Below are 72,089 nucleotides of genomic sequence, written 5' to 3' on the forward strand. Positions count from 1 at the left end.
GCAAAGAACTTCAGTGAACACAGACATCACACACGGAATTGTTGAAAGTGTAAGACAAAAGACATACGTGTGTCACTGTGAGCGTAGCACCAAATGTACTTGTAAAGTACGTATATATAATATTCTCCAAAAATCAAATATTTCTTAATTTGCCGCAGATTTTTCACTTGATATGTGTAAAAGCAATTATTATGTTCCATTTGTGACAAATTTTATAGTGATATTTCAGGGATACGAATGCGCACTATACCCTAAAATTTAGCTCCCGAGATGATTCGAAACATCGAAGTTCCACTGTAGTAGTTGATACCGGGCATGAGCTGCTACGCCTCAATAAATAAAAAGTGATTTTTAATTAATTCTACTTTATATGTTTTTTGTTGTAAACAAGGTTGGGTTTACAAAAACACAACTTCTTTATTTACTTCACATGTAAAATTACAATATTTACACTAACAAAACTGAAAGTTATCTCGAAGCAAAATGAACTATGAATTTGGAGAAAGAGTCTGTTTTTGTACACTATATACATGTTGGAGTATTCACGTTCACTACTATTTCGGAAAGATAGTCCTTGTGACATGAAAAGTTCTTGATAGTCGAAAACTATCAGAAGCACTGACGTAAATATCTCAGAGAGTCCTTCCTTGTTGAAGTGTCTGAGTTCATTAACGTAAGTTCAATGACTGAAGAGTTCCTACTTAGCGAAACTAAGTTGATAATGGGAGCTTGCATTAGCTAGGGAATGATAGTGGCATATAATGGTAAGACTGGGCATGGACAGCGGAATAGACAAGAGGAGCGGTGACCCGAGGTGAGACCTCTTACTGCCAGAAATTCAGTCCACCTGGCCGAAGCACATTTTCAAGAGGAGTAGCCTCCGTGCTCGACGTAGGGTGTATTCTGGAGCTGGACACCGGGGTCAGTGGGCGTCTGGACAGACTAGGAGCTCCTTTTTATAGCACACACGACGTTCCAGGCACGCGCACTGAGAGCTGCGCGTCGAGGCTCGAAGAATAACACACTGGCACGCGTGTAGCTGGCTGGCGGATCGAGAAGGGAGCGACGGACATACAACATTTTTATTAACATGTTACTTCATTAAGTTCTTGTTTCTTATTTATATTCTTCTTCTTACATTTCCTTGTACTTTCACTTTATAAAACAAAGAAACTATTACTGCAAACATGTTCTATTTTTAGATTCATATGTCTATCAATTTTATCGTACTATTTATATTCGCTTACATAAATGGCTATTTATTTGCATGATAATCGGGCGAGTTGGCCGTGCGGTTAGGGCCGCGCAGCTTTGAGCTCGAATCAAGGAAATACTGGATTCGAACCCCACTGTCGGCAGCCCTGAAGCTGGTTTTCCGTGGTTTCCCATTTTCACACCAGGCAAATGCTGGGGCTGTACCTTAATTAAGGCAACGGCCGCTTCCTTCCCATTCCAAGGCCTTTCCTGTCCCATCGCCGCCATAAGACCTATCTGTGTCGGTGCGACGTAAAGCGAATAGCAATAAAAATAATTGCATGATGTTCATTGCAACGCCAGTGGATGCATGACATACTTTGTTTACCCATCTGGTGCGAAAATTAATAGATTCCTCGGCAGTCAGTTGCCTGGTTACATGAAAGTGCATCTCGAACAAGACATGTTGGATTGTTATTTCCAAATAATAGGCAATCAGTTGCCTGGTTATATGAACCTCCTAGCAAGAAGGGTCATTCATAAAACATGGCGGCGTGTTCCCATCCTTCTATATACAGCATTTCTTCATGATGATAATGGTGATGCTTATTGCTTAAAGGGGCCTAGCAACTAGGTCATCGGCCTGTAATGGTACTGAATGAGACGAAATGTAATGTGACAGCGACTTACACTGTACCATGATAGTCCGGTAAGAAATGCTGTTCCCGCTGTGGGTGGGGGACTCATGCGAAGAATACACCCACGGTCAAAAATCATCCATTGACCAGAATTCAATCGTGTGATGAATGAATGGATGGATATGAAATTAAAACAATCAGTGGATCCGACCCGCATTGACCCACATTCTTACAAAATGGCGTTAAACAATAATATTACTGACCAAGGGACTGCTTCTAAAGCACAATCCTGAATCGATGAAGCTTGTAGTCTAAAGGGGTCAAAAATCCAAGTCATCATCCCCTCATAATGGCACTTATCGCTAGGAAAGTACAGTAGCACCATGTTCTTTGTCATGTTGCGGTACTAATCAAAAGTAGCGTAGACTCGCGGTATTCCATACATTATGGTACTACTCACAGGTAATGCAATACCCACTTGTAACACAGACCTATGGTGTTCCTCACATAGTGGGTACTAATCATAGGCATGTCAGACCCATGGTGTCGCTCATATAGTGATACTAATCATAAATACTGTAAAACACCCCCTGATCGACAGACTGTCGCTAATGAACACAACACTTTTGTGTACCCAACATACAGTAGTGGTACTACGCGCAAGTAAAGACGACCCATGTTGTTCCTCGCGTGGTGGTACTAATTACAAGTAGTCTCATGGTTCTAATTCCATCATCCCTTGATCGCCCCTTTTAGTACCCTCTTACGAGAGGCAGGGGATACCGTTGGTGTATTCTTCGCTTGAGTCCCCCACCAACAGCGGGAACAGCATTTATTACCGGACTATCACGGTACAGTGTAAGTCGCTATCACCTAGCGACGATCCATCTATCAAGATCGATCAACATCTTTGTGCGACTTTGCAAGTAAATCATTTGCATAAAATAAATACATTTCCGTTGACTTTTCGAGAAATGCAAGATTTTTCCTGTACTTTTGGGACAATTTGGAAGATTTTGGTACAAACAGCATCACATAACTCCCTCTGTTTTAAAGCCTGTGTTTTGAGAAAAATACAAAAAAATACAACATCCATATCCATTATTGTTGTGAAGGTACTCTTTGTCTTTGGACAACCTGCAGCTGTTGCAGGAAGATTGTATAATAAATACAACTTGACACTTAGCTGTTGAAAACTCGACGAAAATTGACGTCAGGTTAAAGGAATTAACCTAATGGCTGCTTGTTTCATTATCGATCTTCCTTTACACTGTGGTATACGCATCAATACACCTGTCAAGTACCAATTATTCTAATTAGTAGGTAATGTTTGCTATATGAAGTCGTTCACTCGCCTTCCTAGCCCAAAGGAAATCAATGATTAAATGCTTTTCTGTGTAGAAGAGAACATGTAGGTGGTGATGACGATTGTTGTTCGGCCCCTAATGGTACGAAGTGCAATGAAATTAAACGATAAATGAATTTTTTTTAATGTATCCACTGATAAGACACGAATGACCATGAAGCCAAAACAATCAGTGGATCCAATTCGCAAAGCCTTATTCCCTTAGATTATGCTTCTTCTCCAAAGGGGTCCAAAATCCAGCCCCTCGTAACAGTACTGATCAGTGCTAAATCAGAATAATGGTGTTCCTCCTACAGTGGAACTAATCACAGGCCTCATATTGTCATTGTGTCACTCGCATAGAGTTACTTTTTGATTTTCCTATTTCCTTTATGTCCCACTGACACAGATAGGCCTTATGGCGACGATGGGATAGGAAAGGCCCAGCATCGAAGCGTCCGTGGTAGAGCCCCACCATTTGCTTGCTGTGAAAATGAAAAACCACACAGAGGTACAAATCACAGGTAATTTAGACCCATGGAATTTCACACATAATGGAACCACTTACAGGTAACAGAGACCCCTGGTGTTCTTCAATTAGTGGTACTACTCACAAGCAACGCAGACCCCTGGTGTTCTTCACTTAGTGGTACTGCTCACAAGCAACGCAGACCCATGGTGTTCTTCACTTAGTGGTACTACTCACAAGCAACGCAGACCCATGGTGTTCTTCACTTAGTGGTACTGCTCACAAGCAACGCAGACCCATGGTGTTCTTCACTTAGTGGTACTACTCACAAGCAACGCAGATCCCTGGTGTTCTTCACTTAGTGGTACTACTCACAAGCAACGCAGACCCATGGTGTTCTTCACTTAGTGGTACTACTCACAAGCAACGCAGACCCCTGGTGTTCTTCACTTAGTGGTACTACTCACAAGCAACGCAGACCCCTGGTGTTCTTCACTTAGTGGTACTACTCACAAGCAACGCAGACCCCTGGTGTTCTTCACTTAGTGGTACTACTCACAAGCAACGCAGACCCCTGGTGTTCTTCACTTAGTGGTACTACTCACAAGCAACGCAGACCCATGGTGTTCTTCACTTAGTGGTACTACTCACAAGCAACCCAGACCCCTGGTGTTCCTCACTTAGTGGTACTACTCACAAGCAACGCAGACCCCTGGTGTTCTTCACTTAGTGGTACTACTCACAAGCAACGCAGACCCATGGTGTTCTTCACTTAGTGGTACTACTCACAAGCAACCCAGACCCCTGGTGTTCCTCACTTAGTGATACTACTCGCAAGCAACGCAGACCCATGGTGTTGTTCACTTAGTGGTACTAATCCCGGGCTACGCTAAAACCCGTGGTACTCCTCCTATCGCGGTACGACTCACAGGTAACGCAAACCAATTCGAGCTCGCGTTCGACATTCCCTGTGGTCACTATTCTATACAGCTTAGCACTAGCTCCCCACCTCGGTGGGATGAACAAGAAAGTGCTAAACACAGGCAACTCCCTGAGCCATGATGTTCCTCACACAATGGTACTACTCCTAGGTAACATACACCAATGGTGCTCCTCACGTAATCGTACTAATCACAAGTAATCTCATGGTTCCAATTTCATCATCTCTTGGTCGTCCCTTTTAGTCGCCTCTTGCGACAGGCAGGAGACACCGTGGGTGTATTCTTCGCCTGCGTCCCCCACCTATAGGGGTATGTGTGTTTGGCCCGCAAGAGCTATTTTATTTCGATCAAGTCCTCCGGCAAGCCGGTTAGGACCCGTCTATCCACCACCTGGGAAACGCCACGTGAGAGTATCACATCTCCCCGTGCTACGCCAGCGTAGTAGGTTCATGGCGATTACTTGAAGGACAGCTCCGAGCCAGACGCCCTGTAGCGTGCACATTTCACTTACCCCAGACCACCGCCTTCTGCGAGAGCTCATTGGGGGGTGGAGTGGAGGTCCGTTGTATTTTCCGATGAAAGATGGTTCTGCCTTGGTGCCAGTGATGGCCATGTGTTGGTTAGAAGGACGCCAGGTGGGAGCCTGCATTCCATCTGTCCGCGGCGTCGACACACTGGCCCTACACCAAGAGTTCTTGTCTGGGGAACAATTTCTTATGACAACAGGAGCACTCTCGTGGTTTTCCGACGCACCCTGACTGCAGATGTGTACGTCTGGTGATTCCACCTGTTGTGGTGCCATTCATGAACAGCATTCTCGGGTGTGTTTTCCAACAGGATAATGCACGCTACCATGCCGCTGTTGTAACCCAACGTGCTCTACAGACTGTCGACATGTTGCCTTTCCCTGCTCGATCCCCCGATCTGTCCCCAATCGAGCACTATGGGACATTATTAGACGACATCTCCAGCGTCATCCACAACCGGCATTAACTAAGTGCAACAGGCATGGAACTCCGTCCCACAAACTGATATCCGGAACCTGTACGACACAATGCGTGCACGTTTGCATGCCTGCATTCAACAGTCAGGCGATTACATCGGTTATTTATTGACCAGAATGGCACACATGCGATGGCCTTCCTCGCGCGGATATTAACCTGCAGTTTTGTACCTTTAATTAATTAAATATATTACCTCGACAAATACAGTATATCGCCAACATTTCCGTATTTTACATTCCATTTTTCATGGCGTTTGGATATTTTTCCGCCAGTGTAGTCTTTCCTGTGTGGTATTTATTTTATATACGGCGATAGGAGTGCATTCTATATTGGACAATGGCGAAAAGCTGAATTATTTTATCCTGCCGGTTAGTGACAAAACCTTACCGAGCTCGATAGCTGCAGTCGCTTAAGTGCGGCCAGTATCCAGTAATCGGGAGATAGTGGGTTCGAGCCCCACTGTCGGAAGCCCTGAAGATGGTTTTCCGTGGTTTCCCATTTTCACACTAGGCAAATGCCGGGGCTGTACCTTAATTAATGTCACGGCCACTTCCCTCCAATTCCTGGGCCTTTCCTGTCTCATCGTCGCCGTAAGACGTATCTGTGTCGGTGCGACGTAAAGCAAATAGCAAAAAAAAAAAAAAGTGACAAAACCATTGATCTGATCAAGCAAAGGGGGATCTGAGGACGGAAGCCTGAGATTAGGCCCGCGAAGCGGTTGTTAGGCCTTCAGCAATCCTTACGGCGATAACAGCGCATTCTCTATTGGACAGTGGAGGAAAACTGACAGCCATTCGTTACGTGAACGATTAATTTGTTCAGAATCGTAGGTTGTTTCGTTATAGATTGCATTTCGTCATATTTTTATTGTGTTGGGTTGATAACGGAATGGTTTCACTTAACTGGTGCAAACGACGCCATATCTGATTCTATCTCAGCCAATGCACATGCTACAGTGTGCTTGAGCAGGGAATAATGGCGTGGGTTAAACTGAATTAGGTTATAAAAGAAAATGCAATTCCGGTGGCTGGCGGATGTGTCCCTGGCTGTCGCATTGAACACATCTCTCCTCTGTAAGATATTCCGTATCAGATTTACGCTATTTTATATCTGTTATAACGATATAAAACCAATGTTGCACATACTGAATTTCTACCGTTTTGTAATATTAATCAGGGACAAGAGAAAATGCTTCCTGTAGTTCATAATAAAAGATCAGGTATATAAGGTAGATAAGCTGAATTGCCAAATCGTATCCCTTCATTTGATCGATATTGTCTTCTTGAATTATTCCTCTACTGGAACATAGGTTATTGTAATCTTTGTAATGTCTCAAATATTAAAGAATCACTGAAGGTTATTAAAGGAGCATTAATATTAAAATTAAGAAACTCGGAATCTTCACGCTGTGTTTACGTCAAGATTAAATGTTTTAAGTGTATCAGACAAGTTAACAGAATAGTTACTTGAACGATAATCATAAAGTGCGTTGACAGGTACAGAGGCGAATATCTAGGGGAGAACCAAGCACAGGTTGGAGGAGTACTTTAGGTGAGGGTATAGGAATGCTTAGAACAGCACAATATGGTATTCTAACCAAGTCTGCAGAAATGAAAGGTGTGACGGAACGGGGCGATAAAACAGCCAAAACACACCATTTATATATACCCGTACTCGAACCTAATGCAAGGAACTAACACAATAGCAAGGAGGTTAACATTCCTGGAAGCTGCTAGTTGCTTTACGTCGCACCGACACAGATAGGTCTTATGGCGACGATGGGATAGGAAAGGGCTAGGAGTGGGAAGGAAGCGGCCGTGGCCTTAATTAAGGTAAGGCCCCAGCATTTGCCTGGTGTGAAAATGGGAAACCACGGAAAACCATTTTCAGGGCTGCCGACAGTGGGGTTCGAACCTACTATCTCCTGGAAGCTGGTACTCTTTCGAAAACATAATGCAGAACGTAAACTTCAATACAGAGATGTTGTAGAACATACGCATCAACAGAGAGACATTACAGAACTTCAAGTTCAAGAGATACATATTGCAGAACGTACACTTGAAAAATAAGACCATGTTCTTGTATGTGTATTGTGGTCTAGCTAATAGTTAATATTTTACGTACCCCTGTGTAATATTAATTCATAAAGAGAGTCTGCTTGTGACAAGAATATTTATCATTTAATTTCCCTGGTGAGAACTGATCCAAAGAACAGTACAAACCTCCTTAATTCCACTTCTAAATAATGAAAGACCATCATAATATTACGTAGTTCAAAATGATAATCCCACAATGACACATTTTTTCAATCGACTTATTCAGCTTGTCTGTATCGATGAAGCACATTTAGTACCAAGTCAGAAAGAGGTAAATTCAAGTACGAATAATTTTCCGAACCCTTCGCTCCAGTGTTCGTCTCAACATATTTCGGCCTTGTTTCTCTGCAAACCGAACAATGATTGCATTCGAAGATGGTACTCATCTACTTATCATTCGTCTTTGTCTTTCTAATGTTACTTTTATTCTACACCTGAGTTACGATATGAAAGAATTTTGTCTTTAGAATAACTGCTATAATCAGTTTTCTTATTCAGCCTTAGTGGTGATAGTGGTGATTATTGTTTTAAGAGGAAGTACAACTAGGCAACCACCCTCTATATAACCCTAATCAGAGAGAAAATGGAAGAGATCCGACATTTCAGAAAATGAAGATATCGGTCAAGGAAAGACGAGGGCCACGAAGGGCATGAAAATGAAAGACTCCCTAGCCCTCGCAAACCTAATAGCGTCGTGGTTGGAAAAGAACAAGAGTTGACCAAGGAAGGTCAGATAGGATAGATGAAAGTGAGGAGCTTGGCACAAGTAAGTGGAAACAATGCCAGTACTCGGCTAAGGGCCCTGTGGTTGCCAACCCACGCTCCAAAGTTCAGAGGTCCTTACGACAAGCAGGGAATACCGTGGGTGTTATTCTACCACTCCCAGCCACAGGGGTATTATTCAGGAGTATTGGACATTTGTGGTATGATTTGGAATCTGACTGTTAGCCATCACGTCAAAGAAGATACATATTGTTGAATTTCGCTGATCATTACTTTTCTAGGGCTGTAATGGAAAAATAACGGTTATGTTAATAGATGTGTTCCTTTCTGTCTCTACTTACGATACTGCCGATGTTTGCTTTACCATTATCAATTGGAAACTGTCATAGAGTAGTGGTTTTGTTCATGAATTTTCAATGAAATTATAATCGCCACAATTCTTCAGTTTACAGAAATAGCTCTTCACCAAGATACTGGTTGAAGTTCTTTAACTATTGTCTTCAGCAAGAAATCATCATACCCGAAAACCATCATATTTTAAACCAAATAGGGTGTTTTATTGGATGAAATATTCTCTTACCTCCAGGTGTCCGTACTTCACAATTTGCCTTACGTCGCACCGACACAGATAGGTCTTATGGTGACGGTGGGATAGGAATAGCCTGGTAGTAGGAAAGAAGTGTCCGTGGCCTTAAGGTTCAGCCCCAGCATTTGCCTGGTGTGAAAACGAAAAACAAAAGGAAAAACCATCTTCAGGGCTGCCGACAGTGCGGTTCGAACCCACTATCCCCCGGATGCAAGCTCACAGCTGCGTGCCCCTAACCGCACGGCCAAGTCGCCCGGTCTTCCTCCTGGAGTTATAGCAAGTGGAGGACAGTTATCCGGCCTCAATTTTTGAACAATAATGGTACGTTGAAGTGGGATGACTTTCGCTTTCATATGAACAATGCTTTTGGAATTACAGGAAGGAGTAATCTGAGGAACCTCCAGCTGTTTCAGAATGAGATGGCGTTTCAGGTTAGCAAGAAATTCTATTCTACGTTCAGTTGTAGGAGTAGCTAATTCTACTTTGGTATTCCTCTCTTACTCATCCTTAGTTCTCCACACAAATAGAAAAATTAAAAAATGCTGTAGCATGCTCCTGAGTGGTCAATTTGCTATTAAAAGAAGAAGAAATAATAATAATAATCATAATAATAATAGTATAAAGAAATAAGGTGATTGATTCAGTGGGGGAACAAATCCTAATTGCCACTGTCAAGACCGGAGTTCGAATGTAGAATCCATTAATCATCTAATATTATTCTTGACCATTTCCCCCATTATCTGAGTATTAGCAATAATATCGCTTAATCCCAGTTTCCCGGGAGGATGCTCTTCTCGACGTCAACCGTATCTGGAGGAATGTATTCTCAACTGGGAGTTTCTGTTATGGTTTGTAATCTGATGTGTTGTATACAAAAGGCACTGTATATTGAGATGATTACGAAAAACCAGCCCTTGGAATAGAGAAATGAACCACTAGCTGTTCAACTCTCTGGCCCTACCGAGAATGTAACCTGTGGAATTGCAGGCCAAAACCACAACTCTGACCATTCAACCGAGGTGACGAGCCAAGTGGAAGTCCTGTACTTTTCAGGTAAATAGTTATGTTGTCAGACGTCTGATGGACAATGAGTTATGATGTTACAGCGATACAGAATGGTCTGACCGCATTATTTATTCATATGGTGTACGATGAAGTTCAAAACGTTCTAGAAAGGAATGGTATACCTCGACCAATGTTAATGTGATATCTAGCTACTAGTGGATACTTTTCGTACCCCTGTATAATTAAATTGATGTTTTATGAATATCTTCTTTTGACAAGCAAACAGTGACAATAATGTATTTTCTGTCAAGAGAATTAATTGATCCATAGAGGAACAAGCACATAATTTCCTTTAGATCACATGACATTATTGAAAGGGATAAAATTCATTAGGGTAATGTGTTCCTTTATAACGTACTTCACCTCAGTCTATATCAACGTGTCAGGGAAGTTGTACCTCTACAGCGTCGGGCATAACAACAGTACGAGCAATGATCAAAATATTTGGTTCCTGTGATGTTTTTGAGTCGGTGAAACCTCTGATGTTCGTGGCAAGGATATTCGCACTGGCACCTCTGCGAAACAGTAAGGACAAGTACGTTCGTACAGTCCGTTCGAAGCTGGAACTCACATATTCATTATTTGTGCTGTCGTGTGTTGTAGCACATTTTGTTTTATTCATAATAGAGATTATTGATAGTTTCCCCATGAGTATAACTGATATCATTAACCTCGCGTTTCAACCCTTTTGGAGATTCATAGCAAGTGCTCTAAGCTTCATTTGGTACTTCATTGTCAGCCGTCATTTCCAAGAAGACGCTTACATACTGTTGAATTTGACAGATCAGTACCTACCTGAAGGTACAAAGGAATCAAATGGAAAAATCAAATTTATTCCCATTATTCTTTTCTTGATTTTCTCTGCCTTTCACATCGTTGCGGTTCCAATGGGATTAACACAGTGGGAATTCTCATGGGCTAACATTTTTACAAACACCATTAAGAACGAAATTGTTGTCATTAAAATCCTTCAGTTTACAGAAATAGCACTCCATGTACGACATCGATTGAAGTACTTAAATTATTGTCTTCAACAAGAAATTATCTTGTTACAAGATGATTACGACCCTGATACTGATAAACACGTTTACTGGATGCAAGCTTCTGTCCACACCAAACTTCCCAAGAAGTGTGCAGAATACTTTCGGCCACAGGCTCTGAACAAGGATGAATCATTGCAGTGGGACGATGTACATTTTCATATAAACAATGCCCTTTTGGTCAAAGGCAAGGGAGATCCAAGTATTCTTCAGCAGTTTCAGTTTGAGAGAATATATAATTTGAGGAAGGTATATTCGGTTATACGTTCAGTAATAGACGTAACCAACTCATCGTTTGGTATTCCTCTCATATTTATTTTTTGCACTAACTTTATATCAGTCGTATCCTATCAATATTCAGCTTCATTAGCGATTCTTGGTATTTCCACTGAGTCGAAGTTATTTGAGTCATCCACCTTGATTTTCAGTGTGTACTGGTTGATGTTTCACATTGCAACGGTCTTGCTACTGACTCTAACAGGTGAGTTAATAAACAGTGAAGCTGATGAGTCGTTATCCTTGGTGGATAAGATACTTCTTCTGCAGACAGTGGATGAAGAAACAATTAGTGAGGCGAGGTCCTTCGCTGAAGAAATATCTCAGTCGAAGTTATGTTTCAGAGCGAATGGATTCTTTCCTATCAACTGTAGTCTTCTGTACTCCTTCGTCGGTGCCTCAGCAACGTACGTCGTCATCATGCTGCAGTTTAGAACTGGAAGCTGCAATTGATGTAATGATGGTAGGAGAGTAGCTTTGATTGCTTTGTAGTGAATATTCATGTAGCCACAGCAGTGTAATTTGAACACACTGCCTAACGTGTTTTACTATCCACAAAATTAACTGAATCAGTATTTTCAGTATTGAAATGTATTCCCAAGAGCATTTTCACCACGGCATAGTTTTCCTTTTACTCAAACACACTCGAACACATAGCCAAGTGGTGCGACAAATCCTTGTTGAAGAACACGCCTTCTCTCAGTGCAGCCTCCTTCCAGTACAGTTTACTTCACAGCTAACAAGCCTCAGATCCGAGGAATGACTCGGGACGTTCATTCACTGAGACTCGCTCCTGTCACAACGGGTTCGCTTTTTATGTAGGCACACAGAAGATTCTGTAGTTTCCACTTCCAGATTACTCTCAGCTCATTATTAACTTCTTTCCAGCCTCGTTTACGAGTTTCCTCATCCCATATCTCTAAAATAAGCCGGCGTTATCGTTTTCTTCACTGTTGGTCAGCCAGTATTGTCGCTTCTCACACTTCCCTCCGTCCTTCAAACAATCTAGGCATTCATTGCCACAATATTGAAGGAGAATTGAATATTTTCAAGGAAAAAAAAACGAACGTTAAAATGCAATAGTTTTAGAATCATCCTTGGTGAAGTTATTACGAGAATGAACATCAATGAGAAGGAAATAAACGCCATCCACTATGCAGGCAGCATCGTGTTACTTGTTGAAAATTTTGCTGGCATACCGTTCGTCTGAACAGATAAAATGGAATTCTATATTGAAATAAATATTCAGGAAACGAATTTTATAGTAATCAGGGGCCAGAAAATTAACACCAGCGGTCTTATCACAGTGTATGGAAGAATAATTGAAAGTGTGTGATAGTTCTATTAGCTAGAATCCTCGTTAACGCAAATCTTGGACACGGATATCAAAATCAAAACTAGAATTTGTAACACAAGAAGTTTTGTGAGCATCCGGGACTTCAATTGGAAACTCTGTACGTGTCGTCAAGTGCTGTGTGTTACTACTGCTACTTTACAGTGCCCAAGAGTGGATGCTATAGGCGCCGTCCGAGAAGCTAATGCAGTTCATTATAATGTGGATGTTGCGCAGAGCAGGGAAATAATGTGAAGTCTTAATCCACACAAAACGCAGACTACTTCGGTGGCATGTTCCTAAGTTACAAATAAAGTCTGAAACGCAAAACTGAAGAGAAACGTGAGGTGATAGAGAAGTGGAACCTTTGAAAGTTCTGACATTCCCGATGAAATGAAATGGCGTATGGCTTTTAGTGCCGGGAGATCCAAGGACGGATTCGGCTCGCCAGATTCAGGTCTTTTGATTTGACTCCCGTAGGCGACCTGCGCTCGTGATGAGGATGAAATTATGATGAAGACGACACATACACCCAGCCCCCGTGCCAACGAAATTAACCAATTAAGGTTAAAATTCACGAACCTGCCGGAAATCGAACCTGTGACCCCTGTAATCAAAGGCCAGCATGCTAACCATTTAGCCATGGAGCCGGACGACATTCACGATACAACTCTGATACGAGAGACACAAACTAGGACGATCGTGGGTGAGGTGACAGCACCAGACGAAGAAGAACAACCAAATGATCATTAATCTTATTTTAGTGTGGTTTCGTTGAAAACACCAACCTATGCAGAAGGGTCCCACTGATTCTTAGAGAAAGTTATGTATTTACGTTGGTACTATTGCGACAACAAATACTTTGTTAGGAGTTAAGTGCTTCATTGTTTGACTGTTTTAACCCATGATTTTGATCGTAGCTTCTAGCATTGTGTTTGTAATGTGTACATGTGTACCTTTTTCTCGTAAATTACTGAAGCGATGCTATCTCAAATTTCATCAATTACTTTAAAATATTTCAAACAGCCTCTAGGAAAATATCATAATAATACAATTCATGTTTTCTGAACCACAGCAATCTATACCGGGTCTACGGAAAAATGTGGATAAAATTTAAGTTATGTATTCCACACATAAAAAAAACACAAAATGATACTGACTGTGTCCGAAAACTTTTGGTCGATGCGTTATTATGGTTTTGAGCTCTTCGTGAACTTTGTTTTCTGAAAAGAATGTGAAACATGCATTACATACTTTTGTGATGCGTACTATCATGTGCAGTGTGAATGACGTCGGTTGTTAACACCTGCACATGGGTTACAAACATCCTCTCGTGTATTTGTAACCCACAGCGTGGCAATCCTTCGTCTCCAGACCCTTATTGGGGTAACCTTTCTCGACATAAATATGTCTTATTACAGGTCACCTGAAAATTCGCGTTACGGAACTTAGCGTGTCGGAACTTAGCGTGGAGGAAGTGTAACCTTAGCAAACATGATGTAAGGTATGGATGCACAGCCAGACAGTGTTACCTAGCAACCCTGCAGGTGGTCATCTGAAATTAACAGCCGTTGATGGATGGCCGTGATTGAGAGTCATATTTATAGTCATTAACATTTTTCAAATACAAAAATGGCTTTTATCTTATCTATATATGAATAATTCATGCCTGAATATTTGCCCACTCATTTTGTTATACCCTATACATTATTTGTCTCCTTCAAAATAGGCTTTACGTAAAAAGAAATCATAAGCCTTCTTCAAACCAAGAGAATAACTTAACATTAGCTCAGTGAACTCACAAGAGCTGCCACAAACACTTTTACTAATTTAAAAGCCCTAGTTGTAGAAGTTTAACCTCATTGCAGCAAGGGTACCAAAATGTATATCTCCATTTCATGATGAGTTTATTTTTCAGTGAATCACTACGTTACGTAGAATGTGACTCTACGAGCACATTCGTGAAGCTCTGAGTCTATGAAATCCATGTCACTAGCAGTTAGTACCAGAGCAAGACCATGTTGGAGGGCAACTATTGCGCAATATCAATATACTGGATGCACACAAAATTCTTTCTAGCGAGTTCATACGTTGTAGTTCAATGGTTGTTGTAACCTCCAAATCTCCCCTCTCGAACATTTTGCAGAATGACGGCATTCATTTCACATTTGTTTCAATAATAAATACCGAAGGCTTGTAACTTAATATTAATATTACGGTGGATAATGTGTGCAACGACCGGAACATTGGTCTTGAGCAATAAAAAATATTTCTAATGCTAATTCTGAGTTATTTGGAGAAAAATATGAAAGAATTTCATTTTTGAAATCTTCTAGCTGTGGTTTGTAAAGCGCAAGATTCGCAAACGACAAATTCTAGAGTAAGTAATTTTTTTTCAAACGATATTTAACTATTACCGTTCTTATATTAGCGAATAATATTTTCATGTTAATTTATTCAATGTTTTAATTAAAAATTGTTACTCCAGAATGTGGAAAAACAAGCAGTAAGGAAGTGTGTATTTATTGCATGTATTAGTTCGACATACTGTATTGTGAATTCAGTGTTGTGTTACTACTACAATAATTTGGTTATCATAACAAAAGGAGAAAGTCATTATTATGGGAGTTTTCTCGGTCATACGGAATGGGGTGTCAGAATGGTCTGAATTTGCTTCACGTTAAAGAATAATACGAAGAGCGATTTCAATAAGAGGTCTGCAAGTATCAAATAAATGTTAGCTGTCGTTGTCAGTTACGTCATACTAGGTAAGCCTTATGTCACAGAAAGGGGAAAACAGGGTGTTCATGACCCTTCATGGTTGAATTCTCCAAAACGTGTTACAATACCTAAAGCCTAGTCTTCGACGAACGCCGCTTAAATTCGGTTTGAATTATACGTGTGTTCGGCGGTTGTTTAAAAAGCGGACCACGTTCGATCCTGGCTCAGTCCGTTGGTGTTTGAAGGTGCTCAAATAGGTCAGTCTCGTGTCTGTAGATCTACTGGGATGTAAAGGAACTCCTACCCGAAAAAATTTCCCGCACCTGTGCGCCACCGAAAACCATAAAAATGTAGTAGTTGGGACGTAAAATCAATAACATTACTACAATGAAGGACGAGTTTGGATTTCCATACCATATTCAAGTTTCAAGTCGTTACTAGTCTTATTACACTATTGCAGCTGAGTGTCCCTGACCTATCACCCACATCAAGAGCAAGCCCAATTATACTATTGTAGCCGAGTGTTGTCACCGACTTCTCGCCCACATCGAGAGCGAGTCCTATTACAGTATTGCAGCCGAGTGTTGTCGCCCACACCGACGACTCACCCTTCTGCAACGATACTTTGGAGATAGCTTCATTTCTCGTGGAACTCAATTTCCATGCCCTTCTCACGGCTTATTTTAATATCAGGTCTCATCTCTGGTGCAGTGTTTCCCAGCTCAGCTTTCCTCTCTTATTCCAACACTGAGCAATTTAATACTATTTTGTACCAACAAATACAAGCAATAATTCTGTGATGGTTTCGAAATGGCAGGTGCGGTCAGTTTTAAAATGCACAGGCGTGATTCATACGAAATACCAGAAAATTATGGTCACTCACGTTGACGCTTATCATTGTCATGCACCAAGGCACAGGTTTTTAATACAGAAGACATACGATATTCTACCTCACCTTAAGCGAACTGAGATACAATCCACACACACACATATATTCAATATTTGTTCAAATGTTTAATATTTATATGTTATTTGTTATGGTTAATGTTGTAATGAAATGTATGTGAAAGTTGTTCAGTATTAAAATATTTCAGGGAAGAGGTACACCTTTCACTGACTTCAGTCGAGTAAAACTAAGATTTCTTAACTGAGAAATAATAATTGACACTTAAATGAGATTTTGAATCCGTAATATTAATTTGTCATTCATGCAATAATGTGCCCGTACAGCAGTGGTCTTGAAATTGAATGGGTGAGTGTTCAAACAAGTTAAGACAAATTACGATTGTTTTGTTCTATTGATGTTGCTAATATCTCATTCCGTCGTTTGGTGTTCAGACACAAACAGTGATTTCCAGTGGTGTAATACCTGACGATGAATCATTACATAAACTTACTTAATACCAACACTCGCTCATATTTCTTTGCGGACAGAGTCTATATCCTTGCGATTTGTACCATGAAACTGCAAAGAACACCACACATTAAGGTGCTTCTGCCTTTTGAGTTCTGTAAAATGTGATTCACCTAAAATGGTGACATAACTACATTTGCTCTCAAATCGGTGAGATGCAGCAAATGAAAACCACACAATGGTTTATCTGTACATGGGCTTAGTTGAGGGACGTATTCTACCCAATATTACCCACACATTTTATGGACGGAGACATTCACTTTTTCCTATGGCAAAGAATTTAGAATTTTTAAATGGAAGATAAAAGAAAGTTTATCGTTTTACACAACTTTCGAGTACTAAACAATAATAGTGAACAACACGAAAAATGGCTCAATGTCTTCGTAACCAAGGTTCGTGAACATTGTGGGACATGCGTATTCGTCCTGATCTGATCTAATAAATTGCTATAGTAGATTGAGACCTGTCCACTTTTGTATACTAGAGCGCTAGAAAATATTCCTCCAGCTTATTTCTCTTTCCTTCCATCCTCCCTTTCATTAAAAGCTGAAGCAATTCTCATCCTTCTTGAAGTAGTATGGTTAATTACATTTCCCAAAAATAATATTTCACAATTTCAAAGAGAAAATTTCATTTTACGAAAACAAATTTAAACTGATAAATACGATGGCTCACTCTAAAGATGTATCTTCCCCTTACGTGTGCTCAGTTTAATTTCGAACACATTTCTGAGATGTTTAAGTATTGATATATATATGCTCTGTATTAATGTCAGTGTTGCAATGTGAAAGTTAACCTGATGTAAAATTCTTAGAATATTAAAGTTGAAATTTGTCTATTACAACTTATTATTGCTAACTTAGTTGTAAACAATAATAGTTCCAGTACTAACCTTTGGTGCAGAGAAATAGATTTTGAATATAAAGGAAGGAAAATAATAATATCTGTTAACGAGGTATTACTGAAAATGGTTTGACCAACTTCCGAGCAGAGAGAATTGAGAATAAAGTCTGACTGGACGTAACACAGTTTAACAGTAGGTGAATGAGATGGGAAGGGCGTGTCAGAAGGGAGGAAAAGAGTACCATGATGAAGAAAAATATGCTATGGTAGACGGAAATGATTGCGACCACAAAGAAGAGCTAAGGAAAGATGGTGAGCTCACGTACATAAAGATAAGAGAAGAATAGACCTGCGGAAATTTTTTTGGTATCCATTTGTTTGTGAGGCAGAGTACCAAAATTAGCACCATTGGCCAGTGCAGTACGCAAGCAAGTAATTTGTAAATGGAACCTAAAACGATTTAGTGTTCGTTTTACCCTCTCACTAGCTGGTGGAGGAGAATGTATTCTTTGTGTCTATACTTTACGCCTTGTTTTGTGTCTTTATTCTTCTAATTTTTAAAGTTTTCTTCCTGAAAATTTGTAATTACATATTTGCGTTTCCTTAATGATGTTGCAACTTGAATGCTGCAGTTTCTTAAAAATAGAATTTATTTCGAGATGGGTACAGCGTATTCCCAGCTTTGTACAAATACTGTTTCGGCGTGTCTCTCTCAAATAATACTACCTGAAATAACAGTTAGATGTTTTATATATTATTTGTCACAAAGCATTATGAACTATTATTCACATTACCACATGACAATGAGAGTCTCTACCCTCGTATCTAATGTACTGTTACACTCTAGGGCAACAGGTGCTGTTAATAAAAAAATTGGGTAAGTCCACTTGATATGACCGAGTATTTAATTTGAACACAGTATAATGAGCAGTATTACTCTGAATGGGAATACTGCAGTCACAGTAATGCTATGGAAATTTATCCCATACGTTAAAAGATTCACTACCTATTTCATGGCGTTCCAAATCCTGAAAAGAGCAAGTGGAGTTGAAAATGCAAACAGAAACTCACATTTTCTACTTCCAAATACAGTAAGTGTTCTCGAGACCAAAATATATCATAGATGTATATTCCTTAAACAAAAGTATGCAAGTATGCAAAGTGTTGGCCCTGCTACCACTCGCTCTCAGCTGTCAGCAAACGTCCCATTTTCGAAAGTGATATTAACATGTTCAAGTATTATCAGGAAATAAAATAGCTAGTGCAATCAATCACAACACACTTCATTAATTGAAGATATTAAAAACCTACCTGTATCTGCGACATAACAGCAAATGAAGAAGATAAGAGGACATGTTCTTCCCTCTCATATTATTCTTTATAATCCTTATGAAGATGTAAGAACAGGTAGGTAAGTCTAAATATCCAATTCAAAAAAAGTATAAGGAGTTAATGATCTTTTAAAATTCTGTTTTTAGTTCATCAATGAACCTAAGGTTTTAAAGTCATGCAGTCATTTCTGCATCTAATACCGGGTGTCACAATTAAACTGACGATGTTCAGCGCGGCACAGCACGTAATGTAATGATCACAGGAGTCCAAAATTTAATAAATATGCTAATTAAGCAATACGCTCGAGAATTATGCCATAGAAGTCATTGGTTCCAAGTTTTGCCACTAGATGAAGCAGTCAGAACGTGAAGACATAATATACTTCCGTTGGAATTGTGCTGTGTTAGTTCGTTGATTTTGGCAGGGAAATTCATTGTATTCAGCTTACATGACTCTTTGGTGTGGTTTAACAAGCTCCTTCATTCTTGGTCCGTCTTCCTTTAAGAAGATGAACCTTCGTGGGTCTGTTAGGTGTACAGTGAGAGAGTTCCTTGTGTAACACGTGATTCCAGATTTGCAAGAACTAAACTTTGACCCCATCATTATTTTCATGCAAGGTGAGGAAACACAAATTGTTGGTGTCCAGGTGAATGATCTGCTGACAGAAACCCGAACGCATCATCTCTGGGCATTTTCCAGATGCGCGATCTTCGATATCCCCGACCTAAATCCATGTAACTTTTGGTTGTGGCGATATTGGAAGGATTGTGCCTATCAGGGAAAAGTCCGGTCTCTGCCTGATTTAAAGGCTACCATACAACGACATGTCCCTTTGATTTCACCCAATATGCTGCGGGCAACTGTCGACCATGGCGTGCTGCTGTGTTGGGAGGCCATATCGAACAGTGATTGTAACCATAAATCCTAATAAACTTGCAGGAATCGCCATTATCATGTGTCTGATCTCTCCACTGGTTAGAGCGCTGGGAAGACTTGGAACTAAAAAAAATCGTGTCATAAGTTGCGAAGATTTAGTTAAATTTCAAACTGGCTCTCTAAAATAACGATTTTTTGTTTGAGACTATGATATATACTCCATTACTTGCAAACAATTTAAAAAGGAAAACATGAAAGAAGCAGATTATAACCTAAAATATAAATAGCACGTCACTATAAATCTGCAATTTTTTATGGATATACCTTTGAGAGCCCATTTCGATTGGGACAAAATACATGTACCATTTTTATGACGCAAATCAATGATACCACGGAACATGACATCGGCCATCCTGTGGAGGTTAACGTTGAAACGAGGAATATCTACAACACATCTACAATAGAATTTTCCAGGGAAAAGTTAAAATTTACTGGGTTTAATGGCATGGGAACGTGGTACTGTGAGTAGTTTTTAATAAATTTCTGGAATAGATTCGGATCACAAAAATCCTGAATCAAACTTTTGGTAGTCACCACTTTACGAGGATCTTTATATATTTTAAAATTACACCTGCATTCATAGAAGTTCCGTTTATATTCCCGTTAATGTCCTAAAAACGAATGTATTGCTCCTTAATTAATTGTTCACTTCTGTACACTACATATTGTGTTATTATTTATCAGATAATAATAATAATGTTCAAATTTTATTTGGTACTTTTTATGTAGTTAAAATTTGTCCTTGTGGCAATCCAGAATGTACGGAAAGTAGTTGAGTTTCCAAATAAGTATACCGAAATGGTTCACAATTTCTGTTTGGAGTGAAGATATAATAATAACCAATAGTACGGTTCATAATTTTACACATTTTAGGAGCAACTTATGCGACAGTTTTTCAGTCAGACTTGCAGTTACTTGGTTTTCTTTTGACATTTTTTAACTCCACACCTATGCACGGTATTTTAAAACAGTTCAATTACTTTCATTCATTCATTCATTCATTCATTCATTATTTATTTACCATAAACCTTTACAGCATCTATGGAAGGTCAGGGGAAAAGGACAAGCCCCCTAGACGTAGTGCCCCCTGACCTTTGAAATAATTACCTAAATCCTAAAGTAAAACAGTCATATACGTAGTTATCACGGTTTACAACGTGAGTTTTCGCTATAAGTTTGAATCGACGAATTCAAGGTCTAGGACTTGCTGACCAGCCACTGCAACAAAAGCAAGAGAAACAAAATCACTTAGACGGGCGAAATCGTCGCAGCCATGGTTGACGCTGCATATGGGACCTGCTAAGATGTGATTCTGAATTTCTTTGAGTCTGTCAGTGTTAAGAAAAAGCCTCATTTCAGTATCTATGCTATTGATAGAAAAACCTTTAAAAAAAAATCCGACTCGAAAACGATAAATATGCGGTTGTTAATTTCGTGAATACAGACACGTGCACAATAGCCAAGGTATTCAAAAAATGAAGGATTTAATGTATCATTCGGAACAAATAACATGTTACAGAAACGAATTAGTAAATGTAACTTAAATATTTGTCAAATCAGTTGTAAAATTCAGGAAATTATGAACTCAAATTCCAATAACCAAACTGTAATGCCACGAACTCGCACACCGGGGAGACAAAACGTAATTTCCACACCAGATAGAAGGAGCAGAAAAACGCAATTAGGTAGAACGAAGGGTGAGCTTACGGCGAGCACATGTATGACAACTCGCACCACTTCACACACATCAACACAGATCTAAAAGTTTTACATATCGAAAATTAAAGCAAATTATTGAATAATGAGGAATGTATGGAAATTTACATAAAGCTGACCAAGCCAACCTCAACGATAACATGCATTTAAAAATTTCAGCCATCTTCGCACTACTTAATTTCGGAACAACATTCGAACTTTGTGAAAAAGTAAAACATTAAAATAGAATAACATGTTATTGACAGAATATCAACAGATTTTTATCAAATTACATTCAAATACATTTAGAAATGTATAAATATTATTTCTATTTAAATCCTTAAAATCTGAACAGTGAGTACGTCATTAAGGTATATCCCAAAATTCAAGATTCTAAGGATAAATATTAATGTGAACTATTTTCAAGCGCCACTAAACAACAACGAGCACGCTTCAACATCAATCTCCGCCCTACTACTCCGAGACGCTGAGCAAGACAGCCACTTCCAACAACCACTGCTGTCCAGATCCATAACATGACGACAACAATACTCCAACAGTACTCTGACTCCGATAACAGTCAGCACCACTGCTGTTTAACTTCAACTCCCCATTGTTCGTGGCTATTTCGTTACCGTTGCATAGTGTTCTCGGTTGCGAAGCTGAGCCGTAGCGATAACATTTCTCTTAGCAGATAATTTTAAGAAATATTCCAGGAATCGTCCCTAAAACTGGATGACTGAAGAGTTTCTGAAAAGTTTTATTCATTGCCTTCCTCTCTTCATAGCTGAGAAGGTTCATATTCCGTGACAAATGGGCACCATTCCAGCCTACAAAATGGGTATCTGCTGAATTCAGAGGAGATAAGCTATCCTGTATTCTTCACTGTCGTCGTAAATGAGAGTAATATGAAGCCCTCTTTTTGAGACTAAGAAGGATGGGAAAAATGTCCTCTCATATTGGAAGAGTTCCCCTTCGTCCTATTTGTCAAGTCTCAGTTTTGCCATGAGAGAGATAATTGGACCAAAATTATAAATCAGTCTCGCGTTCAATCCTACCTTTTCTTATTCTGTCGGCTCCTTACGCGAGGTTGGCAGCTATAGCATATGTATGTCTACCTTGAGCTATTATAATAAAAGTTAGTAAATAGAGAGCTGTCGGCTTTACCAAGTGTATGCATACGTTTTTGCTGGTTTTGTGGTTAAAAAACACAATTTTCAAGGAAATTTCATTTTTAATTCAAAATATTAGCTACCAGCTTCTACACACTTCGCCCATCTTCAGGTAAGTTATGTATACCATGCCAGAAAAACTGTGTGTCTTTCGCGGCAAACCATTCCCTGAGCCATTTTCTAACTTCCTCGAAATTGCTGAAGTGCTGCTCAGCGACCGCGTCCACACTGATGCCAAGATGTGATAGTCAAATGGAGCCAGGTCGGGCGAGTACGGTGGGTGCGGAAGAATGTCCCATCCAAGCGACTTTTGCTGTGTGAGACGGCGCATTGTCGTGTAACTTTTCCATGTCTTCTGGCCAATCCCAGTCGTCTTTCGATCAATGTGTGATTTAAATTGTTCATTTGTTGGCAATAGCGTTGTGCATTTACGGTTTCGCAGGGCTTCATAATACAGAATACCGCCCTGGTCCTACCAGACACAAAGCATGGTCTTATTGCACGTTTTATACGTCGAAACCATGTCGCACATGTTCTAATCACTGGAGAGTGTTCGCCGTATGTTACTACCAGCAAACGATAACTTTTCATAGCCTTTACCTTTTGATTAAATAAGAAAATCAATGCGTGCTGTGAATGTTCTTTTTTCGGGCACAAACGTCGACATGATCACTGAACGATACAACACAGACGCTAGAGTTGGGCGGACTCACCTTCTGTGTGTCGAGAGGTTAAATGTCAGACGAACACTGACGTACGCGTAAAATTCATACGCTGCATAGTGTTCTTTGGCGCCATCTCTTAGAAAAACCGGAAAAGACTTCTGCATACACCTCCTGCCGTAGCGGCGGACTGAGGGAATCAATAGCAATAACAGACCAGTTGTTCAGGCAATACCAGGTTAATAAATGAACTAATTTGAACCACCTCTAATCTGCATTTAGGGCACTCGCGCATGTGGCCGACTCCCTATCTGTTGTTTACCTGGTCCGGTACCCCATATACGTACGCAAACCTCATAGCAGAAATGTTGTGTGGACTAGACTATACCAGCCACTCGCTTTAGTAAGTTTGCATTCATTCTAACATACTAATATCTACTCTAAGAAAGTCTGTTAAAACTGAAACAGGGTAATAACGAGGACGAATTCGGTAATTTAGTAACAGACGAATTTGGAATGAAAGGGGGAAGAATAGATCTAAACTTCAAGACGCATCAGAAAGTGGTCAGAATATTTCTTCAAGAATATATGACATGTCATTACGTGAGTAATCCTTATTATCGTGGATGCTTAGACAGTGTGTTAGAATGCAAACCTACTAAAGTGAGTAGCAAGTATACGCTAGCCCACACAACATTTCTGCTATGAGATGTGTATACGAAAATGGGCTATGGCCTAGTAGAACCCCTGGAGTTTATATTATTCTCACTACATTACGGAGTAGCGGTCTAGACGATCCTCTCTAGAGCATGGTTCCAGTGTATGGGACCCTTACCAGGTTTACTTCATTCGAGAACTGGAAAAATCAAAAAGAAAAGCAGATGTATTTATTCTGGGTGAGTTCCGACAAGAGAGTAGTGTTACGAAGATGTTGCGAAGTTTGGGCTAGGAAGAGTTGCGAGAAATGAGACGACCTGCAGCGACGGCGTAGAATGACATTAGTAGTCGAATAAGTTTGAGTGGTGTCTTTAAAAGTAGAAGAGATCAAAATACGAAGATAAAGTTGGAATTCAAGAGGGCAAATTGGGGTAAATATTCATTTATAGGTAAGAGGAATTCAGAATTTAAATAATTCATCAATGGAGATAGTTCAATAAATTTCCAAATACTTTGCAATTGTTAAACATTAAGGACAGGTGTGAACGTTTTTCTGGCTATTGTGTATTTCAGCAGTACGTTTTAATTCTTTGAATTGTGGAGCAAGAAATTTCAGCAGCAACACTTGTAATCGAATGGCAAAGCGTGGAATATTCCTTAAAACAGACGATTATATACCTAATTCAAATAAACAAATAATTTGGCAAATATTAATTTGTTGAATATAGAGCTCAATGTTCACATCCGAGATAAAAGGAAATCTCAGTGCCGAGAACAAAATGCTTCGTATGTAAATTGATTACTTTACATTTATCAACTAAACTTAGTAAATATTAAAACATCCAAATTACTGAATCTAATTAGGAATTTGCAGTATAAAAATCGTAGGTTTCACAATATGAACGACCATAATATGTTTTAACGCCAATGCCAACCGTACGACGTGTCACAACACTTCTTGCGAGACTCTCCTACGGCCTTTTCACAATTATGCCAGACAGAATAAAAGTAATTTCTCTTGCTGAGGAAATACTCAGTTTCTTTTGACTTTTCTTATACAATATTTAATATCAACCTGGCCTGAAGTATATCATAGAGGGAAGTAGTTAGGCAAATTATTTCGCTGAAGGTGAGTAGCAGAAAGTTGAATTCAAGAACTATAGCCTCATTATAAGTGTCCTTATTCCATTGTTATGGATTGTTAAAATGTATCAGTAAATAATCCTTTAGGGCCATTTCTGTATTCGAGGTACGTCTCAGTAAGTCTTGAATTATAATTCCAACTGTCGCGATATATTTTTTGAAAAATCTATCTTATTTCTGAATCGATTGCTGGCATACGGTTGTTGGACTTCCACAAAAAAGAAACGAAAAGCTGCCAAGGTCCACGAGAAATATTTTTATATTTGGCAGTGAATGGGAGAGTATTTAAATCGATGTGACAGGCAGTGCGCCAATATTGGCACAGGATCTCTCTCCTTATGGTTCGTTCCCATCGCTGATGTATACAAATAAAATTTATAAAATCTTGTCTCAAAAAACAAAATCCTGAGGTGTGTTTGCATTTGAATGATGGACTATCAGTTAAAAGTCCGTAATTTTGGAACACTGATAAATATTATGCCCGCCCCGCAGTATAGGGTTAGTGCACGAGCTTCTTACCCGAATGCCCTGCGTTCGTATTCCGGCCAGGTCAGTTACTTTTACCTGGATCATTGGGATGGTTCGGAGTCCACTCAACATACGTGATTAAAATTGAGGGGCCATCTGATTCTGAGATAACGGCCCCGGTCCAGAAAGCCAAGAATAACGGCCAAGAAGATTCGACGTGCTGACCACAAAACACCCCATTATCTGCAGGCCTTTGGGATGAGCAACGGGACTATTGCACAGTGGTTTTCATAAATATTAAACCTCCCATATGTCTGTTTAAAGCTCATAGCTTTAGACGCGTTTCAGACATCCACCACGAGGAGTGGCTTCAATTTCACGGACTTCCTCCTTGATTTCATGCTGGAACTGGCTGTATGATATTCACTGAGGAACAGTGGTGACTTGTTGATGCATGTACGACAACTTTATTCCGATAAAATAATATTCCGTAGCTTTAAAACTCAATGCCCTAGTGTAGACGGACCTTTAAATGTGCTGATCGATTTGTAACCCGAAATATAGAACATGATACTGAAAGACTTGTTGTCTCAATGAATATAAAATCATGGATGGTTCTTTGTGTAAGTGGAGAGTTTGGAAGATGTGTACTATTCCACAGTGGGTTGTTCTTTCGGTGCAAGACTTCGTGCTTCCCTCAGGAATAATTCATCCACTAGGACACTAGTTTACACGTGAACGTACAGGATCATTAGTGAACCCCATTCTGGGCGTTATCATTGGTGTTGGAAATGCTCCAGATCTGAATTCTACAGTGGCAATTCGGTAAGTTACTCGTGAAGAAAGAATTAAAAATCAAACGTCTGTCGACCTCAAGGGACACAATGACCATTGATTTTCTTGAGTGACAGTTAACAAGATTTCGAATTCATTTGTGTAAGGATATATCACAATGGCAGTATAGGATGAGTGTAATAAAACGGGTACTTCAGACCTCATTGGCATATGAATTGGATTAATGAGTAAGTTACAGATTGTGGACAGGATATAGTTTACTTTATTGCTTTAGTCTATTCAATGCTGTTGAATTTCAAAACGTGAGCATTCTATTCATCTAGAAAGAAAGAAAAATTAAATTAATACTATTAATTTGTAATTACTTAGAGAGATGAAGAGCACATGATGTGATAAGTACAATAGAATGAAAATGTGCAACGTGAAGGCAACATAAAGAGGGAACAACAAGCAAAACACTACCAGTTCATTCTCGAAATTTCATAATCAAAGTGAAAAATATTTCATCTAGAATCAAGTCTATCAAAATAACTATTGAAACTTAGATTACCAGAATTGGTCAAATATTCAAAACACCAACAATTTATTCCATCCTTCCACTTCATTTAAATGCGTATTAAATTCGGCCATTAGACTGAACTAGAACAAAGTGGTATGCCTATTGCTCACGGTAAAATGTTTCGTAAAATTTGTTGTACAAATAATTTTATAAAAATTTGGTGAAAACAGGTTGTGTTGCTCGCGGTGAAATTATTTTATAAAATCCGTGGAAGCATCAGGATGGCCATCTATGAACTCACTTCTGAACTAAGATGTGTAACTTATATGCTGCCATCTATCGATAAACGTTTAAACCAAGAATCAGCTGTTCAACGTACAGTGTGTTTGAGAGTATGGCTCCAACAAACAAAGCAAAACTTGCTGCTTTAGCTGCAATTATATGTTGTACAGTGATAGAAAGGAAGAAAAGAAATGCCAGGAAATGCTGGATTCGGGAGTGGATCAAAAGAAGAGAAGAAGGTAGAGGATTGCTGTCCTTGATCGAAAATTAGATGAGGTTAGAAAAGCAGCATTCATATAGGAATTCGGCGATTGTGTTTTCTGCCTCTCTTCTTGCATTTCTGTTGTGGTGAAGTGGCGTTTTAACTTCGTACAAACAAAAATATTTCTGGTATTCCTCAAGTAAAACACTAACACCTTCCTTAGTCCAGCCGGATCCTGCCATTTTAGAAAAACTGTTTGTTTACAAACGAGCTTCACAATCCTCTCACGACGTAGCGCCAAAATCATGGTAATGTCAGCTTCGCTGATTGGTTCGTTTCGTAAAATTAATTTTACGAAATAGAACATGTCCTATTTTATGAAAAATTTTATCAAAGGTTTTATAAAACTTGAATTTGACCATGAGCAAGAGAAAATTTATAAACGTAAATTATTGTACAACAAATATGACAGAAAATTTTACCGTGAGCAACAGGCATTAGCCAGTACTGGTAGGGCTTACAAATACCAAGCGTACTCGGTAATATCGATTCGGGGGACTCTATAACATGGTCAATCGTACAAATGAAATTACGAGTCCAGAAGATCCGACCGACGAAGGATCGTGGCAGCCTACGTTGGATAGTGCTCTGTGCTAGACGATGGCAAATGAAAAACCCAGCTCTCCAGTCTTGAAGTCATCACATAAACTGTATACAAGGTGATATGAATATTTTTGCTATTAACACCTTCTTTTGCCATAATTTCTATAAATTCACTTCACAAGAAAGTAACGTTTTGTAGTTAGGACCTCTTCCTCTGTACTATTGCTTCAGTAAAACAACCGGCATGGCGCAACGCTAATTTCATGATCTCAAATAAACATTTCATCTAGTTAGGCATATTTATTGGTACGATCTACAAAACGCAAACGTTTATGTTTCACAAAACTCAAGCTCGTAAACCAAATGGACTTAAAAGGTGCCATTTGTACCAAAATCTTTCGTCTCAACAGTACAGGAAAAATCCTGCATTTCTTGAAAATTCAACGAAAATATACAGTTATAATAATGAAAATAAGAAGAAGAAGAAGAAGAATCCATCATACAGTCACGAGGATTAAATGCATACATTCACTGTCGCTAGCCAACTCGCATACGATAGGCAAATCAAGTCAAGGAAGCCATTTTCGGTCCCCGACGTGAGGAGCCATATTCAGTGGGTAAAATCCGGAACTGTTTGTCTGTGTGTGCGTGTGTGATGCCCAGCCAAATCTATGGCAAACAGAGAGCTGAAATTGTTAACAGAGGAATATTCTTAGATGAAACTTCATATAAGTTAAGACATGCCTTCAATGATTATTTTATTATATTTATTTAACTTCATTTACTTAAAATATTCATGCATAGCTGTGTCAAGGAGCAAGTTTTGTTCCGAGAACTGAAGCTGTGGATGACATCAATAAGCAATTACAAGTATTCATCGGTGTTCTGCAAAGGTACACGTCTATCGACACCACAGGTGATACATATGAGGCTGTCAGCTACACGACAGAGCTTGTGAACAACTTGGAGTCACCTGGAGTACCCTCGAACATCTTGGAGCTGAAGATTGTGGCACCGATTATCCTTCTCAGGAACGTGAATACTCCTTCCCTTTGCAACGGAACACGACTCTGAGTCAAGAAAGTTAAGACGAATCTTATTGAAGCCACCGCTATGACTGGATATGCCGAGGGCGATGTAGTATTCATTCCTGAGATTCAAATCATCCCTTCGAATATACCGTTTGGATTTAAACGTCTGCAGTTCCTCGTTTCTTCATGTTTCGCTATGTGCATCAACAAGGCACAGGGGTGAACGTTTAAAGTTGTTGGACTCAATCTTCGGAAACTGTGTTTCTCCCATGGTCCACTGTACGTGGGTTGTTCAAGAGTTCGAAAGGCAAACACACTACACATCTCAGCTCCAAATGGAAGGATATTTAATATAGATTATCCGGAAGCTCTATAAGGAAAGATTAGTTTGTTTTCTATACAATATGGTATTTTATATCGTATATTGTTTGTACCACCCACCGATCCGGAAAAATAAGCATTGAAAGTAACAATACAATTGAAAATAATGCAATTCATGCAATTTTTGTTAAAACTATGTTTGTAAAAAATATAGGTCTAACGCTCTTTTGCTTTTAAATAAATGGGTTATAAACATCCATCAACGGTTGAATTAATAAACGCGGGCGAAGCTGCGGGTTACATTCTGGTATTATTTATTACGTAATTGAAGAGTTCGTGAAGTATACAAAATTTAGTATAAACTGTTCGGTTCCGCAATCATCCAAAACTAATTTTTAATAAATAAATGTATAATTCCGCCTGTTTCCATTTCTTGATGGATGCAGTACTTTCGTATCCATCTCTTGGCACAGGCCAGAGCAAACTGTAGCTTCCACCGAAGTCCCAGTCTCATCCATGGCTGTGACTATATGGAAGTTGCTGGAGTATGGGTGGTGCTGAGTAATGACATACGGAGCACAACCAGTGTGTCCGATTGTTATGAAAGGTGTTGCTCATAGTGTCAGTTGTGCTGCAATAGTACTTTCTGACCCAGTTAGGAAAGCAATGGCAAACTACATCACTCCTCACCTTGCTTAGCACGCCTCATTTGGGCTCTGCCATTGGTTTTTGCGGTTTCCCTATAACTGCATAGCCTTTGGTGGCGCTATTTGAGGATTCAACCTGCCTCTGGGCTGATGACCCAACAGACAGACAAATGTATAATGTGTCTGGAATATAAAACATATGTTAACATAATTATACCTTCAGAAACTAATGATGATGATAGGTTCCGTTCTTGAATGGACATCATCAGATAAATCAAATCAAATCAAATCAAATCAAATCAAATCAAATCAAATCAAATCAAATCCAATCCAATTAAATCACACTTAAAATATTTATAAATTTATATATTAATTTATATTTATTTATAATTATTTATTTATAAATATATACGCTTTCAAGTTTATTTCTGCCAGAGTGAAGAGGAGTGAGGACTTCATAAAGATCAGTTCCAAATTTGAAGTTTTGAAGTATTCAAAAAGAATAATGTTTATACATTTCTCAATATATTTCAGTGTGATTTGACAGAATCTGATGATGTTCTTTTAAGAACAAAACACGCCCTTCTAGTTTTAGAAAGTTGTTTCTTTTTCAGATATAATACTGTTACCATATGTTTCCTTTTTCAAAATTAGTTTCAGCTGACTGAAGAAATGAACAGTTATAAATTAACTAAGTCAAAAATCAAAACAGTTGGTTTCAGACATCCAAAGGAACAATCGAAAATTTGCAAATGTTTATGAACTAAGAAATATTTAAAATACAAGGAGAACCGAGCGGACAAGAAGAATTTCGCTTTTCACCCAAAATAGAGCTAAGAGGAGAGATACAACCCAAGAACGTATCCTCCCACACACACACCAATCTCCAGCCTCCATTTCATTACATAGCGTCCTACCTTACGTTAGACCTCTCTATAGCTTCGTTCACACGTTTCACAAAGTGAGCAGCTTAAAGGTAATTGGATTGCTGATTGCGTCAGTTTTGGATCTTCTTGCTGCCAATGAGAGGATTAGATAGGGAGCACCTTGTTCACTAACTCTACTTCACACTTCAAATCCAACCTATTTTAAGGAAAATATTTTTTACACACTTGAGCAAAATTGGATTCAGTAAGCTATTAATATGAAGCCTACGAGATTATACAGCTAATTGCAGAGCTATAATACTATATGAAGAAATAATATTATTACAATTTGCTTATTTTAAGATATTATAAAAGAGCCACACAGCCAGAAATAACTTCTGCTAGTGAAACCTTTTTTGAAACATTTAATACACCTAAAACAGACAAAATACTTAAGACAGAAATAAAATAATTATAACATTCATAAATAAACAGTATAAAGTTAATGGATAATGCAAATAAGATTGTGTTAATTTATATAAATGTTTGCGACAGAGCTTTTTCAACTGAGTCAGAACTTTTGGCCACCAGGCATTATCGAATGCACTGGAGATATCCAGTGATATTAGGATAGCTAATTCAAGCATGGAGAAAACAGTCTCAGTCCATGATGATGTTTGTTGTTTAAAGGGGCCTAACATCGAGGTCATCGGCCCCTAATGGTACGAAATGAGATGACAAATTAAAAGTCCAAAATCCTCCACTCACCAGAATTCAAAGCGTGAGGACGAAGAATGAATGAATGGCTTGAAATGAAGTTAAAAGAATCAGTGGATCCGACCCACAGTGCCTGACATGCACAGAAACTTGCACAAAACAATAGTAGTACAGACCAAGGGAGTGCTTCTATAGCACGATGCTGAATCGATTAGCATATGCTAGTTCTCGAAACGGGTCCAAAATCCACGTCATCGGCCCTCATAATGGTATTTATCGCTAGAAAAGTAGAACCATGGTATTTCCCATGTTGCGGTACTAATCAAGAGTAGCGTAGACTCGCGGCATTCCATACCTTGTGGTACGACTCACAGGTAATGAAATTCGCACATATATTAGAGACCTAATGTGTTTCGCACATTGCGGCGCCCTTGACAGGCAACGTAAACCTACGGTGTTCGTCACCTAAGTGTGCTAACTACAGGGACTCGTACTATCCCGTGGTGTTCCTCATATAGTGGGTAGTAATCATAGGCAAGCCAGAACCATGAGTTCCTTCATCCCATGGTGACGCTCATATAGTACTACTATTCACAGGTACTGTAAAAGCCGCCGTGCCCACGTTTGCTACTAATCACAAATAGTTTCATGACTCGAATTGCATCATCCCTTGGTCGCCCCTTTTAATCGCCTCTTACGACAGGCAGAGGATACCGTGGGTATATTCTTCGTCTGCGTCTCCCAACCACACGGGGTAAAGAGAAAAAAGAATAAAAAAGTAGTGATCCGACACTTCGAAAAATGAAGTAACGGACAAAGAAAGGCAAGGGCCACGAAGGGCGTGAAAATGAAAGACTTCCTAGGCCTCGAATACCCTAATACCATCGGGGACGGAAAAGAACAAGAGTTGACTAAGCGTGGTCGAACAGGATAGAGGAAACTGAGGAGCCTGGCACAAGTAAGTGGAATCAATACCAGCTAAGGGTCCCGTGATCGCCAACCCATTCCCAAGTTGAGAGCCCCTTGGGCCCCTTTTAGTCGCCTCTTACGACAAGCAGGGGATACCGTGGGTGTATTCTTCATATGCGTCCCCGACCCACAGGGGTTTACTACACTAAGAGCAGCTTCTTCTGCCGACTTTTGTGGAGTAAATACGTACTGGCATTGACTTAAATGATTGTTGCCATATAAGTGGTACATGACTCGATGGATTATTAATTTCTCAATAATTGGAAAGTTAAACTTCAAGTCAGATCAGCAGTATCTTCAAAGCTCCTGAATAGGGGCTGCTCACAAGGATCTAGTTGTAGTCCTGGTTTCTGGAACATTCTATACGATGACATAAATACGAGGATATAACATTAAGAGTTTATGTGTTCTCTATAACTCATTCGTGAGGTCAAAATTAATATATGCATCCGAATGCCAAATCACCAATCATATATAATTGAAAATGTTCAAAAGAGATTCTTACGGTTTATTTATTACAAGAAGCATAATCAGTCAGCATATAGGTTGAGAATATCAAATAGTCAATATTAGAAGAATTTAGCAACAATTCATTAATCGCTCGCCGAGAATTATACCAACAACTATTTCTACACAAAATTATAAATGGCGTTATAGATAGTGATGATCTACTAGCCAGAATGAATTTTAACGTAAGCAAATCTAACTTGCGTAACCGGATGTACTTTTACAATCCCTTATCCAACATATTAATTCATAAAAATTCGCCATTAGTAAGGATATGTAGTACGTTTAATGACTTATTTAGAAATCACGACATAGATCTCGCAATGTCCCTATCACACTTCAAAAATGTCTAGTGATTCTCTTTAGTAAATATAGTTTAACAATCTTAACAAATAGCATCTCATAAAAAGAAAATAGAATTCATTACGCTGTCTCTTTGTCAATAATCCAAATGGAATTCAATTGTCTATAAACTTCGAGATGCACCTGACCAGTTCGCATATGTATGTTTTAGTTCTTCCTACTTATGTAATCAGGAGCCAGTAATTGCAGCGCTATCTAATCCTGATCTGCATATAACCTATTGTTTATGTCATTTCTTCTTCTAAATTTGTTTATTATAATTTTTCAAAATCTTTTGTTAATTTCTCGTGATCTTTTTTCTGTTTTGCAACATATATATTATTGTAGTATGTTTTGTAATGTCTGTTGTAATTGGAGTACAACTCTGTTACAGACATGTGTCATAAATAAATAAATAAATAAATAAATAAATAAATAAATAAATAAATAAATAAATAAATAAATAAATAAATAAATAAATAAATAAACTTTATGTCTTCGTGTTGCTTGTAAAGTTGTGGCCTACGCTGATGACGTCCTTCTTTTAATTACATCAGATAATGTGCAGGACCTGAGAGTAAGAGCAAATTTGTCTCTTGACATTTCATTTACCTCGGGTTGTGATAATAAATTACAATTTAATCCCCAGAAAACGAAGGCCATGCTTGTTACAAGGAGAAGGAACCTGAGAAAGCCTAAAATTACAATGAATGGACGAAATATAACTATGGAAAAATCATATTCCTTATTTGGAAGCTGTGAATGACAAGACGTTCACCTTCAGGACCCATTTCAACAAACTACAACAGAAAGGCAGTAAGTTTATGCAAGGTTGAACTATTGCCTGCAGACCTTCTTGGGGACTAAATTCAGAGGTTCTAAGAATTATTTATGGTACTGCGTTTGTACCTCTGATATTATTTTGTAATTCCTCTTTTCGAATGACACTTCAGAAGAAATGGGCTCAGCATAAATTGATGCTAATTCCAAAAGGATTTGCTCTTCGTATTTCCCGTGCTTACCGCACGGCGAACTCGCCCGGTCATAAAGAAACTACAGCGGTAACAAAATTTTGGTCGAGATTCAGAAGGGGAGACGGGACGGTAACACCAACACCAGACGAAATATTTAAATGATGCTCACTGACTAACAAAAGGATGCTCCAAAGAACACGAATGGAATAAAGTGATTCAGAACAATCATAAGTAATTGTGCAAGAAAGTAAAGATAAGAGTAACAGTCATTAATAAGCAGTTGAATAATGCGGTGCGTGAGACTAAAAGAACATTATTGGAATTCTGTGAAATTATTCAAAATATGTCAATAAAAAGAAAGGAAGCCTTCCAAACAGAGACGCAAGTGGTATAACCGGTGGCTGATAGGGGTTGTATAACAATAAGGGGTCAGAAAGAAGAATATGACGAAAAACAGTTGTTTATTTTGTGGAGAACTAATCGAAGACGTGAATCTATTGAGAGTTTGTAGGGAGAAGGATACAGTGAGATTAAAACACCTAGATAGAAAATATAAAACAAAACTAGAAAGACCGGACGAATTGACCGTGTGGTTAGGGGCGCGCAGCTGTGAGCTATCATCCCGGGTATAGTAGGTTCGAATTCCACTGTCGGCTGCCCTGAAGATGGTTTTCCGTGATTACCCATTTCACAGCATGCAAATGATGGGATGTACCGTAAACCCGCGGGCAGTTCCTTCCCATCCTTTCCTATCCTGTCGCCGACATAAGACCTATGTGTGTCGGTGCAATTTAAAACCAACTGTAAAAAAAGAATGAGAGAAAGAATTCTACAAAGTTTTTAAATCATTAAACAAAGAATAGACTACATCGTAAAAAACAAACATTGTGTTTACAAAAATAAGTGGCAGAAGTAAATAAGAAAAATAAAACGAGCAGTAAATAAAATAATTAACAGATAATTTGAGATCCATCCTGAAGAAACTCACAGTTGCGCGCCCCTAACCGCACGTCCAACTCGCCCGGTGAAACATGTTCTAGATCAAAATAAATATACATGTACTGAATAAGCGGGCCATCGAAATATAATATTTAAGTAAATTCTTAAATATTTGCTACTTGGGGGCACTGATCAAGAATATCCAGTGATATACAGCAAGATCTTGGGGGCAGTGATCAAGAATATCCAGTGATATACAGCAAGACGTTAAAAGCAGTGATCAAGAATATCCAGTGATATACAGCAAGACCTTGGGGGCAGTGATCAAGAATATCCAGTGATATACAACAAGACCTTGGAGACAGTGATCAAGAATATCCAGTGATATACAGCAAGACCTTAGGGGCAGTGATCAATAATATCCAGTGATATATAGCAAGACCTTTGGGGCAATGATCAATAATATCCAGTGATATACAGCAAGATCTCGGGGGCAGTGATCAAGAATATCCAGTGATATACAACAAGACATTGGAGACAGTGATCAAGAATATCCAGTGATATACAACAAGACCTTAGGGGCAGTGATCAATCATATCCAGTGATATACAGCAAGACCGTGGGGGCAGTGATCAGGAATATCCAGTGATATATAGCAAGATCTTGGGGGCAGTGATCAAGAATATCCAGTGATATACAGCAAGACGTTAGAAGCAGTGATCAAGAATATCCAGTGATATACAGCAAGACCTTAGGGGCAGTGATCAATCATATCCAGTGATATACAGCAAGACCTTGGGGGCAGTGATCAGGAATATCCAGTGATATATAGCAAGATCTTGGGGGCAGTGATCAAGAATATCCAGTGATATACAACAAGACCATGGGGACAGTGATCAAGAATATCCAGTGATATACAGCAAGACCTTAGGGGCAGTGATCAAGAATATCCAGTGATATACAACAAGACCTTGGAGACAGTGATCAAGAATATCCAGTGATATACAGCAAGACCTTAGGGGCAGTGATCAATAATATCCAGTGATATAAAGCAAGACCTTTGGGGCAATGATCAATAATATCCAGTGATATACAGCAAGACCTTTGGGGCAGTGATCAAGAATATCCAGTGATATACAACAAGACCATGGGGACAGTGATCAAGAATATCCAGTGATATACAGCAAGACCTTTGGGGCAATGATCAATAATATCCAGTGATATACAGCAAGACCTTAGGACAGTGATCAAGAATATGCAATGATATACAGCAAGACCTTGGTGGCAGTGATCAAGAATATCCAGTGATTTACAGCATGACCTTAGGGTCAGTGATCAAGAATATCCAGTGATGTACAGCAAGACCTTGGGGACAGTGATCAAGAATATCCAGTGATTTACAGCTAGACCTCAGGGGCAGTGATCAAGAATATGCAATGATTTACAGCAAGACCTTTGGGGCAGTGATCCTGAACATCCAGTGATGTACAGCAAGACCTTGGGGGCAGTGATCAAGAATATCCAGTGATATACAGCAAGACCTTAGGGGCAGTGATCAAGAATATCCAGTGATATACAGCAAGACCTTAGGGGCAGTGATCAATAATATCCAGTGATATACAGCAAGACCTTAGGGGCAGTGATCAATAATATCCAGTGATATACAGCAAGACCTTGGGGGCAGTGATCAGGAATATCCAGTGATATATAGCAAGATCTTGGGGGCAGTGATCAAGAATATCCAGTGATATACAACAAGACCATGGGGACAGTGATCAAGAATAACCAGTGATATACAGCTAGACCTTTGAGGCAGTGATCTAGAACATCCAGTGATGTACAGCAAGACCTTGGGGGCAATGACCTTGAACATCCAGTGATGTACAGCAAGACCTTGGGGGCAGTGATCAAGAATATCCAGTGATATACAGCAAGACGTTAGAAGCAGTGATCAAGAATATCCAGTGATATACAGCAAGGCCTTGGGGACAGTGATCAAGAATATCCAGTGATATACAGCAAGACCTTGGGGGCAGTGATCAAGAATATCCAGTGATATACAGCAAGACCTTGGGGGCAGTGATCAATAATACCCAGTGATATACAGCAAGACGTTAGAAGAAGTGATCAAGAATATCCAGTGATATACAGCAAGACCTTGGGGGCAGTGATCAAAAATATCCAGTGATATACAGCAAGACATTGGGAGCAGTGATCAAGAATATCCAGTGATATACAGCAAGACCCTAGGGGCAGTGATCAAGAATAACCACTGATTTACAACAAGACCTTAGGGGCAGTGATCAAGAATATCTAGTGATATACAGCAAGACCTTGGGAGGCGGTGATCAAGAATATCCAGTGATATATAGCAAGACCATGGGGACAGTGATCAAGAATATCCTGTGATATACAGCAAGACCTTTGGGGCAGTGATCTAGAACATCCAGTGATGTACAGGAAGATCTTAGGGGCAGTGATCAAGAATATCCAGTGATATACAGCAAGACCTTAGAGGCAGTGATCAATAATACCCAGTGATATACAGAAAGACCTTAGGGGCAGTGATCAAGAATATGCAGTGATGTACAGCAAGATCTTAGGACAGTGATCAAGAATATGCAATGATATACAGCAAGACCTTGGGGGCAGTGATCAAGAATATGTAATGATATTGAGCAGGAGTTAGAAAGATCACGGCATTTAAATGGGTGGGCCTCATTTAAATCGCCCATACAGTAACTAGTAGAAAATAAAAATCAAGTTTGATTTTTTGAACACCCAGTGTAGCTCAAAGGAATTATTGTCAGATATTATGTATCATTCATTGGCTTCCAATAGAATCCTTAATGAAGTCTTTCGTAAAATTGAATCTCTCGTTATTTCCTTTGAAATACCTAGCCATTTTTAAGTAAACCTTCAAAGAGATGTTATTTAACACCTGAGTCTCTGCACTAACTGGGAAATTTTCTCTTCGATATTATTGGCAGTAAGGAAGATACAGTTAATTTAAAGGGACCTGACAATCCGTAGTGCTTAGCAAGTCCACTCCTTGATTTGTTTACCATATTGTTTTGTGTCTTATTATATTAATTTTTCTTTCCACATCGAATTGTGATTAGAGGAGACGTAACCTAGACCTATTCCAATTTGTCTGAAGTTCGTGAAAGAAAGGGAAGGGAAGAAATCATAAATGTATTAGAGATCTGAAACTGATACAGAACTTTTCAAGAGAAGCAACAAGAAAGAAATATTGGATTCAAGCAAAGAAATACGTATTTCAATTTAATAACATACCACAATCGTGGCTGGAGGAAAACTTCTTTCTATGACAGCTCTCGTTTCTAGGACTGAAAAGCGAGTATTGAGTGGGGTGAAAAATGGAAAAGAGAGGGAATTGAATCAGTTTGCTAATGTTGTGTCACAGAAGGATATTTAATTGTTATTGAATTATCGCCTAAGCGTAATGATGTTCTAGAAACAACGTCGTTATGTGACATGAAATACACAATCTTGAAATAGGAAACATTTTTGAAGTTGAGCAAATATTAACTTAATGATATTTCGCAGTGATGGTAAAATTAAATGTCACGCAATATTAATTTGTAATCCATATAAATGTATAATTAAGAATATTAAAACACCAATATACATTTTACTGGTGCTTACTGATCATAAATAGCCTATGTTCGAATATTGAAAGCAATTCAAGAATATGATGGAGTGACCGTAATGAAAACTCATCAGTAAAATTGATTTATTTGTTACATTCATTCACCGATACACAATCTACCTGCCCTTCTCTTTACACTCTCGCCAAAGATCCGTAAGTCCTTGGTTCCTTATTTCTCGTTCTTCCACTCAGATGTTCCATCGCGTGGCCAGTGACTTTTCGGGTGCATCCCTCACTCCCTAAATGTTCTGTCCTGTATCTCTTCCTCCTTTGACACAAACTTCTAACAAGTCTTTGTGCACCTGTGTAAGGCACCCACGCTTTGTTTTCCACTTTCTTGCATGAGGAGTATTTTTCTGGCCAAAATCTCTGGTTTTATATAATTAATAATAATGAAATACTGAATACTCATAATGACGTAACTCGCATAACAACACTGCAGATCAGCCAGCGCTGATGCTATAGAAGATAAGGGATTCAAGGTATCCTAACGAGTTCATATTTTCCTCTGTGATGGCGACCATCGTCGAATAGATATCACCCAAAAGCCAAATTTTTCACAAGGATACGTCATACGAGGGCTGTAAATAAAGCGGAGACAACTTGATCCAGACACTTGCAGGAGGTCGGGCATGCGCAAATAAGATATGGGAGCGGTTAGATGGCGCTGGTTTCGATGTGTAGTGCGCATTTGAGGACCATTCAGTTGGGAGTGTGGCGTTGAAGTGAAGAGTGTCGAAACATGTCCTATGTAGCTTTTGAAATAGACAATTTATCAACTGGCAAACGTGTATTGAACAGGTGGACTTTATACAATTAAATTATTTTAGAATTTTGTCTTAGAAACTGCATAAATGTAATCCAGTTTCTAATTATGATGTATTTTCAATTGTTTGCTAATATTACATACCATAACCGCAAAAGTTCACGAGTATTATCTAATTACCTCTAAAGTTTGCAAGTAAATCCGTTGGGATATTAATTGACAATATGTTACTTTGTGGACGAAGGATATAACATTACCTACCTCCAGGGAGCCTACAATGTCAGCAACCTATGAGCAAGAGGACTGCTTTTGGTTTCTAAAGTACCATCCCCAGAACTGGTGTCGTATGTTGGAAAACGTACAGAAATATGGACAGAAATCCACAATATAACATTTTCTCGGTAGCTTTAATGCGGAATCTAATTTCCTTCGGAAAACTGAAAACATTTAGAGGGTATGATGGAGCAACCGTAATGAATATTCATCAATGAAATTTAACGAATTTTTTCATTCATTACATTGATACCGCCAGCGATCCTATCCTTAATTTCACGGACAACACAGGAGAACAAAAACAATTTGTCTCTTGCATGAGATTTTTCAACTGTTTCTATGTATTTTTTCATCATTGATTCCAAGTAAGAAATCATTTTTCCTGCGCATAATCTAGTTTTCATGTAATATTAGTTTTAATTACTGTTGCAGATTTTTGTTTTTAAGCTCAAAGTTCTACTTTTCATAGAATATGACTTTCATTATTTGAAAACAGAAAGGTTTCACCTGCGCATGTGAGCCAACCTTGCTCGGGAGTAATACTGCGCAGAGAAAGAGTGGTCACAACGTGAAACTCTCGAAGTATGGATGCCAAATATTGTGAATGAACCTATGTTCAGCCCAGACAAAGTCATCTTCCCGCCGCTTTGTATAGAGCTTGGCTTGGTGGAACAATTCGTATAGGCTCTAACTGCTTAAAATGAATGCATTCAACACGTTGTATCTGATTTTCCTGGTCTGTCATTCGAGGAAATAAAAGCAGGTGTGTTTGATGGTCCTCAAATTCGATCCCTTGAACGTGACGAGGAGTTTGTCAGGAAGATGGATCAAAAGGAGAGAGCAGCATGGATGTCTTTTGTAGCAGTTATTAAGAAATTCCTTGTCAACAAGAAGGTATGTACTTTTGGTTCAGAGGATATTAAAGGCATTTCGCAATCTTTGATGCAGCATGAGTATTGAGATATAATTCCTGAGTATCCACACTGATCAATTTCCCTAAAACCTTGGGGATGTCAGCGATAAGTAGGGGCAACAGTTCCATCAAGACCTGAAGACAATGGAAGAGCATTTTTAAGGGCGATGGGACAGACATATAATGGCAAACTACTGATGGAGCATCAAACGAGAATATCCTGAGCAAGCCCACAATTGCAAGAGCTACGAGCGCAAATTCTTGTCTGATTCAGTTTTGCATTACCTCCATATCACATTGTCGTATTTATGCTCAAAATAAGTTACAGTATTCCTTTGAATTTCAAAACTGAATATATAATTGTATGCCATTGCATGTCTTTCCTTTGTATTTAGAGATAAATGATGAAAACTTAGAAGAGTTTATATTAATGTGATTTTTTTTAAAAAAATCAACAGTTCAAGACCTTCAGGCAAGCAACTCGATGTTTAAAACATCCTAGGTATATAAGATACAAATTTGAGTAAATATAATAAGTATGAGAATATTTCTTTCTTTATTCCTAAAACTTACAATCCTTTACTTAATCATTATTATCCGGTCGAGTAGATTAGAGGTTTGAATTTTTCTACCACTACGAGCACTAATCTGAGTCTTCCTATATTCGGTGTGAACATTTTTCAAAAATTCATTAAAAAATTGAGGGTATTGAAACAAGGAACTCATTTAAGATATATTTATGTAAATAAGTTAATTTGGCTAGGATTTGAATTTTTAAAAACGAGTAATGAAAGAAGCGATTTTAGAGTGTTTTTCAAGGAACTGCATTTAGCCCGGGAGTTATTTTACGAATTTCGATTTTTAATTTGATATAGCTATCCAAGGCTCAATTTGAAACCTTCCCGGGCGCTTTAAACCTTCAACTTTCGGCAAAATTGAGGAAACTGCTTAATTTAACGTTTTGTAAGAGCTCTATTTACAGAAAAGAACTAACTTCAGATATGAGATCAGCGCACACAAATTAGTTGAGAACAAGTGTTTTGTAAATGCAACAGAACTTTTGGTTCTCCTGTTTTATGAACTCGACCAATTATTTAAGAACAACACGCGAGCTGTTCTGTGTTTTTTTTTTTTTTTTGCAAACAAATCTTATTGTCAGAATAAATATTTACACATGCATTTTTTATACCTCCGGTACATAAACTCTGTATGAATGAAATTCAGTACTCTATTCTATGAATGCATAGAAACTCACTCCCCTTGTAGCCGTTGATAATCCAATCTACCAGAATCGATACGCCTAACTTCGACTATGTAACTTGCCGGTATTTCATTACGTATACAGAACATCAACACAAAATATCGAACGATTAGAATTGATGGATGAACGTGGCAGGAAGGTAAACAGAAGTTCCGATAAAACACTTCCATACAGGGGCTGATATCAGCGGTGTTCGTAAAGAAGCTCGGCTACAAAGTTGTGGGATTGAAGATAGGATAAACCCAATTGATGGAGAGGACGCGGCTCTGATAAAGAGCTCATTTGTCAAAGATAAGTCCTAGCAGCAGCCATTATCTCTACTATACGACCTCGCAGTACATGGGGGTTCCCCGAACCTCCTACACTATTTTATGCGATACTGGAGTTTGTTTTCTCTAGATCACCCGAGAGTTTAAGCACTCCGTATAGAATCATGAGGTCATCCCTGGATCAAGTTAGGTTACATGTTCACGACTGTTTTTTTTTAAAGGGACTGAACGAGTCTTTCAGAATCAGGCGAGATAATGCAATGTAATAAAGATTGCTGAAATATTGAAGGATTAAATATCCGTTAAGAAACATTCTACCTGTAGTACACTTCGCACAAAATTAGTCTTCAGTCAATCAATCACTACTGATCTGCATTTAGGGAAGTCGCGCAGGTGGCAGATTCCCTATCTGTTGTTTTCCTTGGTTTTCCTTAAATCATCGCAGAGAAATTGGAAATGTACTGAACATTACCCTTAATAAATTATTCCTACCCCTAACTCTCCTTCCCATAAACGAATATTTGCGCCAGTTTGTCGTCTTGAATTCTACTAATGTCATTTCACGCCATTACTCCACTAATAATAATAATAATCGTATGGCCTCAGCTACCGTTTGCAGACATTTCGATTTGACGCCATCTGGCTCCACTGACAGCTCAGAACATACCACGTAGTCGACCAGCTCGTCTCCTTACTCTCAAGTATAAATGATTTTAAAGAAATTCCTAATTCTTTGAGAAGGTGTAGCCTACAAGGCGAAAATAAAGACATCCAAAACAAAAGTAATAGCGTGAAGTCTAACGAAGTCAGGTGATAGAGAAAATGTTAGATTAGTACCACAATGCAAGGAACGCTATGAGTATACGTGATTAGTACTATTATGAGGAGCCAGTGACCTGCATTTTGGACCATCTCAGAGAAGACGGCATTGTGAATTGGATCTATTGAATTTTTAGATTCCTTCATATTTTGTCATTAACATTTGTTTCGTAGTTTAGTCAGTGGATACATTTTGAAGTTTTATTTATCGTTTCATTTATTTGCATCTCGTACCATAATGGCCGATGACCTATCTGTTAGGCCCAATCATAATCATCACCATCATCATCAATATTGCCTTGATATTTAAAACTCTTCTTATGTTATACACATTCTCCAAATGTTGGATGCCACACATTTTGTACATTATTCAGTACGCTTGAAAACACTTTTAAATATATTGGAACTTATATGAACGCGGATAAACCGGAAGGTAAAAGCCAGCTGGTTCGTATTTCTTTCTGATTTTAAAGTCTTTCTTCCCTAAGTATATAATATCATAAACTACAATCCTGCTCTACTTCTGCTTAGTGTACACACGAACTTTCTTTTGCCTTCATTGTAACGTACGATCTGCATTCACCTTTGCCGAGTTTCGCTCAGCTAAGCTCAGACTATTTACACAGTGCATCCCGCTCTGGAGAGCTCAATCTATGTTCATGCCCGCATTTCTTTCGTGTTTTATTTTCAACGTTAAAGTAAAATATGAGGAACATGTTCGAGGTTGAAATTCTCGGCTCCTTACGCGAGCAATCAGAGTTGGCTATGTCAAAGGAACATGAACCAAAAGAGAGAGAGAGAGAGAGAGAGAAACCACAAACTCATGGCAGAGAATATTTTCATCTTATATTTCGCTGCGGAATGACTCCTTTTAGCGATATAATTCTGTGACGCCAGCTATGATCCTCCAGAAACATAGCAGACGGCGTCATTTTGAGGGGTGTCTTCTTCTTCTTCATCTTCTTCATGGGGCCTCTAAATATTAGTTCCTAATTAGCGTCAAACTCTTAAGAGATTTTGCTACAATGTTTTTCCTTCATTCCCAACAAGATATACCCTATATATAAAGCTTCAGGTTGTTCTTATTGGATCTTCTTGGATTTTTTCTCTCTCTTCACCTGGTAGTCCTAGAGTGAAGAATCTGATTCTACCCAGCACCTCACATTCGAAAAGTATGTGTTCAGCTGATTCCTCTGCTTCATTGCTTTTCCTACATACATTGCATCTTATTACTCCAATTCTATGTAGGTGTTTTTTCAGATGCTAGTGTCCTGTCAACAGTCCCACTTCTTGTTTGGTCCTTTAATCAGTTCCTTTTCAAGCCTCCATCCTGTAGTATTTTTCCAGTTTTCCATTTGTTTCTTTTGTACCCATTTTCCTATGTAGTATCGGACTTGTCCATAGGAAATCCCACATAGATGTTATGGGCCTACAAAATGTGTTTCTGCCCCCTTCCCGCCCAGTTCATCCACCTTTTTATTTCCTTCTATACCTGCATCCCCCGATACCCATACTGTTTTGACAATGTTGTACTTTGAGAGCTTCAGCAGAAGTGAGTGGCAATACTCGACAATTCTGGATATTATCCGAACTGCCTCTAATGCCTTAATGGCCGCTTGGCTGTCCGTAAAAATGAAAATATTCTTATGCCTATAATTCATTTTCAGATTTTCTTCAAGACAAGGGGTGGCCAGTACATAGCATTTTGTTCGATTACAGTGGATGATTGAAACGGATATATATAACATACTAAATCGTCCATGTCGGTACGTAGAACAACTCTTCTGATTATTCTGGAGTAAACACTTGTATTATTGTAATTGTTCTATGTAGAGTTACGGTTTGACTTATTAATTAATAAAAGTGTTGCCACCTGTTAATAATAGCGAAATTTGAAAATTGATCCAAGTAGCCCAGGTGATACCGATAAGTAAGATATCGGTACACAGGCCATCTACGAAAACTAATATCCTGGTTCAGAAAGTTGCATGACAGATATGGAACCAGCACTTCCAAATTCTTCCGAATGGCATAAAATAAATGTAAGATCGCCCTGATGATGGCAGACAACCGGTCAGGATATAACAAGAGAAGAAGGAGAAGAAGAAAAATAACTCCAGATCCGAACGTAAGCACAGCGATTTGTTCTGTGCGATTAATGAATGCTATTGGTTTTAATGTTGAAAATTTATCTTAGCAGACAATATCCTCAATTGTTCCGAAATTTGAATGGATAAAGGGCCCAGAAAGTTTACAAATTGTGAGTCTTAGATAGCTCTATCAAACTAAAAAAACTCAAGTTTCGAAAATCTCTTTCGGTCTAAATGCAGTTTCAGAAAAGCAGCTTAAAATCTCTTGTTTCTTTGGTAGCTTTCTTATTTATTCAAATCCTACCCAAATTAACTTATTTACATAATTCCTTCTGTAATGTGTTCCTTGGTTCAATACCCTCAGGTATTTTTTTTTTGAAAAATGTCCACACCGAATATATTTATAAGCGATAAAGTGAAATTCTGCTTTGAATCACATTAGGCAAACTGCTAATCTAATCACGTGATACGTCGCTGTAGCTAGCGGAGCGCAGCGAGGGATCCAGTCGGCCTTGATCTAATTGACCGGATAACGATAATTAAGAATATTATTGTAATTTAGGAATAAATACAGAGTATATTCTCATACCTTATTTTATATTTTATTTAGCTAAAATTCGTAGGTCATATCCTTATGATGTTTTCAACATGAGCTGATTACCTGAAGGGATGGAACTGTGGATTTGTACGTCACTCTAACTACTTTTACGGTTTTCGGAGACGCCGAGGTGCCAAAATTTAGTCCCGTAGGATTTCTTTTACGTGCTAGTAAATATTCTGACAGATGCTAGGCTGATGTATTTAAGCACCTTCAATCAATATCTGCGAACTGAGCCAGGATCGAGCCTGCCAATTTGAGGTCAGAAGATCAGTGCCTCAACCGCCTGAGACCGGCGTGTTCTGGGTAATATCCGGCTAAAGAGTAGACTTATGAAAATGTTGCTGGGATTACTTGCGAATGAGGAGACGAGCTGCTCGGCTGAGTGGAATGTTCCGAGCTCTCAGTGGAAATATGGCTTCAAATTATATTAGTAAACGAACAAATCCGCGGTATTTAACAGTCAAATATTGGGTATGTTTCTGTATGTCTTATGCCTTTTGACAGTTTGTTCTCAGTTGTGACCACTGAAATCATCACCACCACACACGTCCCGTTACATTCGTTGCATTTGTACCTTATTATTATTCAGTAACACTAATCCCTGTTACGTGGTGTGAATAATGTACGTTACTCTGTCCTACGCTACAGGACTTCGCTGTCTTTACGCTTTCTTGAATGCTGTCCATCCATCGCCTTCTGTGGTCATCATTGGTTCCCTTTCGCTGCTGGGAGCAGGAGAGTCATCTTATTCCCCACATAATCTTGATCTCTTCCCTTGTCGTGGCCATAATTTCTCTAAAACGTACACCACGCCAATTCTTTTCCTAATCAATACATATCTAACTTTATCAATTTCCAATTTTCCACCTTAGCTGATGTTTATGATGCTTGTTGTTTAAATGGGCCTAACATCTAGGTCATCTGCCCCTAATGGAACAGAATGGGACGAAATATAATGACAATTTAGAAGCCCAAAATTATCCAAAGAGCAGAATTCAAAACGTGATGATTAAACAATGCATGGATGAATATGAATTTAAGAGAATCGACGGATCCGAACCGCAATGTCTCACCTTCTGAAAACAGTAGTATTACTGACCAAGGGACTGTTTCTAAATCATAATCTTGAAACGATGATACTTGATGCCTAAAGGGGTCCAAAATCCAGGTCAACGGCCCCTCATAATGCTACTTACCGCTAGTAAAATACGTAGTATTTGTCATGTTGTCATACTGTAACCAAAATTAGCGTAGACTCACAGTGTTCCACACATTATGGTACTACTCACAAGTAATGTAATACGCGCATGTAATGCAGGCCTATGCTGTTTCTGACATTGGGGCGCCACTTACAGGGAACGCAAACCTATAGGTGTACCTCACATAGGTATACTGATCACAGGGACTCGTACTATCCTGTGGAGTTCCTCGTATAGTGGGTACTATTCAGAGGCAACGCAGACCAACAGTTTCGCTCATACAGTGGTACTAATTGCGAGCTACTTAAGCCCATGGTGTTCCTCATGTAGTGGTAACTATCACGGGTACTGTAAATCCCACCCTGATTCACACTCTGTTGCTACTAATCACAAACCTATTGTGTACCTAACATAGTGCTACTACTCGCAAGTAAAGGCGACTCATGGTGTTCCCCGCATGATGGTACTAATTACATGTAGTCTCAGGGTTCTAACTCTATCATCCCTTGGTTGCACCTTTTCGTCACCTCTTACGACAGGCAGGGGATACTGTGTGTGTATTCTTCGTCTGCGTCCCCCACCCACAGGGCGTTGTGTGTTTGGTCCGCGAGAGCTATTTTATTTCGCTCAAGTCCGCCGGCAAGCCGGTTAGGACTCCCCTATCGGCCGACTGGGATGCGCCACGTCGGAGTATCACCTCTCTACCTGCTTCGGCAGGGTAGTAGGTTCGTCCCATCTGTTTTGAAATATTGAAATAGATATTTATTTCTTCCTATTTTTTTACAAGCGAATGGACCACTAAGGATCACGCTACAACTTCATTTCTTTCTCTTCGTGTGGAGTTTTCTCTGTGTCCAATACTCCTTCATGCGTTCGCTGGCCTGCTTCCGTTGTTCATCTGTCCAGGCTCTTCCGGTCTTCCTAGTTCTTCCTGCGACTTGAACACCTTCCAAATTCTTCAGTGTGTTCCAAAACGCATTCCTTTCCAACAGCTGGTCTTCCAAGATGCTTAACCTTTCCATATCCTTCTTCGTTTCCTTAATCCATGCTGTAGTGGTCTTTTTTCTCCAGAACTAATCAAATATCTGTTTGGTAAGTCTGTTTGCGTTCATTCTGTATAGATGTCCAAGAAACGCCAGCCTCCTGTTCTTCATGGTCTCTGAGATTCTTTCCACCTTCTGGTAAACTTCGTTGTTACTCCGAAGTTTCCATCCGCTTTCAGTTTGGACAGGTCCCATAATTTTTCAGAGGATTCTTCTTTCAAGGAACTCTAGCTTCTCCAGCTTGTAATTCATGGACAGGTATTCACTGGCATACAGTCATTCTGTTTTGACCACGGTGTTGTAATGTTTTAATTTGGAATTCCAAGATAAGCACTTGTTATTGTAGATGATTTTTGTAAAGCCATATGCTCTCTCCATTTTTGAGATCCGATCTTCCACTGCAGCTTTTTCTAGTCCATTCTCCTGTATCGTCTCACCAAGGTACTTGAACTTCTTGACCCTTTCTATCCGTCCTATCTCTGTTTCCAAGAATTTTGGTCCATCTTTGATGTTCGTCATGAATTTGGTCTTTTCTGCTGAGATCCTCAGTCCTGTTTGGCTAGTGATTCTTTCCAAGTGGTTAATCTGGATGGTTGCCACCTCTGGACTTTCTGATAGTACAGCGAAGTCGTCAGCAAAAGCCAAGCAGTCGACCTGATTTTCTCCCTAGACAGATCGGGATTATCCCTTGATGTTCAAGTTCTGAGTTCCATATTCTCACTATCTTTTCTAGGACACAGTTGAAGAGGAGAGGGGATAGTCCATCCCCTTGCCTCACGCCTGTCTTGATTTCAAATGATTGTGAGAGATGCCCAAAGAATTTTACTGTACCTTGGAGGTTGTGCCTGTTAGGGTCTCTTTGATTATATTTGCCAGTTTGGTTATGACTCCAAATTCCCTAATGGTCTTATCCAAAGCCTCTCTGCCCACCAAATCGAAGGCTTTCTTTGAAGTCGATAAACGACACCACAATTTTCTTACCACTCAACATTCTGTGGCGGAGTACTGACTTCTTCCTATTTTATTGTTTGTAAATGTTGAAAGATATCAATTCATTTAACAGGCCGTTAATAGAAAATGAATACACGTTGTCCCGGAAGAAACAGTCAATATTCAGGGATACGCCAGGAACGATGATTTGAAGCAAAGAACTTCATTAGGACATATGCCGTATTCCGAATGGTTTCTGAAGTAGAAGACATTTAATGTTCATTTATTTTTGGGCTACTCACCAAGCCTCTTTGACACTTTGAAATGTGTAAACGTTTTCCGCATATAATGCTCGCCATACACGTGTTCGTGGCACATTGACACGTGGAGAAAGTCACCGTGTGCTGGTGGTAGGACTACGCTGCACCATTACAACAATGTTTTGCGGTTCCTGGCACAGGTTCTTGAATTACATGTTGCGAAGAAAAATGGAAACTGTTTCACGCCATGTGCTTAAAACTCTGGTAAACACTCTAGGATCAGGAAATCGACGTGTCGGAAAGCGCCGACAGTATTTCTCGACCATAACAGCAGCACCATCATCGTAGAAGCCGTAAACATGCATCATATCTGGATATTCTTCTCGAGTGCAGGTGTGTGGCATTTTAGCCAGCACGTGTACAAACAGAGTTAACCAATGCTTCTCTCTGATAAACTCTCAATCCCTATCACTACTTCACTCACAGCGCACCATGGACAACTGAGCGTTCAACGGACTTGTTTAACTGGTTGAAAGCAAGGGGGTAAGTTGAGCTAGAATTAAACCTCGAAGAGGTTGTGTGAGTAAGACACTTATGTGCGCACCATTAGCCCTAAAACGAATGCACATTAAGGGTGTTATATATCGTAAAACAATCGGAGTAAGGCATGTGTCCATATGAAGGCCTTTGCTTGAAACGCTCGTTCCTGTCATATCCCGGAACACTGACCATTCCTCCTGGGATATTCTGTACATTGACTGGATAGTTTTAGTTTAAAATTGATTAATAAGTAATAACTGAGCATGTAGTTTTGCTATATTTTAATGGGATATACTAAAAACAGGATAAAGAGAAAAATATCCATTCAACAATACTTCACCCCAAGAGCTCTGAACTTTGGAGCGTGGTTTGGCGACCACGGGGCCCTTAGCTGAGTCCTGGCATTGCTTCCACTTACTTGTGCCAGGCTCCTCACTTTCATCTATCCTATCCGACCTTCCTTGGTCAACTCTTGTTCTTTTCCGACCCCGACGCTATTAGGTTTCCGAAGGCTAGGGTGTCATTCATTTTCACGCCCTTCGTTGCGCTTGTCTTCCTTTGGCCAATATCTTCATTTTTCGAAGTATCGGATCCCTTCCATTCTTTACCCCCTGTGGGTGGGAGCTGTAGAGTAACACCCGCGATATCGCCTATCTGTCGTAAGAGGCGGCTAAAAGGAGCCTCAGGGGCTCTGAACTTGGGAGCGTGGGCTGGCAACCCACGGGGGCCTTAGCTGAGTTGTGGCATTGCTTACACTTACTTGTGCCAGGCTCCTCACTTTCATCTATCCTATACGACCACTCTTGGTCAACTCTTGTTTTTTTCAGACCCCGATGGTGTTAGGTTGCCGAGGCCTAGGGAGTCTTTCATTTTCACGCCCTTCGTGGCCCTTGTCTTTCTTTGGCCGATACCTTCATTTTTCGAAGTGTCGAGTCTCTTCTATTTTTTTTCTCTGACATGTGTTATATAGAGGATGGTTGCCTAGTTGTAGGCCTACTTCCTCCTAAAACAATAATCACCACCACCACCACTATCAATACTTCACATCACAGCCTGCACGGTTGCTAGGTAACGTCATGTCATGTATTTCATTGAAAGATGTATTTGATCATTTGATTGTCCTAAGGGAATTTTAATAGCTTATTGTTACGTATGCATATCTCCTTCTACTAATTTTAATCTTCAGCGTCCTGCTCCTACACTACTTCACGAAGTTCAGTGTTTAAAGGCATGCTGTGTGCTACAATATTATTCACTGAGGATTCTTATAGCAATGAAGCTCTCGGCTGCTCTGCTGGACCATCTGTTACCAAGGCAACGTGTGCGAATGACGTTATTGCTCTAAATGTGGAAATAGGGTAGAGATAACTTACGGCAAGTCATTTATACTTCCTTTCTTATGGGGTGCGGTTAGGGACTGTTACATGCCTCTAATACTTCACTGCTAATTTCTTGTCTTCCTCCTTCTGAGAGTATGGGAGAGATCTAGTAACATGCTGCCGTACTGTATTTCATTTTAACTGGATGATAAATGTAGCAGGACCCTCTGAATATTCCTCGGTTATAGGCAAGAAATTTTGTTCTTTATTTCTTATTGAGTAAGTTAACTATCCTTTATTACATAGCCCGGAATTTTATGCATTAATAGGTTAGAATGCAAACTTACTGAAGCGAGAAGCAAGTATAGTCTACCTTCACAACGACTATGCTATGGGGTTTGCATAAATATTAGGAGTACGGCCCATCAGAACCCCTATAAATTATGTTACTCTTTTTACATTATGGAAGAGCGGGTGGCAGACATTTCCTACTAACCAAATTAGTTTACAATCTAACCTATTACCGCATGAAAATCCTGGCTTTACGTATTAGTGAGCTTGGTTTCAGTAGATGATGAGTTGGAAACCTACCAACGGCTGGCCATCAATATGGCTTTCTCTAGTTTTCCATTATTCCCTCCAAACGGTAACTAAATCCATGGCGGCTTCTTTCCGAGTCCCCATCCTCCCATATCAAACCGTCACGGAACACCTGTCTTTGTTAGTGCAAATATAGAAAATAAATTTTCTTTTTTTGGAGGCTTCATATACATTGCGATATCTGCTGCTATAATATTGAAGATGTTAAAACGAATGTTAGGAAAGTAATGTTGGGCAGGATAAGAAATTGAAACAGCTGGAATACACGGGGTAAGAATGAACAAATTGTGCTGAGGTAGAGGTAACTGAAAGAGTGGAAAATACCGAGAAACAGAGCATGTAAGAACATTAGACCAAAAAAGTATTACAGTGAGTTTTCTGAATTAATAAATAACTGTTAACAGGTTTTTGAAGTTTTATTACGTTTCGTTTTTAATTATTGTGAAATTAATTATTCAACGAAATTTCAAAAGTGACTAGTAACAGTGATTTATTACTAATTAGAATTATTTCAGAATAACAGTGAAGGTCAACCTATAAACTTGATATGTTCATCATGAATTGAATTACACGGAAGTAGTAAAAGGATGCCAGCAGAAAGAAAGACTTACAAGGTGAAGAGAAAGATAGGATATAGTGATTGCTTGATTAAAAGGCAAAGAGATAGAAAAGAGACATGACGAAAGTACCTTTTTCCATATGGAGAATCAATGAAGAATGCACATCATGGAAGAGTCTGTAAAGGAGCGTCCACACAAAGATGTGTTCGTTAACTTTGTTAGTAAGCACTGTTAATGAACAATGTTCATGAATATTTTTGTATTTTAATAAACAAAACAGCGTATTCATTAACTTTTCGAGCATGTTGATAAAATTTCTTTAACTTTTGTGAATGAAACATTTTATCAACAGTTCGTGTTTTCGACACGGACTTTCAGCGTGTTAGGTCGTGTTACGTACATGTAGTACGTGTTGAAGAGATGTTAAGTACAGAACAAAAATGGCCAGCCGGACACCAGTGGGATCCGAACCCACAACCTCCCGACCTAATACGTTGAAAGTCTTTCGATTATAATGTGGTCGTGAAAATTCAATATTCAGTTCGTGTTTTCGTTAACATTTCTTTTCTTCACATGCGCAAGGACGCAATTGGAGCATGCAGTTTCGTAGCACGGAGTTCGATGATTTCCTACATGATGATGCTTGTAGTTTTAAGGGACCTAACATCTAGGTCATCGGCCCCTAATGGTAAGAAATGAGACGAAATGAAATGACAAATTAAAAGCCCAAAAACATCCACTGACCAGAATTCAAAACGTGAGGACGAAGAATGAATGGATGGATGGATATGAATTTAAAAACGATCAGTGGAACCGATCCACAGTGCCTCACATGCACAGAAGCTGGCGTAGAACAATAGCATTACTGACCAAGTGGCTTTTTCTATAGCACAGTACTGAATCGATGATACTTGTAGTCGAAAGGGGTCCAAAATCAAAGTCCGCTGGCGCCTCACAATGGTACTTATCGCTAGGAAAGTAAAACCATGGTATTTGTCATGTTGCGGTACTAATCAAGAGTAGCGTAGACTCGCCGTTTTGCACACATTGTGGTACTACTCACAGGTAATGAAATTCGCACAAGTATTATAGATCTACACTGTTGTGCTCATTGCGGTGCTATTTACAGGCAACGCTGATGATTTCTTGTTTCTTCTAAAAATTGACTATCAAACCGCAAGCGAAAATTCTAATATACAGTACCTTTAATTCTGTATGATATTATTTTAGGTGTGTTCTAATGTAGTTACATTTCCAGCTTCGCTCCTCGCTGAATGACGAAACCTCCCATAATCGCTTGTATATCATCAAAATAATACTATCTTAACTGGGTAGGTTAAATGAAGATGATATTTATTTCGTACATTTACCAATGTACACTGACTGACAGAGCAAATGCAACACCAAGAAGGAGTGGTCAGAACTTTATGCCAATTGCAGGGTAGACTGACGTCACTGAGGTATGCTCATGATGTGAAATGCGCCGCTGTGCTGCGCACGTAGCGAACGATAAATGGGTCACGGCGTTGGCGAATGGCCCACTTCGTACCGTGATTTCTCAGCCGACAGTCATTGTAGAACGTGTTGTCGTGTGCCACAGGACACGTGTATAGCTAAGAATGCCAGGCCGCCGTCAACGGAGGCATTTCCAGCAGACAGACGACTTTACGAGGGGTATGGTGATCGGGCTGAGAAGGGCAGGTTGGTCGCTTCGTCAAATCGCAGCCGATACCCATAGGGATGTGTCCACGGTGCAGCGCCTGTGGCGAAGATGGTTGGCGCAGGGACATGTGGCACGTGCGAGGGGTCCAGGCGCAGCCCGAGTGACGTCAGCACGCGAGGATCGGCGCATCCGCCGCCAAGCGGTGGCAGCCCCGCACGCCACGTCAACCGCCATTCTTCAGCATGTGTAAGACACCCTGGCTGTTCCAATATCGACCAGAACAATTTCCCGTCGATTGGTTGAAGGAGGCCTGCACTCCCGGCGTCCGCTCAGAAGACTACCATTGACTCCACACCATAGACGTGCACGCCTGGCATGGTGCCGGGCTAGAGCGACTTGGATGAGGGAATGGCGGAATGTCGTGTTCTCCGATGAGTCACGCTTCCGTTCTGTCAGTGATAGTCACCGCAGACGAGTGTGGCGTCGGCGTGGAGAAAGGTCCAATCCGGCCGTAACTGTGGAGCGCCCTACCGCTAGACAACGCGGATCATGGTTTGGGGTGCTATTGCGTATGATTCCACGTCACCTCTAGTGCGTATTCAAGGCACGTTAAATGCCCACCGCTACGTGCAGCATGTGCTGCGGCCGGTGGCACTCCCGTACCTTCAGGGGCTGCCCAATGCTCTGTTTCAGCAGGATAATGCCCGCCCACACACTGCTCGCATCTCCCAACAGGCTCTACGAGGTGTACAGATGCTTCCGTGGCCAGCGTACTCTCCGGATCTCTCACCAATCGAACACGTGTGGGATCTCATTGGACGCCGTTTGCAAACTCTGCCCCAGCCTCGTACGGACGACCAACTGTGGCAAATGGTTCACAGAGAATGGAGAACCATCCCTCAGGACACCATCCGCACTCTTATTGACTCTGTACCTCGACGTGTTTCTGCGTGCATCGCGGCTCGCGGTGGTCCTACATCCTACTGAGTCGATGCCGTGCGCATTGTGTAACCTGCATATCGGTTTGAAATAAACATCAATTATTCGTCCGTGCCGTCTCTGTTTTTTCCCCAACTTTCATCCCTTTCGAACCACTCCTCCTTGGTGTTGTATTTGCTCTGTCAGTCAGTGTATATATGCGAAATGTCACCAGTTGCTAGGTATCCTTTAAAGTTATAGTTGATCTACAAAAATGTAGCCTGTCATTAGTGGAGCCGGCTTTCCGATAATCTGTATAATTACTTGCTATTTCAGATCCAATTACTGTCAACAAGAAATTAAAGTCGGGTGGGGGCATTCTGAAGAGAATTTTGAAAGCCTACTGCATCATGAATTAAAAGTTGACGTGTTTTTCCACACTTTGCGTCTGCGCTTTTCTCTTTATTGTACTCACTAAAATAATGAAAGCTGCAGCTAAAAGATTTTCTTCTTCCTGACCCTATCAATTGTTAGCTCACAAACAGCTATTTTGGTGTGGACACATTGTTGAAGAAGTTTTGTCGTTAACATTGTTTGTTAACTTTGTTGTGGACTAACCATAAGGAGACGGAGAATACGCTATGAAAGAAAGAGTGAACGACACTGGTAAAGACAACGAAAGTTTTTTTCTAATAATAATGGTATATTTTGGAGATTTCGAGGTGCTATAATTTTGTACCGCAGGAGTGCTTTAACGTGTTAGTAAATGTACCGAAAAGAAGCTGACGTATTTGAATATCCTCAGATCGAAATTGAATCGACAAACTTCAGCGCAGGAGGCCAGCGCTCTTTTGTCTGGACCAGGGAAATAGTATTATACAATAAGAGAATACATGTCACATGAAGTTAAAGGACCGTAAGATAAGAACATATGTAAATAATATAGGAGGCATGTTTGATCCACTCTGTTTAGCATCTAGCTCTTAAAAGTTATGATAACGTATAAAATGGGTACAAAGCGCTTCTGAGATTTAATTACAATAATCAATGTGTTAATACGCACGAACAATTGACATATTGATTATTATTTCAACAAATCCACGAACTCATAAGAGAATAAGTCATTGGAACATGGCTACCTCGCAACAGTTTTGCTCGCACCAATCCAGATGAGAAACTTATGATGAATAGGCCGCTAGATTTTACATTCTTACAGGAAGTTTTCCTGCACTTATGTCCGTCAATTTTAAATCTTCATATCCTATTCTCGGCATTTATTTTCATACTAGTATACAAACCTGTCTTCGAGAACAGATATTACTATCTGGAAAGTACCTCATTAAAATCAGAGACATTTTGTTGATAAGAGCTAAGAATGCGGAATTTTTCCTTGATGGAATCATCATGAAATTATCTTCAATTAAACATTCAAATTCAAATATTTATCTCATCTTGACCCCATAAACTCAATGCCAAAGTCATGTCGTTGTATACTCCAAATTGTAAATATTTATTTACTTCATTGATATATAATAAGGAATAGATAAATTCCGCCCCAGTTACAGAACACTCACATCCGTTAGTTATTTCCAAAGCTATGAATGTTTGTAAGTCCAACCCTTGTCCCGTTTCTCTGTGGGTTCGAATGAGTGGATGTTTGAAGCAAATTTTCACGACCGGATGCTCTTACTAACGTCAACCTCATCAAAGGAGTTATTGAGGTGAAATGAAATAACTGATATATGATAGCAGGAAGGGAGAGAGCGTGAAATCCCGTGCTGACACATAACCTACTCCTGTGGAGTAACACAAAGGGGTCTGCTCAAGGCTTAACGTCCCCATCGGACGGATGAATTCCCATCAACAGCTTCATATGTCCTCACTCCATATGAGCACTGCGCAGAGGTTTGGAATTTAATCCAGACTTTTGGCAGTTGTATACCAGACATTTGATGGTAAAAATGTCTGTGACCAACGGGACTCGAACCGACTAACCATGATGCCAGACCATGTAGACTTCATGCATTAACGATCATGCCACCTGGCGGGCCTTAATGTTACAAATAATAGGTATTTAAAAATTAATTATATTTTCTGTGGCCGACTTAATGTGTCTCTCTAGTTACCTAAGCGCGGAACAACTTGACCGTGCTCAGAGATTCATAGCTCCAATTCACGCCGATAGACGGAGTTGTTTATAGCTGTGCGTGTCAACATGACGAAGAAGATACAATCACTTCTCTGACCGAAACGTCAGGATTCATAAATCGAGGTCGTGAGAGGTTCATTCCATTTTTCTTGTAACGGGGTTATAACCGGTGAGAATTCCAATTGCTGAAGTGGACTCGTTCTCTCAATATCGCTACGAAAGACAGAAGTAAGCATATACATACAGATCCCAATCTTTCGATTATAATCTTTTCTCAAAATATTGCACCAATGTCGGGTAATCTGCATAAATGAATCAGTTTACTAACTTTCCACCTTGCAATTTAATGCCTTTCCAAGCAAACAGTGAACGATTAAGTAAAATCATTACTACCTTGCCTAATTTCTGTCCCTGATTTTTATCCAGAACACACTACCACCAAGTCGCACTTCAGCTCAATTATCAGAGTTGATTGTCAATGATAATCCACACTAAAACCCGTGATCTCTCAGTATACAGAAAAGGTTTTCTTTATGATACACTATCACGCACGTTCATCACATGTATGTCCGACTCGTTGGCTGAACGGTCAGCGTATTGGCCTTCGGTTCAGAGGGTTCCGGATTCGATTCCCGGCCGGGTCGGGGAATTTAACCTTAATTGGTTAATTCCATTGGCACGGGGGATGGGTGTATGTGCTGTCTTCATCATCATTTCAACCTCGTCAAGACGCGCAGGTCGCCTATAGGAGTCAAATAAAAAGACCTGCACCTGGCGAGCTGAACCCGTCCTGGGATATTTTAAATAAAAATAATTGATTTACTTAGAATTATGTACTGTGGCGTTGTGTATTTAACTTGTATCTATTCACACCTCCTAAAATACAATGCTAAAACAAAATTACGTTACCATAGTATGAGGATTAACACTACACATGTTAGAGATGGACAAGGATCAACCTGTTTGTAATTAAGGTCAGATATTCGCCTGGGTTCCTTCCTGACTGGCTGCTGAAAGTAAGCTATGTCCACTTAATTGCCTGACACGGTTTCTTCCTAGGAGTTCAGACTGTAATCTGTATTTGAATTATTATTTTTTTGCTAGGGGCTTTACGTCGCACCGACACAGATAGGTCTTATGGCGACGATGGGATAGGAAAGGCCTAGGAGTTGGAAGAAAGCGGCCGTGGCCTTAATTAAGGTACAGCCCCAGCATTTGCCTGGTGTGAAAATGGGAAACCACGGAAAAACATTTTCAGGGCTGCCGATAGTGGGATTCGAACCTACTATCTCCCGGATGCAAGCTCACAGCCGCGCGCCTCTACGCGCACGGCCAACTCGCCCGGTATTTGAACCTTTAATGAAGATAATAACATTATGTCTGCAATTTCCAAAGGGTTCACGTAAGTTTATTCGGTTAAACTGTCTTTTCTTTGAGACAAAATGTTATCTATATTTTAGGCTCCTTAATTCCGTGATATGTATGTTTCAAGTATATGAGCTGTGAACGATTTAAGAGGTAGATGTTTTCAGCAAAGAGTTATTCCGAGCAAGAGACTCACACATTAGTCAACAGTGCCGCTCTTTCCTTGTGGACTGCTCGCGGATACGACGATATTATGCAAGGACGGATAATAAATTGCTCTAAGCCATAGAGCTGAGCTACCTTTTATAAACTTGGAGAGTTTATTTTCATGATGGTGGCGACAACATTTGCCTAAAAATGCACTTACACTCCCACTATATCATCTGTAACTGTTCCGTTCAACAATGAAGTCCTCTTTCCCTTCGATCCTGATCGTTGAAGAATATTAGTTAAAACTAGCATATGTACCTGTTCCTCGCACGAGAATTGGTAATCGATTCCATGATTTCTTAATGAATTTATGCTAAGTTACATGACCGTATTCAAACGATTAATACGGCATGTTAAACTGAAATTCTTCTACAAAAGTACGTGGTAGTAACTTGAAGTACGATAAAGCTGAGCAAGGTGGAGGCAGAATGGGGTCGATCACAGAGTTTATTGAACAATACAGTTCCTGGTCCGAAGTTGTTCGTAATTTTCCCTAATTCACGGTTATATATTGTTGTTCATCTGAAACCTTGAGTGGCACGGTGGCTGAAGAATCATGAAAGCAGTCGTTGACGATCACCTCCTTTATTATCTGCTCTATCGAATAGAGAAAAATGGGTCTTTAGTTGAACCATTAACCCAACTTGAAATGGCATGACAGCCTGTAAAACATTCCATTAATGATAACTCCCCTGTTATTTACCTATCGAAAAGGTTCACATGAGAAAAAAGTTTTAGAAATTGATTTCCATTAAGGCTGGTCATGTATATTTTTCGGGAGGTTAACATCACTGTTTCGACATCCAAACAAACCCCAAAGCAATCCGGGATTTAGAAATGACATTGACCTTCATACCTTCGCAAGGACACATGTAAGGTTTGGTAGAAACATTATAAGAACTCAACAAACGGACGAACAGACAAATCGACAAAAGAGATTTTTATAAGTCCACTCGAAGTTAGACTGAAAAACGCTCCGTTAATACTATCTCCCTTATTAAAGTAATGACGCACATGAGCAAAAATTTTAGAAACTGATTTCCATTAAGGCAGGTAAGTTTCCATTAATTTTGGTTGTGTGTATTTTGTGGAAGTGCAAAATCAAGGTCTCGGTTTCGTATGAACCCCCAGTCGTTTCAGGGATTTAGAAACAATATTGGCCTTAAAACCTACCCAAGGACAGGTGGATTCAAAATATTAAGTTTTCAAGTTATAAGAAGTCAGACAACCAAACAAATCGGCAGACAGACGCCAAAGCTAAAAATATGCAGATGGTCATTATTACACCTGAAACGGGTAACTGCATGAAAATTTCGCCAAAATAGCCAATGTACAGACACACGGAAGAAGCGAGTTTAAATATTTCTTTTCCGTTGTTTGTTTTCCCTTAAATGATTTTACCAACAGTTCCTATTATATCAAACCCGAATTTTTAGGCAGTAGGTTAGAATGCAGACTTCGTAAAGTGAGTAACAAGTATATATTACCTGCAAAACGGCTATGCTACGAGTTTTGCATAAACGTAAGGGGTACGACCCATCAGACCTCCTAGAATTTATGTTGCTCTCGCTACACTACAGAAGAACGGGTTAGACGACAGTTCCTAATAACCAATTGGTTTGCATTCTAACGTATTACTGCCTAAAAATGCGGAACAAATAAGACAAATTGTTTTCGTAAACAAACTTCAGAGCAACATTTGCCAAAATGGTTAATGGAATTACTTGACTTAGTTGGCAGGATAACCACGAAGCTGTAAAATATTCCCAATTACAGTTTTTCCTGTCGAGAGGTATATGGCACTGGGATGCAAATAGTCTGCGTTAGAAAGGAGTAGGTAAATAATTATCTGTGGGTTAGGACGGGCTGTGTATTGAAACTAAACACACACACACAATTACTGTATCGAGAGTGTTGGTCGAAATTATTCATTGAACTTTTCAGGTAACTAAAATACAGTAATCCTGTATGAATATACATATCTTCTTTTGACATAAATATACTTTTCCCGTCCACATTTTCACTCCGATTATCCGTAGGCTTCAACATATTATTTAGGAAAAATTTAAACAGAGCACATCGTTTTAGAAAAGGTTAAAAAACATACCATCGCATCGATTTCTATATGCATTGGTGATAAGGTTGTTGGTTCAACCTTCTACCTCCATACTCGTGATACTCAACATGTTGACTGAATCCCTCTAAACCAATAACCACGTGATTCTGGAAGTGTAATTATGCCCATGTGTACCTATAAGCTTTTATTTCCTCCGAGCAAGTGTTTTCCCATCCTGTATTTATTTCAGCGGAATGTGCCTGTTTGAATACAGCATTGATATACTGTATATGCGATTGCCTATGTCACTGAATAGTTTGTCTCCTCCTAACATATGTAAAATATAATCTATTTCTCGTAATACTTTTTCCAAATCATGGACAGGTTCAACATCATCCACATAACCAGTCGGAGTTAACGAAACGAAATGTTTGTGTTGCCTGAAATGGCGCGGCATAGCCATCAGGCCCGATTTCTCGATATCCATTTTACTTATATCACTAAAATTATCTTCGTTGATATGTTATTCACTCACCCCTACTCAACGATTCCGTATCACTTTTTTCGTCTATATTCAGCCCAGTTTCAATATCTGCAGTATGCAATCCCGCCATGTTTACGAAAGAAACAACTGATCCGCGCTCGTGGAAGTTCAAGACCGTTGCCTAGGCAACGTCAAGACAGATAATCGCTCTTCTGTTATTTCCTAAGCCTTGTAGGTTGTACTGCGTGTTCATAAATGCCTTATAAACACTTCAATGCTGAAAACAAATACGAAACTATCGCACAGATCGCAGACGTGCGCAGATAATGCAGTCGGGGACTTTTGGGCGCTAAGGGTGGGAAAGAGATATACCTTATTTTGTGGGACGTGACGCCACAAAATGTGTGACGAAAATTTAACCATAGCAACCGTGCATACAGTGATATGGGGTATGGATGGAGAAATGCATGCGTCTTGTTGGATGTATGGACGGTGACCTGATAAAAAATGGCGAAGTGCTTTACACGGAGCTAAGACATGGACACTGAGGAGAGAGGAAGAGAGAAACCTGGGAACATTTGAGATGTGGCTTTGAAACAGGATGGAGGAGATGAAATGGGTAGAGGAAGTGAGAAATGAGAAGAGTGGCGGAAGAGACAGAGATATTAATTGTAATCAGGAAGAGGATAAACAATTGACTTATGGATCAGAAGAGACTGTTTACTGATGGATGCTATGGAAGGAACTGTGAATTGAAGAAGTACAGGACGAAAAAGATACCAGATGGTTGATAGTATAATGATATATACTAATTATGAGAAGACGAAGAGGGTAGCAGGTGACAGAGTTGCATGGAGAACTGACATGTGGAAACCTGCCCTAGGGAAGAACACTAATCATGATGCTGGTCAGACAATGTTACCTAGCGACCGTGCAGGGTATGTCTTACGGCTGGTTGCATCTGAAATTAGCAGCCGTTGACGGATGGCCATGACAGGAAGACATATTTATGACCATTTGCTTTTCGCAAAGGGAAAAGTGGTTTATTTTTTCTACCGCTTTTCTCACATCCTGGTATGGTGACGTGTGTGAACAGTGTTGCATATGTCGACTAGTCATAGTTTTTCAGCCGGATTCACTTCCTGACGCCAACCCTACGCGGAGACATGTATTTACTATTGCGAGTTCCCTTGGTATCTCGTACTGTCGTGCACTGTGTGTGACACATAGTCCAGGATTCAGATAAATTAACCGGATAAGAAAAAAATCTCCGACTCGCATAGGAATCGAAACCGGGATTCTCTGAACTGATACACAAACTCTTGTAACTCGAGGTGCACCTAGAGTCAGTCTACTCACATCTAAATCGTGTTAGAAACTATTCAACGACGTTTCTTCAGATGTTTGTCAAAACTCGCGCTATACCATCAAGTTTTCAGCCTAGCTGGCAGACGTCACTCCAAGCATCCTCCTCGCTTGTCTTGCGTGAAACATGACGCAGTCGCCATGTTGTGTATGGCATCACGAAAGGAAATCGGCCCGAATATTCAATAGTTCTACTATGAGATTTGCATAAATATTAGGGTACCGGCATATTAGAACCCCTACAATTTATGCTACTCTCCCTACATTACGGCAGAGCGGGTAGATGACAGTTGGTACCACTCAGGGCTCTGAAAATCGGAAATAAGCGTAATAGAGTATGAGGAAGCTCCGCCACAGCTGAAAGCTATCTAAGCATGATATGATTGATTCGTGGAAACAGGTCGTGTGGGACACCGAGAGAAAGGAATGCGACACACTTGTGTAGCGGACCACGTTGTTGAAGTCATGAGAGCAACACACGTCTACACCTTGAGCAAGTTTGGAGCCGGTCATTCCACAAACTGTAGTGTGGAGAATTTTACTACGACGACTGCAGCGCAAGGTGTACAACCTGCAACTGGGGCAGGTGTTGGGTGCTGTTGACAAGCAGAAACGGAACGAGTTTTGTGGGGACATGATGGCAACTGAATGTGATCTTCTTAATATAATTGTTTTCAGTGATGAGACGACATTTCCACTTTGTGGGGCCGTTAACCGACATAATGTAAGGACCCGGGGCGTACCGAAACCGACGAACTGCCTAAATAACGCCTACTTAAACATTGATTTATATGGAAGTGTTTGAACCAATCTTTTCTTTCATAAGAAGACTGAAACTGGCATCACATACCTAAATATGTTGATAAACTACCTGACACCACAGCTGAAAGAGAATATGGGAGGCAAATTTTATTTTCCAACTGGATAGGGCGCTACTGATTCGCCATCACAAGATAATTGCGTAAACATCCCGCATACCTAATGTTTGGATAAGACGTGGCGGGAACAGAGATTGGCCGCCACGATCTCCTGACATTACACCGACTACTTTTTTCTGCAGGGTTACATTAAAGAGAGTGCGCGCCTCCCTCATCTCCTTGCAACACTCTATGAGCTTCGTCAAAGGATCAACGATGCCCTTGCTCGAGTATTTGCAGATACGAACACGCACATCTGGTATGAACTGCCTTGTGACAGCATGAACCCACACTGAACATCTGCAAAACAACGCAAACATTCACGATGTTCCGTCAATTGGAGTATTGGAACTTGTAAAAATTCCTTATGTATATTTCAAATCAAATCACTTTATTTTAAAGTAAGGTGTCTAACTCGATGGCACATGATACACAGACACACATTGTCAAGCACTAAATTTAAAATTTAGTTTAGCATTTAGTGTCAATTTTAGGTTAAATAATTTAGAATAACCCAGTTTTATATTTATGGTTAAAAACTTTACTTAATGTTGATATGAATGGATAAACAATGGTTCTGTATTAATGAACGTACGTTTTCGTGGCTCATTGTATTAGCATAAAAAATTAAATATGATTATCTGGATTACAGCCAATTATTTATTACTAGAAACAAATTCGAGCTTTCCGCCAAATTACATTAGCCATCATCAGGGTATGTGAAGGTTTGCTTCTGCCAGTGGGGGAAGCCACAGACACAGAGCTGCGCCGGAATAACTTCAACAGGGAAGACGGTTTCAAGTTATCAAATACGTGCACACCTGCACTTCAGAAATACGGACCTAACTGTCGACAGAGGCGGGGAATCGGTAACTTCACTCCCAACGACGAATTTCTATGATCACTGTCAGAAGCAGAACTTCCTTGCCCTGATGAAGGCCAATGTAATTTTGCGGAAAGCTCGGGTTTGTTTTTAGTAAGAAATAAGTGTCTTTAATCCAGATAATTATATTTAATTATTTATTTTAATGGTCCTGTGTTTCTTACTTGAAGCACCAGAAACGGATCTAAAATTAACTGTGCTTTCATGGAGGAAGGCTACAAGGTATTTGTTTTAAACGTTGTGGTAGCGTATTTCCACGGACTGCACGGTCTTCTTTAATATCGTGAGAGCACACAGCACATCCCCTTAAGATTCATTTTTGAGACAAGTTTTAGGAATATTACTTTCTGTGGTTTTCATTCAGCACAGGGAGCAAAGAGCGGAGCCAATTACTCTGTGGTTGAACGGGTTTGAGTCCTGTACAAAAGAATCCCTCTTCATCTCCTCTTCGTTCGCTTTCTCACTCTCATACGTACAAAAGTAACCACTGGAAGCCTCACAATAATTCTACTTTATGCATCCGTTTATTATCAATCCATAAGGTATTTCCTCCATCGTGGAAAAAGTGTTCAACAATTTCCTCTTGAGTGTAGCAATTCCAAGCTTGATCTTTGGCATTCTCGCTGAGTTGCAAAGAAGTAGAGAGTCCTTCGTTTTCCTTCAAAAGTGACATCAGTTTGTATTTCTACGGCTTACAAACAAACACTTCTAAACAATCCATACAATACATTTTAACTTATATAAAAGTTACTTTCGAATTTCGCGGTTGTACTCGCCGAGGAAATACCTTTTCTCTGTACACCGTATATAAAACACAGCTGCCAGTGATGCGTTTTAATTTTTTTTACATAACAGCCGCACATCAGAAGGTTTAATACCTTTCTGGGTTAATGCACATTGTAATTTTTAAAATTTTCTCATTGTCTCAGTTTTGTATACTCTCCTTGTATAAGATATTAGATTGCAGGCTTTTGGCACTGTCTGACATTAGGATGATTAAGTCATCGACTTAATGATGAATACACAACCTTCTAAAATTATCTGCAATTGGTTAATAACAGAGAAATTAGTTACATAAAGTAAACTAAAAATGACGCCCTTCAAAATAATTCCCTTCTGCAGTCAAGCACCTGTCATCAAATGGAAAGTTACTGGAGGATTTAGTGCAAGGCATTTTGCGAAACAAATCAAAATGCGGATGTTCGCCACCTGAAGCGAGTTTTCAATGGTGGAGAAAACACAAAGTTACAATATTTAGGCATTAAAAATGATATGCATATATTTCTTCGCTACACAGAAGAGCATAGAATCATGGATATGATTTTGGGCTTATAAGATGAGAGAGTGAGTTTGCAACCGGGAGGTAGTGGGTTCGAACCGCACTGTCAGCAGCCCTCAGTATGGTTTTCCATTTTCACACCAGATAAATGGGGCTCTACGTTAAGGCTACGGCCGCTTTCTTTCTATACCTAAGACTTTCCTGTCCCATGGTCGCCGTAAGACTTATCTGTGTCCAAAAAATTCCCCTTTTAGTAGCCTGTCATGACGCAGAGGGTACAGGTAATTTGACTCCAGCCACAGAGGAAGTAAAGAGCTCCAATAAATCAAAAGAAATAAGTAGCAGTTTAACTCTATCCGCACTGAATCAGACAACATATACAAGTTTACTTAGTTATCTGGGTCGAAATTTTTTAAATATGATTAAAATGTTATTTTAAGATTATTCATGAATCGATTCTTGAATTTTTACAAAAACGTCCAGCTCTTATTTTGTCTATCAGCACCATCATTCGATACTCAAATTTTCAACGCGAGCTGTTACACCTCCAAGGTCTGTAGTTTTCTCTTATTTCACAAAAGTTACAGTAAGAGCAAATGACTCTTTATTAGGATCTCTCTCTCTCGTGTATGCTTACAATGATGTATACTATGAGAATTTAGATCACTGTGGATTTGGCAACTGAAGCTTTGGCTGTAATTGTGTGTCTCCTTGTCAAGTATTATGGTAATATTGATACAGGTGGACCAGCACTTTGCTACAATAAACAGAGCACTGTTATTGCACAGACATTACTTGCAATTAACCAAACATTCCCCATGTTCGTACGCAAGATAATGGAAATGTGGCTTCTGTACCACGTGACAACTGAACAAGTATAGGATATCTACTGAAAGATGTACAGAAATTGTGTTTCATTTTCACGACATTTTTCGCCAAAAGTTGTCAAATAAAGACTTCTACATAGTGCTCTCACGCTGTCATCTGCTTCCAGTTGCTTCTACTTTTTTACATTCTATCTGACGTTCCTTGACGAAGGTGTTCATTGGTGACATTCACAGTCGAGGTAGTCATTGACTTTCACTACCTTAATTATCAACACCATTCTCTCACTGAATCCTTTCTGAAAACACTTCACTACTCTTAATGAGCTCGGTAATACTCGTCGTTGATGGATAATCATAATCATATAGCATGTGCAAATTTATCTAACTCCTCAGCTATGAGTAGCAGCAGAATAGGCAAATAGCATCACAACAATAGTCAATGTTATTGATGATCAGTTTTATGCTATACTGTAGGCCTCTACACTTAGTTTTCTTCCAAATCTGTGATATTAGGACATTTTATGTCAAGGGAGTCCATCCTTATTTTATGACTCTCTCTTGTCTTATTCTTCATGCGATCATTCCTTCAGAGGTTATTTTCATTTTTCATAATAATCTTCACAATTTCTCTTGTAGGTGTGGACCGATTACTACATAGTTTTAAACATTAAGAATATCGTGACAAAAATCTATCATTTCCATATATATTTCATTGTTGCCAATCCTTGGCGATGATATGGACTAAGCAGCTAAAATCTAAATTCATGAATTCCATTATCATAGTTGGTACGGCAAAATTATGTGAATCATAAATGATCGGAAGTTGTATTATCTATAATTTTTTCGATAGGACCAATAACATAGGTATTTAAAAATTAAATTTTAGGCGTCTTCCCATAAACTACCATTTCAACTAGCGTACTTTATTCCCCAACTTTACATTCCTATTTTCATTAAATACTGTTCCCCCATATTCTAGTGACTCCATGATGATGCTTGCTGTTGAAAGGGTCCTAACGTCTAGGTCATTGGCCTCTAATTGTACGAAATGAGACGACATGTAATGACATTTTAAAAGTCCAACATCCTCCACTGACCAGAATTCAAAACGTGAGGACGAAGAATGAATTGATGGATGTGAATTTAAAGCAATCACTGGATCCGACTCGCAATGCCTCACATTCACAGAAACCAGCGTTAAACAATACCATTACAGACCAAGGGACTGCTTCTAAGGCACAAAACTGAATCGATGATAACTTGTTGTCAAAAGGGTCCAAAATCCAGGCCATCGGACCCTCATAATGGTACTTATCGCTAGCACAGTAGAACCATGGTACTTGTCATGTTGCGGTACTAATCAAAAGTAGCGTAGACTCGCGGTATTCCACACATTATGGTACTACTCACAGGTAATGTAATGTGCACATATAACACAGACATATGGTGTTTATCACGTTGCGACGCAAACCTATAGTGTTCCTCACATAAGCGTACTAACCACAGGGACTCGTACTATCCCAGGGTGTTCCTCACAAAGTGGTACTAATCATAGCTACTGTAAAACCCAGCCGGAAGCACACACTGTCGCTACTAATCACAAACCTATTGTGTACCTAACATAGTGGTACTACGCGCAAGTAAAAGCGACCCATGATGTTCCATGCGTGGTAGTACTAATTAAAAGTAGTCTCATGGTTCTAATTCGATCATCCCTTGGTCTCCCCTTTTAGTCGCCTCTTACGGCAGGCAGGAGATGCCGTGTGTGTAATCTTCGCCTGCGTCTCCCACCCACAGAGGGTATCTAGTGATTCGGTGTTGATGTGCACTCAGTGCAAAAAAATATATAAAGAAATGAACATGTCTCTATTATAGCCGGAGCGGTAAAAATGTAGTCTATAAGGTGTAAATGATCCGAAATGTAATTCTATATAACTTTCGTTATGTAGTATTTATCGATAATGCCGCTAATAACATAGATATCTAAGAATTAAATTTTAGGTTTTCCCTGAACTACTATATCACTTAGCGCGACTAAAATTATTTATAGGCTAGTTTGTATTGCCTTATTCCCCGACATTACACACCGATTTTAATTAAAACCTCTTCAGCCATTTTCCCGCGATGCCCGTGTATAAATAGATGACCTAAAATTAAAAAGTTGTTTTCCTTGTTTCTGCAGACACGGCCGATACAAAATGGTATTCTTTTTTTAATTATGAGCAATGTACAAACAAACTGTCATTTTATATATATAGACAGATAGTTCTTCCAACACGAGAGAGGTTCAGTCTCGTCGATGGCATTGAAGGTAAAGGCAAAATCAACTTATTAGCCACCCGATATTGTAAGAAAATCCAACTGGCGCACCATGCTGCTAGAAGGATGTGTTGAAGGCAGGGGAAGACTTAGAGTAGCATTCCTCGATAGCATCAGTTAAGGACGGCCTCATCAAGAAATCAAACAACACAACTTCCACGTTTATCTTACCTTAATCAAAAACATACAACAGAGTAAAAGTCTCCCACTAGGGTAGGCCTATACTTCACAAATTTAAAATATACCAGTAATATACTAATTAATTGTAATAATTTTTTTAATTTTGCTTACACGGCTTTTTCTACCACATTCGTCCCTGATTCGTCTGGTGATCTTGATGTTACTTCGCAATGCACATGTAACAGTAGCGTACTCAATTTAGAGAATACTAACGTATTATACAGTGTAATAATGATTACTCCATTGAATGGTTTTACAGTGTACATTAGCTCCCACTTGTAAACGCTAGCGTACGATGAGCCATCTGGTGACGAACGAGAGTACCACTTAGTACAGACCAACGGTAAAGTATTCTTAAATTGAAACCTTCATTACTGGAAAATCTTGCTCTTGAATAGATGAGGTTTTCTACTGAAGACGCAGAGCAAAGTTATCTGCGAGCGTTAAGAATTTCACCTTATTTTCTTGACACGGCAATAGCCCAAAATCATGTGTACAATTGTTATTAATGATGATCCTGACAATGGGATTGGGTTAATAATAGTGAGAAATGAATATAATGTTGGCAAGAATGGTAACAACTTCGTGTAATACTGGCTACTAACTTAATTACCAGCTAAATTACCATATTATTTTAAAAACCAATTTAATGCCTTAAGTTATGGAGAAAATGTAGCATCCTAAGGCTAAAATCTAGTTCAATATTGTTCACGGCCATTCTGGGAAGTGGTAAAAAATGAAATGGCATATGGCTTTTAGTGCCGGGAGTGTCCGTTGACATGTTCGGCTCGAAAGGTGCAGGTCTTTTATTTAACTCCCGTAGGCGACCTGCACGTCGTGATGAGGATGAAACGATGATGAAGACAACACATACACCCAGCCCCCATGTCAGCAAAATTAACCGGGATCCCTGTGACCGAAGACCAGCAAACTAACCATTTAGCTATGGAGCCGGACCTGGGAAGTGGTGAGTTGCTTTGACTGGATGTTTTCACATTGTCATTGTACAACGTAGAAAGAACTCATGTTTTCGCCTGTGGGACATAGAATTTTAATAATGAGAGAAAATACGAATTATCAAGGATGCTATTTACAACTTCGAACATAAATATCATATCGCAAAAATCTTTCAGTGGTTTAAGAGATTTGAAATCGGCATCTATCAGCAGACAATGGTAGCTTACGCTCAAAGAAAATTCTTCATATTGTCTCATGTATAGCAATTTCAGGGAAGGTTTCTGGACGTTTCTATTCATACTACACCTTTAGTGTTACATGGTAACTAGAAGAGAGACAGTAGATGTCACGCGCAGCCACCCAGGAGCATGTGACGTCAGCGGATTCTAGTCTGCCACGTGCTATAACTTACTCCAAATCAGTGTTCCGAGCATGTGACGTCAGCCCACTCTAGTCTGCCACGTGCTATAACTTACTCCAAATCAGTGTTCCGAGCATGTGACGTCAGCGCACTCTAGTCTGCCAGGTGCTATAACTTACTCCAAATCAGTGTGCCGAACATGTGACGTCAACGCACTCTAGTCTGCCAGGTGCTAGAACTTACTCCAAATCAGTGTTCCGAGCATGTGACGTCAGCGCACTCTAGTCTGCCAGGTGCTAGAACTTACTCCAAATCAGTGTGCCGAACATGTGACGTCAGCGGAATCTAGTCTGCCAGGTGCTAGAACTTACTCCAAATCGGTGTACCGAACATGTGACGTCAGCGTACTCTAGTCTGCCAAGTACTATAACTTACTCCAAATCAGTGTTCCGAGCATGTGACGTCAGCGGACTCTAGTCTGCCAAGTACTATAACTTACTCCAAATTTTTCTGCCGAGCGTCCCACTCGTCTTCGTTATCGCAAATACGTTTATGTTATCATATAATATTGCATATCTAGTTTGAAAGCCAGAATAGTGAGAACTTCATTAATATTTTAAAAAATATTTTTAAATGTTCGAATATACCGGAAATTTAGTATTGAGAGCTCCCAATTACTTGAAGGACTTTAAAATAAGAACCCTATACACGTACAGATTAAATAAATCACAGTTTAACGATGAAGAAATATCATTAATCGATGAAGCGGAGAAAGTGTGGGAATGTTTTGCGAAGAAACTCTTCCTATTTTTAACAAGTGCTCAGGAGGGGGCTAGGGCAGGCGTGACACTTCAGGTTTTAATTCTGTTTCAAAATTAGAGGGAAGAAAATGTTCGGAGTATATACAGTACGTGAGAGTTTAGAGTTAAAGACATATTTTCTTTTACGAAAATATACACAATATTTCCGCAGGCTCGTGTATTTTCAGAATCTATAATAGGACAAACTCTACGTTCCTTTGCTTTGTTGCGATGGTTACTACAGCCTTCAGCCTCACAGCACGGAAGTTTAACAGCACAAACACGACATACACACTGGAGTTTACTTCACTTCACTCACGAACGAAACAAAGACTTTTAAAACATTCGCAAACCCCGAAAGTAATCGAATAATTAAATAAATAATGTGAGGACAACAGGCGAAGAGCAACGCACCGAATTTCACTGCTTAGAATTAAAACACTGGCACCAAAGAATATATAGACTGACATTAACGCGCGAGACAATGCGTGGCGTAATCGGAGAGAGTCCAGTGCCCAAGACCTGCGCATCCGTCTCGTGACACCTACCGTCTCTCTTCTAGTTACCATAGGTGCCATATAACAGTAGGTTTATGATGTAAAAGTCTTTCATTCGCCCAGCAGTAACACAACTGGACCTCAGAGTTAATTTAGGGAGGGGCAAATCTAAGTGTTGATTGAATGCGTGACAGAGTTATGCAAATTCTGTTGAGAGTGTTGATTCAGGCAACAAAACTTAACGAATTGTTATTGGAGGTGTAAATTCAAAGCGGAAACCAAATCTAAGCGAAGTC

This window comes from Anabrus simplex, chromosome 12, assembly GCF_040414725.1.
Source record: "Anabrus simplex isolate iqAnaSimp1 chromosome 12, ASM4041472v1, whole genome shotgun sequence".
Lineage (NCBI taxonomy): Eukaryota > Metazoa > Arthropoda > Insecta > Orthoptera > Tettigoniidae > Anabrus > Anabrus simplex.